General features: G+C 42.5%; 1 protein-coding gene, 1 non-coding gene and 1 pseudogene across 2 annotated transcripts; 2 read left to right on the top strand and 1 right to left on the bottom strand.

Moving 5' to 3' along the window:
- Positions 1–11,892: 11,892 nt before the first annotated feature.
- On the bottom strand, positions 11,893–11,964 carry trnat-ugu (transfer RNA threonine (anticodon UGU)). Its single transcript has one exon. It is a non-coding gene; the product is annotated as a tRNA-Thr (tRNA).
- A 19,843-nt stretch (positions 11,965–31,807) lies between these two features.
- On the top strand, positions 31,808–38,109 carry LOC138242801 (zinc finger protein 271-like; annotated as a pseudogene).
- Positions 38,110–60,207: 22,098 nt separating this feature from the next.
- On the top strand, positions 60,208–62,737 carry LOC138243407 (BOLA class I histocompatibility antigen, alpha chain BL3-7-like). The gene is made up of 4 exons (XM_069198987.1): positions 60,208–60,397; positions 61,106–61,396; positions 61,936–62,058; positions 62,694–62,737. Exons 1-4 carry the CDS (start codon positions 60,208–60,210, stop codon positions 62,735–62,737), a joined length of 648 nt encoding a protein of 215 aa, XP_069055088.1.
- Positions 62,738–71,490: the final 8,753 nt, after the last annotated feature.

The raw sequence follows: 71,490 nt of genomic DNA, 5'->3' as shown, positions 1-71,490 counted from the left end.
TCCTGGACAGGATATTTACCACCAGCCTCGTGAACTTCTCATCTTGACCTCTCCCAAGAGGAGCACAATTAGCACAGAATCCTCTCTCCATTTAGCAAATAACACAAAACACTGTTTACCTGTCAAGACAGAAAACCAGGCTGCTCCAGGTGAGGCTTAAACTCACAACCGCGGCATAACTCCACTGAGCATGTCATTTCACAAAGCCTGAACCAGGAACGCAACTGGAAGTTGAGAAGTTATGGCATTGTTTTAATACTTGCCTACTCTTTCAATTTTTTGGTCAAATCTTTTATTTGGGAGTACTTTCAATTGATGTTAATCCTTGTCCCGATGAATGATTCTGGGCCACGGTGCATCTTGAATAATGTTCTTATAGGCTTCAGTTTGGAAAAGTGCGCTCTTCAGAAGCTACCGAAACCGCTAATGGTTACATAACGCTTAATGCAAAAGTAACGTTCGGGTTTGAAAAAGAATATTACTTGCTATGAATACAAACACTGTTACAGGAGGCATGTTAGGGCTATTTTAGCTTAGATCATCAATTCATCTTACATTTCTTCTCCATCTATATCAACAGCGTCATCGCTACTGAGCGCTAAAGGCAGGTCCTGGCAATACAATCTTCTTTAGAAAACATTTTTCAAACTATTTCCACTACCATACGTAAAGTAAAACGATCAGCACGAGACTCAAAATATACCTGTGTTTGATTGTACAGCATAGATTGTACAGCATTTATGTTTATATTTATGTTAAAATGAAGGTAAATATATAAAAATATCAACATCCAACTTCACAGTGCTAACGTAACAATGCTTGTCAAATTCTCAAACAAATCTGCGTTGTATTTCTAAACTATTTTAGCAGAGGACGCAACAGGAGTATAAATGATATCTCCCGCCAGCCCTTCAAAGATACTTTTCCATGGGTGAATATGGTTGTCTGGGGAGTTGCGATGTTGATCACTATTGGACTTCCCCGGTCTCAAGTGTTGTTGTTGGACACAGGCAAAAGACTCGCATTTTCGGCAAATATAAAGAGGTTTAAGGTTTCGGCTTTAGCGGAGGCAGTGTTTACATTGACAATAAGAAGAAGATCGTCCCTGGGTGGGCTTGAACCACCAACCTTTCAGTTAACAGCCAAACGCGCTCGCCGATTGCACCACAGAGACGGACGAGAGAGACTCTTCTCCATTCGCACCTTTCCGGTCAAAAAATAAACATTGCTTGCATTTTCTTGCCAGTCGGCAATATTCCTCCTGCTCTGATAGCCAAGAATTAAATTTCATTTTTCACAAGCTGTATGAATTTATTGAAAAACAAGTTGTTGCAGAAAGGAAATGTATGGAAATATGGAAGCCCGTTTCCGCCAGGGAGTAAAAAAAAACGTGCTATGGTAACTCAGAATTCCGACTTAGTATCTCAGAATTGCGACCTAGCAACTCAGAACTGCGACTTAAAATCATTCATAAATCGTACAAGATCTAAAGGCATGAAGTTGTATTGTCAAGTGCCCTGATAAAAATCAAATTAATGCAGGTCTACAATAGTTTTGCTCGTTATAATCCCTACACGGTTTGCAAGATGGACACCATTATAGAGGACTTATTTTGTCGTGGTTACACAAACCATGAAATTTTGGTGTTATTGGAGGAATCACACAATGTAAAACTGAGTATTCGGACCTTGGAAAGAATGCTGTGTAAGAATCAGCTCTGGCGAAGGCGAAACAAGACAGATGAAGCGGAGGTCGCCTCATTCAGACACCAACATCTACAGACTTCTGGCAGACATCATGGCTATCGGTGGATGCACCAGAAATGCTGGATGGCAGGGATAATAACGGATAGAGAGACTGTCCGTCAGTTACTGCGCCTTATGGACAGGCGAGGAGTAGATCTGCGCAAAATCGCCTGAGACGCCGGCAGTATTACAGCCGCGGACCAAACTATGTGTGGCATATTGATGGGTATGACAAATTAAAACCTTACGGGATATGCATCAACAGGTGCATTGATGGCTTCTCGAGAAAAATGATCTGGTTAGAAGCATACAAAACCAATAATGACCCACGAATTATTGCGGGTTATTTTATAGACGCTGTCTATAAAAACAACGGTCTTCCACAAAGAGTACGACTTGATCATGGAACCGAAAACATGTTGCTGTAATGCAAAGGTTTCTGCGCGAAACGAATGAGGACAGGCACAGAATCTGTCACTCTTGGCCCAAGCACTGGGAATCAGAGAATTAAACGCTGGTGGGCTACACTAAGAGCACAGTGCAGTCAGTTTTGGATGGACCATTTTGAACAGCTGAGAGAAGATGGGGATTTTGTTGACACTGTAGTGTTTCATAGCCGTTCAGGGATGCCAAATATGTAGGAAAACCGGCTCAGGGACGCCAAATATGTAATCATAGTGGCTCTCTGAAGGCACCAGTTCTGTAGGGTTTGGGCATTTACTGAGACAATTATTAATTGTAGCAGTAAATCACAAAGTTGATTCTTTTGATGGCTTTAGAGTCCAACCATGCGACATAACTCAAACAACGCACACACACAGGTACTAATACACGGGGATACATTTATTAATACATAGAATATGCATGTAAACCTAACAGATCTTATCGAGAGGGTTATCAGAATACAAAAGGTAAATATTCAATCAGTTACAAAGTGTTACACATATCAAGAGGACATACGTTCAGTATATCATTCATTTAGACCGTTTCATAAATGAACTTGGTTATAACTTCTACATTAGATACTCAAAACAAGTACATAACTCTTAGGAATTAAATTGATATCAACTGGTTGAGATAACAATTGAATTCTCGAGCTGTAATGCATTGAAGTTAAATACTCATCCAATCTTTGGGGATTCAGATCTCCTGTGGGCACAGAGAAACAGTTGCAGGCTGTTGCTGTCCAATCCGCGCTCTCTGGCTCGGTGCCAGGCTGTGCTGTGCGGCTTGCGACGGTGCGCTGCAGATGCTCACTGACCGGCTAGTTAGTGTTGGCTTTAACTAGCAAAGTTTGTGCACAGGAGAAAAGATGACTGTGGGTCCCAGCAAGTCAGGAAGAGGACCGGTTCGTTCCTGATGAAGAGCTAGTTCTGAATAGTGATTCAGCTGTCCACAGTTCCGACCTGTTCACGAGGCCTGCTGCTGGTGCTAACCTCGGGTGGATCCTCTGGTTATTCTCTGGCAACCTCCGCTCTAGACTCTTAGAACAAAGGGAAGTTTTGGCTCTCGGACACACTGGCCGTTCCGAGGTTGTCCGGGCTGAGTCTCAGGATAGTCAGGAGGCATGCTGCGAGAATGTCCTGGCCTGTCCTGGGTCGTCCTGCCCTGGAATTCTCCTTTGAATTCCCTTTAGAATTGTCCACAGAATTCTCCTGGATCTTACTGAATCTCCTCTGAATCTCTGTGTTGCCTGTTTTTACCTGGAGGAACTTCAGATCGTTGATTGGCTGAAAGTTCCATGGGCATCAGAGTCCCACGTGGGTTACTCGGCCCTACCAGTCCCTGATTGGTTGATCAAGGTGAGATATGAGTCACTTACTCCTGACACTTAGGAATGCAGTCCAGATGTCCAACTGGCACTCCCTAGACAGATAGGCGCCAATGGATGACCATTGATCATGATAGCCAGGCTTAGCTAAGTGCATCCCCCTTTGGGAGCTGTCCTTATCAAACCTTAAATCAGCTTGCATGAATAGTTTCTCTGTGGCTGCACCACAGAGATGAACAGAGAAATGGGGCCTCATTTGGGAAGGCTCAGAACACTTAATTCTTTCTTATTAATAAGCCTCGCCGCTACAACACCTTCATCGACAAATCACTCATTCAGTTTTGCTTCCAAAACACCATACACCATACACCATACAGGTAAATGTAACATACCTGTCATTACAGATTTTGATATGAATTTTGATATGAATAGTAAAACATAAAATTCTATTATGTTTTATACTATTATACTTATTAAAGATCTCCTCTTTGAGTTCCATAAAGTGATTTAACAAACCTTATTTCAAAACAATTGATTTCTATTGTGTAGGAGGAGCTCAATGAAGTGCTGACTGCCTGGAATAATCACAGAATAAGGCCAACCCACAACCCTCGCGCTCCCAGTGGACGACCTTCAGTGATGTATGCTGCCCCCAGTTTATATGGTGCACAGAACTACTTGCAGGCAGTTGACCAAATCAAAGTTGATATCTGTCGAGAAGACTGTTGTGTAAAGGACTACCCCTGTGATGAGGATGTCTTCCATCTTTGTGTTGAACTGATGGCTGAACAGAACCTTGCAATGCCAGATGATGTGTTTGAAATCACTGACCTTTACTTAAGACTACGTGAAATGGTCCTCAATGGGCTGGACCTTGAGTAGGAATAGGAGAATAGGGGACTTTGCACTCTCTGGATAAGATAAACTGCTTACAAATGTGGGATCTAGGTATAAGGGTGTTTTGTTTTTCTCAAATGCCACAGCATTTGATGTTACACATTAAAAGTGGTAAAGATGTTACCACTTTTAATGTCTTGTCTTTAGATCTGATTTAACATTGAGTGTGAAATAGGATGAAACAAGGAACAAATGAAAGTAAATGTGCCAAAAGAGGCAAACAGTGTAAACAATCTTTAAAGGACTATAGATAATGTTCACACATAAAAGCAACCCTACATTGATTTGACAATAACATTATCTAACATTATATGAAATGTTTGACAATAACATTACCTCACCTCTCTCATTTCCTTTCACCAAATGCAATGAAAATATAGTACAAATAATATTCACTAAACGCAAGGCATTTGAACTGATCTGCAATCTTGACGTTTCATAAAAATGTCAGACAAAATCCACAAATAGCCAAACTAGTCAAACACAAATAAAAAAATTCAGATTCTGCAGTTACCGCTACCCCAAGAAACATCTAACTGAAGAGTTAATGACAAAGATTCATTCTAAATCAAGTGCTGACCAAAGTGAGCACTTAGAATTCATCTTTGCCATGAACTGTCCAGTTATTGTGCAAATAAACTCTGCTGCCATATTGTGACTAAATTACATACAACGCAAAAGTTGTAACATTATTAGACACTACATGGCAGCAGAGTTCATTGGCACAAAAGTGCTTGGTAGCTTAGAGAATGCACATGGCTCAAAAAATAACTTTTATTAAACTGCATCACCATATTTTTTTTTTAAGGTGAAAAAACATCCATTAGTTTCTCACTCAATGTACTGTATGAACAATCAGTCTAAAAGAAATTCTTGTACCAAAATGACAAAAATAAAAGTGCAATTTAACCTGAGACTTTTTAATTTCTTAAGTGAAATTATAAACATTCTATCATAAGTACACTCAAAACTCAGTATATCTTATATGCTTATATGTGTAAAGGTACAGACTTGGTCAGATGGCCTTTAAATGCATACTGTGAATAAGTATACTTTACCAAAAGTTTTGAATGGTGAAAGATGCACATATTTCTAATCTGTGTAGTCTGTAAGTTGACAAACTAAAGTACTAAACTATGTCCATTACCCATATATTACTTTCCAAAATTTTGTTCATTTCACACCTGAAGTCAGGATAGCTATCATAATGAATAGACACTCTCAAATAACAGCCACATGTATGTGCCATAGGTCTTCTCTCAAATCCTTGCATGTCCGTGAAGTCAACAGTTACAGTCTTGCCAAGAAAAAGATCTGAGCCTGTGCAGAACCTCAGGAACAGAGACTGTTTCCTTCCATCACACTCTCGCAGGTATGTTGTAATATGCTTTGATATTTCCTTTTCCTCTGCATTCATTGTGCAGGGAAACTTCAGTGACCGTATGAGTTTCCTTGCCGTTGGCTGCAAATTTTCATACACAGTTTCAATTTCCTCAAGGGCTTTGCTGAGGGGAGCGAGTACACTTTCCCACTGTTCGATAACATAAACAGGCTCTTGAATAAGGGTTTTGTGAGCCAGTTCTTGCAGAATTTGTTTAATGTTGTGTGCATTTGGCATTCTTCGGTAGCTGTAGTTGTCCAAGATTTCCAGTAATTCATCTTGGTCAGAACTGTTAAAGTCTCTGCGACAACATTCCAAGGTATAACGGTCAGATTCTGAGACATACTTTAGAAAATTGTCAACAAGATCCCTCTTCACATATCCAAGAGCTGCCTGTTCCAAGATTACAGGAGCAAGCTTGATGGGCAAATACCTCTCTTTCTGCCAACCAAAAGAAATAATTTTACCTATACTCTGCCACTTTTTTTGCCATAGTCATGTCGGAGAAATGGTATCTTGAATGTGCTGCCTGTTGTACATTGTTCATAGAATTCATGCCAGAATTCAGAGAGGCAATCTCTGAAAACGCCTCCATCATCATATCCATTCTCATACTGCCCATTTGGTAGTAGAAGCTTTACTTGAATTTCTGATTGAGTATATGAAAGGCATTCATCAGTGAAATGTTCAATAAGCTCAGATAGTATCTGGCTGCGATGGACAACAAGGATTTTTTTGTCTGGTTCCCTGAGTTCTTGTGCCAGAGGCAAAGTGTCTTCTAGACTTTGTTCTCCCATCTCAGAGAGGTCTCCATTGAAAATTGTAATGATATTGCTATCCTCCACATTTTCCCCAGTAAACATGGTAGAACTTTGCTGAGCTAAACTGGAATCATCTGTGACATCTGCAGGATAAAATTGTGCCACGTCATCACTGCCTAAGTTCAAATCATTTTCAGTATTTCCAACATAGATGACATCTAATGTTTCTAATTCCAATGGTGGATCAATTTGTGAGTCTGTAGAGGGAAAATCCTGTGTGTTTTCCTGTGAGTGATCTGCAGTGTTTGATTCTTGCTGTGTCTCCACACCACCACTGTCATGTTTCTTTTTGGTTGACAGATAGAACCTCATGATAGTTAACTTTGAGGCTTCATATAGAGCTCCCACTGTACTGTCCTCATCTAAGGAAACTTCTTGATAATTTGTCAGATCCACCTCAAACTCAGAAATATTTCCATGTGCATTCTTTCCATCTGGGAAAAACAAACGTATTGCCTCCGTTATGAGGTCTTTTTTTTCCAGTCCTTTGAAACACTTAACTTTCGTGTTCCACCGCCCTTTTTGGTTCTCACCTGGATAAAGCCTCCTTTTCCTTCATCATACAACATCCAGCCCAACTCCACTTTCCTTACTTTCCTCTGTGTGTTCACCTCTTGATGATGAGTGATATTTTCTGGATGCTTACACTTTTTTCTTTTGTTCAGTTTTGAATTCAGTCTATCAAAAAGCTTTGATTTCCTACTGTTGGGCTCTTTTTCGTGTCTCCTACAATATCCCATCACTGCCAATCTGTCTCCATAAAACGGCAAATAATCCCTCATCTGTTCATCTGTCATTAACATCAGGACACTGGCATCAATCTAAAAATGAATAGTGTATTATCAATTTTCAGTTTCAAAATACCATACTTAAAGCATCATTTTATGTGGATCAATATGCTGATACTGGTTTAAGGAAAAAGTCCATTCGGGATTGTGGAGGTACTGTATGAAGTGAAAAAATCTACTATACGTGAAAATATCAATATACTGTACAGTACTGTGCAGAAGTCAGAGACCACCCTTGCATTTATTTAATTTCTAGTTCAAACAGCCATTCAGTGCAAATTATTTATTTTTTGGTGTAAGAAAATAATGCAAGAAACATATATTTGACAGAAGAGTACACTTAATATAATATCAAATCAATCGGTATTTAGTTTGTCCACTCTTTACTTTTGTGCACCCTTCTGGCACTTTAAGTCTTCCATCCGTCCAATCAAACAAGTTACAGCTGTGTCCTCCCAACACAAGTTGATCCCAAAACTGTCACTGACATTATATTAGAACACTTTCCATTAAAAGTGACACTAACATTCAAACAACTACCCAAACACACCATAGCTGCCTTGCACATGTCTTTGTCATGTGCATCTGAAATGGCAAGAGGCTATATTTCTGATAAGATTAGCTATAAAGATAGTTCACTTGCATTAGGAAAACATAAGCCAAAGGAAAATAAGTAAAAAACAAGTTTCCAAAACTGGAGATAAAAATTACTACAATATATAGAGAAAATGGGACTCCTAACAATCGTGCAAGGCCTGGTAGACCACTGAGAACATCACCATCACATAGACAGAAGTTAACGTTTTGATCACTCTTGCATCAGATCTGAAAAAAATCCACCAGTGTTTCTGTCAATACTTCCATTGTAAGAAGACAACACAATGCTATGGGTCTGAAGGGATGTGTATCTGTCAAAAAGTCACTATTTGAAAAGGAAATAGACAAAAGAGAAGAAAATTTGCCCTAGAACACCAAAACTGGACACTTGAGATAAGTAAGGTTTTATGGACGATGAGTTACAGAGTGGATTTGGATTTGAACCAGCAGAAGCAGAAAATACAACCAACTTCTAAGACTGAACTTTGGAGGTGTTTACAAGAAGCATGAAAAAATATCCCAGTGGATTTATTTGAAAAACTCAAAGAAAGTCTCCTGTAAATAATGGAAGCTGTAATAAAGGCAAAGGGTGGACACACTAAACAATGAAAGATTTGACATTATATTTAGTTGTGGATGCTTTTGTGTAATTTTGTGTTAAATATATGTTTCCTGGAATAATTCCTGACATTGAAATATAAATCAATTGCACTTAATGACAGTTTTGACTGGAAATTAAATAAGCGAAAGGGTGGTCTCTGACTTTTCACAGTACTTAAAGTGCTATTTATATCTACAGTAGGTCAGTGGGAGTTAGTTATAATAAACATGAACACATTCATTCTGTTAACTACCTTTTCTTCCTTCATTTTTTCGATAGTGGACTCTGGAATGACCCTCTCCCTGAGGAAATCGATAAGATCCTCCATCCTGCAATTGTGGCCTAGGAAGCACACATGGGACAGTGGTGCAGCATTGATTAGTTAGCATAGTGTAATTACCTAGCCTCCTGTTTGCCCAGACTCCAACAGTATGCATTCTAGTACATTTAGAAGTAGTCCAGGACAGGCAACGATGACCAACGCTCGCCACACATTTGCATTCACAGGGTGCACATACAGTAGGTCACACCCCAAGGGTATGTGAATGACAAATGTAGAGTAGGCTTTTCAATTTAATCTGACTTATCACATACAGTATGCATACACAGGCAGCACCTCACTCAACTAATCACTGTCTATAGAACACCTGGTTAGGTTGAGCTCAAAGATACAGATTTGATACAGTCTAAACTCTGCAGAAAGTTATATCTCCTGAAAGAGGGTTGGTCAATACTAACCTAGTGACTAGTTTTAACCTACTCTACCTTGCAATCATCTTAAGAGCAGCTAACTTATCAAAAAGGTACAGAAAGCTGAATCAAACCACAGCTGTAAAAACATGTTCTGTAAACCTAAAATTGATATAACTAAGTTTTGGAATTGTTACTAAACACACACGAATGTCTTCATTATGATAACGGTTGTTTTGTGCGTGTCACTTGGTAATTTACAGCCTTAGGAAGCCAAAAAGACCGGATGGAGGGTTTGTAAAAATTAGACCGTTGTGCCTATCAAAGTCCGGCTCGGGAGACACACGGGCCGCTCCCATGGCAAGACGTTTGCGACAGTTTAATGTAGCCTGATCATGTTTAGTAAACATAAACATGCTTGTGATCCTGGTATGTTTCTGAGAGATACAAACAGAATTGTATCTGAGCAATTAGACGGAGAGATGCTGGGGTTTGGCCAAGTACATTATTGGAAGGATATTGAAAATAAATAAGCATATCAAATCTCTTAATGTACAAAGGGGGAGAGTAAACAAAAATAATAAAAGACGTTCCCTTTAATGTATGTCTGTATTGTTACCTATTGTTACCTAAGTCTTGCCAGCTGAGCTAAAGAAGACCTTCTTTTTTAAGTAAAAAAGAAATACGTAAAAAGTATGTTTCAGCTTTTATAATTGTGAATTCTTCTGGATGTGAAGTGCCTATTTCTGTATCTTATTTCATATTCTGTCTAAGTAAATAAAAACTATTTTTAAAAAGCCCACCGTGCACTATTCCATCCGGGTACCATGGAAGCCTCACTGGCGGAAATGGGATTCTATAAAAATTAGTGTAATTAATTTGATTTTTATCAGGGCACTACAAGACAAGTCTTCAGGCTTATAGATCCTATGATCCTGTACGATTCATGAAAATAGTGTAACGGAACGGCCGACATACAGGTTGTACGATCTGGTTGCAGTACACCACCCTCCCCTGCGCATAACAGGGATGCTGGCCGCCGGGGTTAAAGAAAGTGTTCTTAAAGAAAGTGAGCCAGTGCAGCGAGGCACGAACTAGGGTGGGAGCGGCGAGGGCACAAGCCCTAGAACCCGAATCCGTTACAATAACGAAAGGACAGACAATGAAATATGGCTATTTCGAAGTCGCAATTCTGAGATACTAAGTCGGAATTCTGAGATACCATAGCGCGTTTTTTTTTACTCCCTGGCGGAAACGGGCTTCCATAGTCATACGCACAGAAATAAACGACAGTGCTGATTATTTTCCCGAGACGGAGCACTGATGACCTGTCCGAGCGAACTGATAAAGCCCACCCAGAGGATACTCTAGCAGAACGTGGAAGAACGTTCAGCTTTGTAACCAAGGCGACCACAGGAACAACGTAAATAAGCACAAACAATTCCCCATTTAAGTCTTTCCTGTAAGGTATGCTTTGTGAAAGTATGAAGTAAATCCCCCAATCTCTTTTGAACATGGACAAGGTATTTCTGATGAAGCGTATGCGCAAAGATTCAATAAGCTCTACTCCTGCCGATGATTCAGCATGAAGAAGTTAAAGTTTCACAGACAAAAGCAGCTCGCCACCACAGCCAATATTAAACGTACTTGCCGGCACACTGCCATGTGCACTGGCTCATAAGTGATCTCGGCAGACGCTCCCTACGTAAGGCTGAAAGTTCCAAAAAGCATTTCTGTTGAGAAAACAAAACATTTTTTCTGCCTTGATGTTAAGCTTAGAGAGCCCGTCTTTTAGAAATTCTCTCTCTAAACACCTTGCGCAGCCTCCAGAGAGACTAAAAATATATATTTTTTGAGAAACGTTAGAGTATGTGAATAACAGTTTAACCGAAAAAGTTTGTAATTGTGATTTTGTTAAAATTCAATAAATCGTCTATCAGCAGTAAGAAATAATTAAGAAATTGTTTTATGTCATAAACTATAAGACAATTAAGAGAGTTTACTTCGCCTTTGTTCTTTTAACTTAAGCGTTCAGGATCCAAGCCCGTGTGCGGACGGTTGTGTTTCTTGAATCTCTTGTAATCATCAAAAGTCGATGTGTAGTTCTTCGGTACTTTCTTGAGTTGTGCCAAGGTTATTTTATACGATCAATACTTGTCATGCTCTTTTGCGTTTTCCTTCACAAACGGAAATAGTTCAAAGTGTGTTTACGGCTGTGCTTCACATCTACACGAGAGCACCTGTAGCAGGACACGCAGTGAGGAGTTCGTACAGCTTTCAGCTCAGTGCGGAGTCCAGAGGGAGGATTCGCTCGCAGAATGATCTCTCAAGAAATCCCGGGTGAGATTCAACAGGTGTTTTCTGCAACAGGCACGACAAGTGTGAAGACTGTCTCTGGATTTCCTGAATATGACGTTAAATTAGTTCAAATCATTCAGCATTTAACAGAACTAAATGAGGTACATTTAAAACAGCAGCGCAACTCTGCAGCACGTCGAGTGTGCCTGAATTTAATTGTGTAAACCTGGCTCTCTCTGAACACGAGCAAAGAGTTCTTACTCAACAGAAGATTGCGATGTGAGTACTGTAATAGAAATCACCTGGAGATGCCAGGGATTGAACCCGGGACCTCATACATACAAAGCATGCGCTCTACCACTGAGCTACATCCCCGATGACTAATATCATGGAACAGACTTAGAGATGTGCAGATGCTCACTGATCACAATCCACCACTCACAAAGAATGCCTGCAGTTTCCCACTTTCGAGTTTCCTCTGAGTAAATTCATGGGAAGGAACAAATAAGGAAAAATAATTGCGTCGAAGCTTCAAGAGACTGGGCACAAATTAATCTGTTATTTTTGTATCCAGTCACACGGGCGACGGTGGTTGATTCCCAGACGGGGGAGTGCTTTTTTCAACCTTCTTACTCAACTGTCTTTCAATTCTGTTTTATTTGAAAGCTTTTTGTATCTTTTAAGTACTCTTGATTAAACTATGCATAGAAAAACAGCAGTACTGATGATTTTCATGGACCGATGCACACTTGTTCTGTACAACTCCAGTGATAAAGCCCTTTCTGTAAATATTGTACAAGAACGAAAAAGAGCGAATAACGCTCCAATCACAGGAATGGTAACAGGAAGGATCGTGTTCTTATTCAATAAGTCCTTTTGAGATGTCTTGTCAATGCACACAGGCGGTAGAGCTGAATAATTTACTTTTAGTGGTGTTTTTAAACGATGGAACATGTTATTTCTATACCAGGAAGAAAGGAGCAGACTTTAACTTTAAGAGGCAAAAACGACATCTTATTAAAGCTAATATTAATTAAAATGACATCACAACAAAAGAGTGGAGCCTTGAGTGAATAAAATTAGTTGTTGTTGGTCATTTGTGTCTCCATAACTTTGTAGGTGAGAGAGAGGATTGCGAAATGTGCAGGTGCTTCTTAGAAGTGTGTTGGTGGAACAGGGGCCTTCCAAATAATTGAGCTGGGTTTGAATCACGGCCAGTGCATCCCCAAATCTTTTCAAGATAATCTGTCATCCGGTAACATCTTTTGAAACTAGCATTCGAGGTAGGAAGCGTGTTCTTAAACACCAAAACATCCAATAAGAAAGAAGCAGATCTCTGTACACAAGACGGCAGTGCGATATTAGAATTCCTGTGTTCTTGACGGATTCAGACTCGTTCTCAGAGGCCCTTGCTCGACAACTAGCTTTGCAACTGAGGAAGAGCCCCAAGGAAAATACCCAACTCAACAAGCGAGCGCGTTGGTTGCTCTTGCTCTTAATGCAAGAAGCTCTTTTTTTTTCCTCGCAATAATCATTATTAACCAGAAACAACAGCGCAACTGGTCGCATCTGTGATTATGTCACTTCTCTGCTTCAGTAAGGTCAATAAAAGACACTGAAAGTAGTAAAGCAAAACTGAATTCAAAATCATATTAGGAATTCTGAGCGATATCTCCATACTGTACATGTAATCCAATAAGAACGTTGAAATATTTGAATATCATCTCTCTGTATATTGCGCTGCTTTTTACCCAGAGTAAAACTATTGGATTAAAGGAATGCTAACCGCTGGGTTAAAATGTACAGCTGTTATTTGGAGAAATCTGTAAACTCGTGATTTTATATGTTTTAAAAGACAGCACAGGAAAACACGACAGTGCTGATTATTTTCCGGAGACGGAGCACTGATGACCTATCCGAGCTAATTGATAAAGCCCACCCAGTGGATACTCTAGCAGAACGTCAAAGAACATTCACCTCTGTATCCAAAGAAACTGTCACGCCCTCTGCAGCCAGAGGGCGCTCCTTCTCTGACCTGTCCCTAGTTTCCGGTCTGCTGTCCTTCCTGTCCCTCTCTTTCCCTTGGGCTATATATTTCTGGGTCTTGCACTCTGTCCTCGCTCAGCATTGACGTTTGGATGTCCTGAGACCCGCCTAGCACCAGGGCGCCCCACGTCCGCTCCCTGAGGGCATAGGTTTCTATACGGCATTCCTGAACTCTTTGCACTAATGAGCCCGGGCCTTTTTCCCGTCTCGCCGCTACTCATATGGGTCTTTTTCCGCTCTCCTGCTCCCCACGGTTAGTCCCTTTGGACGTCCGTGACAGAAACCACAGGAACAACATCAGGAAGCACAATCAATTCCCCTTTTAAATCTTTCCTGTAAGGTATGCTATGTGAATTCATGAAGTTAATCCTCTGACCTCTTTTGAGCACGAACAAATTATTTCTGATGGAGCGCTTTGTTCAAAGATTTAATAAGCTTTACCCCTGCCAACGATTCGGCGTGAAGAATTAAACGTTTCACAGACAAAAGCAGCTCACCACCACAGCCAATATTAAATGTACTTGCCGGTATACTATCATGTGCACTGCCTCAAAATTGATCTCGGCAGATGTTGTTCCCTACATAAAGCTGAACGTGCCAAAGAGAATTTCTGTTTAGAAAAGAAAATTTTTGTTCTGCCTTGATGTTAAGCTGACAGCCTGTCTTTTAGAAAGTCTATCTCTAAACACCTCCCGCAGCCTAACAAAAAGCTCTTTTACTGATCGTATTGCAGGTCTTAAAACACTAACATTTGGCATATATCGCGCTGCTTTTTACCAGGAGGAAAACAATTGGATTGAAGTTTTCATTGGACGTCTGTGTCTCCATAACTTTGTAGGTGAGAGAGAGGATTGCGAAAATGTGCAGGTGTTTTTCAGAAGTGCGTTGGTGGTACAGGCACCTTCAAAATAATTGAGTCGGGTTTTAATCCCAGCCAGTGCAAACCCACATCTTTTCAAAATAATCTGTGGTCCGCTAACACATCTTTTGAAACACTACAACACATAACACCCTGTGCGAAACATCATGAGCATCTGTAAAACCTCTCTACCTGCCAGTTCCTCACAGAGACATGACAGGGGTCTAAAGGGACATTTTGAGCAGTAGAAACATTTTATCATTCCGTACTTTCCTGTGCAGGCAGGCCAGTTCTACTTCAACTGCACCCGACAACGGACATTTTGAAAACATGAGAGTAAAGGGACACTGCAGGTCTACAGAACATCACGTCCGGGTTTCAGGACAGCAACATCAGAGATTGGAAGCAAGGGAGCAGGTCTGTTTTTTATTGTAGGTTCATGAAAATCTGAATACCTTTGCAAGAACTATTAAGGAATCCCAGTCAAATCCAGTACGATTGCTGCATAGGTCTGCATTGTACAATTAAAATACTGTTTGTCCGTTGAATCAAACACGCCGTATAAAGCATTTCTAAAACAGGAGAGATCGTTAGGGAATGCGTCTTCCTGTAAAAATAAAATGACTTCAAGGGCGCTTTTAGCAGAGGTGTGAAAGCCTGCTCTACAGAAGAAGTATATCCAGAGGTGCCAAAGAAGTCGAGATTTCACCACGTTAGAGGAAGCATCTCAGAAAACAAAGTTGCAGTCGCTTTCACGCGTCATAACACCACTAGCTCAGACAACAAGAGCTGAAGAGCAGCTGTCGAGCGTACCGCGGCCGAGCACTCTAAGGAGCTGGCTTAAACCTCCAGTCTCTTCAGGAGCATCTGTTGGAGTCGCACTGCTGCAGCGTATCTCCATGTTAAGAATCCCTTTTTTTTTCTTATTGCTGCCTCCAGGCGATGTAAACCAGATTCAGAAAAAAATAATTTGAACAACATTAGTCCTCTGTCTCCTTAAAGGCGCGGTGGCCAAGTGGTAAGGCGTTCTGTAACCCAAAGATCGTGGATTCAAACCCCACCTGTTTCGTTTGTCTCCGCTTTCCTTTAGTTTCAGAGTCTTTAAAAAACTCGCAATGTGGGAGTCTCTATAGAAAGAAGAACACAACTGTCGCCAGTGATTAGTGTTCTTGCAAATCCTGCCCTGTTTTTTTCAGTCGACAGAGCCTGTCTCTCTTCACACCAATCTTCCGAATGATCGCCTCAGCATTGGGAAGGAACGTGCGTTTGGTACAGCCCCCACTCCACGGTCTGATCACAAACAGATCGGGTGAGCTGTCAGTCTAGGTTGGAAGTAACGTTCGAAAGCACTTAAAATCTGACTTAGGAACGAGAAGACCGAGTTTTTTTAAACGAGTAAACGATAAAATAATATAAGTAATGGGACAAAACATTGCCTGCCTGCAAGACTATTTCATGCTAAACGCCACAAATTGTGTTCGTCCAGTCGTGTCAATCGTCCTAAAGTTATGGAAAATTGGATGCAACTGGTGCATATAGCATGCATTTCTTCAAGATACTCGAGCGGTTTAAAATAGCAAACTCATAGACTCGTGTATTTTAAGCTTTGTGTTCCGCTCTCCAAATAGAGGCGTAGGTTCAAATCACACTCCCGACAGTCAAGCGTTTTGCCCTGTTTTTTTTGCTTGTCTTGACACTGTTCGTGTTGTGCTCGCTGACAATCACAATAGGAGGAAAACGGAGAAACTGCTTAACAAGAACACAATGAACAGGAAAAAGTTTCATGAACACTTGAATGTGATCAGCAGAAGTAAGGTATGCATTCAAATGTTGAAGCCTGAATTATAAAAGCAGCAGAAGAAAGGTGCATCACAATGCAATTTGTGAGAATTGGCGGGTTTTATGCTGCTTGGACTTCTTTCAAGCCTATAAAGTGACCCCCGTTTCATTTTCGTTTTCAAGCTTCAGAACCGAATAACAAAACGGTTTCATGTGTGACAGCATTCCATTGGAAATACCATTGGAATACATTGGATGTATTCAGCGACGCGAATGATATATCTTAGTGCTGGCTCAAATGCGAGGAATTTCAGAAAAACCTGGAAAAGCAACACTTGCAGTAAATGACAAATTTAAAGCGTGTAGTCAGCATGAACAGAACAACGCAATGCTCTGTAAAAACGATCTGAAGCCGTAATTACTCTTTTATCTCGGGCAGTTCATTCCGATACGATGTTTCCGCAGAATAAATGAAATGCCGAACTCCAAACACGTTGTTGCTATTATTGTTACTCCTGCTCCTGTAGTTTTAAGCTCTAATCAGTGGGTATGCACTGTTGTCTAGGGGTTGGACTACTTTGCTCCGTCCAAATTCCATTATGTGAATTTAAGCTTTTTTAATAACAGCATTAACAATCCAATGAGTGCTCAAAAACCGTTACTTATTAGCTTAAGAAGCGGCAGTGTTTAGACAAAGTGTGGTATTCAAACAGTTAATGCTGAAGTGTTTAATACTTGATCATGAGTAGATCTCCCTCGATTCAGACAAACTCTTGCTTGCCCAATACTTTCAGAGCAATATCTGAATCGAGGCTCAAAGTGGAAAGAAAGCTGAATTACGCAAAAGGTCATAAGGCACTGGGGATCACTGTAAGCCATCAGGTCATGCTAGGAGGATTGGGGGGATCAAATTGACACAGAAGGACCCAACATGGGGGCTGAACCCACAGTTCTGAGATTAAAAGATTCAAGCTCTATCGACTGCGCCTATTTAACTCTTGTGCTACAGCAGTAACGTTTCGGGCTGTGGATGAACATGGCATAATATAACAGCAGGAACACGTGGCCCACAAGCAGTGACAGTATCGCTGCATGCATGTCAATCCGATTTACAGTTTTGGAGGAATCAATGGGGGGATGATATTTGGCTTTCCAATGGTACTAATCACTCAGCAGGTGTTGCTGTTTTGAAAGGAAGCTTTAAGGGGAAACTTCTTCACAGTAGTATGCATCATTCTGGGAGATGGATAATTTTAACAGTTGACATTGGGTGGAAACAGTTTATACTTGTTAATGTATATGCCACTAATAATAAAATACAAAATAGACTACTTTTATACTACTGTATAAAATAAAAATCAGCACTCACTTTTTTACAAAACAAAAAATCTGCTTTTCTTTTTACAACATTTCGAATACCTCTGGCATTAATAGAGAAAATAGAAAAGATATACACAAAAGCAAATAACTAACTCTAAGATTGTCTAAATTATTGAGTTTTTCAAGAACCAGAACTATAACAGTCTTTAATACATAACTACAACATTCCAAACTAACACTAAACAAACACTAGTATATACTGCTATAACAAATAAAACCAAACACAATCATTAACTGAGGAGTCACTGGGAGCGGATCTCCTTCCTGTCCACAGAGGCCCTCGCTCCCACAAAGCAGGCTCTCCTCCCCTCTCAATGCAGCTTCAACCTGGGGCCACAGCTGGCTCCTGGTGCTCCTGTCTGCGGCGGACATGTCCTCTGCAAACCTGTTTGTTCTCATTCAAATACTCATTCCCTCTTGCCGCTCGCCACAGCATGTCCCTCACCGTCCTCTTGGTGAACTGTATTTTAATCGATCTGGGGCGCACTTGCCCAGACATGTTCGCTCTCCCAAGCCTGTGAACAATGTCAATGGCCAATATCACGTCCTCCTGGTCCAGCAGGGTCCTTTTACAGATATCCTTCACTGTTGCAACAATGTCCTCATCGCGTTCCTCCTTAACTCCAAGTAATTTTAAATTCCATCGTCGACGGTATCTTTCTGCATCATTCGCTTTCAATTCAAGTTCTTTAATGTTCTCTTGCTCGATATTCACTCGTTTAAGAGCTTTCACTTCACTCTTTAAGTCTTCAACCTCCTTCGAAGACCCAGCACTCTCTTTTCTGTTCCCAGTGCTACTCATATAGAAATTCTTAAAGCTCAAAATTTTAAGAATTTAACCAAAGTTTAAACAACTAGTGTTAAGTCCTAATTTTTCTGCAGTCAAAAAAGCAAAAAAATAACATTCAGGTCATGAAAAATTCAAAAAAACTCCTCAGCCTCTTTACCTCCCACCTGAATGCCATCTTGAATGCTGCGCCTCTGTTTCTCTCTGGGTTTCTGGATGTTATTTCTGGTTTAAAATGAATAATACATTTTGCTTTTGTAATTATATTGTTTTTGTGTAAAAACAGGCATTATACAGTCTTTGAATTCAGCACTGTTTTATTCTGCGTCATCAGGAAAATGGTATTAGAGAAGATGAACGAGCTGCTAAACTGGAATTTGAAATAAACCGTTTTAACAGACAGGTTGTCCAGTTTCTTACAGTATACAGGTTGTTGTGGTGGGTTTTTAAGTTTTTGAAAGCGAGTGGTCGGGCTGTAGTTTCTCTTTCAGTCCGGTCGGTCCTGTGTTTATTAATAATGTAGTTTAAAAAAATAAAGTTTAATCGCTGTGAAAACAAATGTTTAATGTTTGTATTTAGAAGATATTGGGGATCACTTGCATGTGTAATACTTAGTGAAACAATGACAGAATATGTCGTTGACTTGTTTTTCTCTCTCGGTGTATTTGGGGACAAAGACATTTCACAGTCTAATGGAGTTGAGTTGGACTGTAATCGGCAGGAGCCTGTTGTGATGTTTGCTGTTTTATTACAAATTTAAAGCGTGTAGTCAGCATGAACAGAACAACGCAATGCTCTGTAAAAACGATCTGAAGCCGTAATTACTCTTTTATCTCGGGCAGTTCATTCCGATACGATGTTTCCGCAGAATAAATGAAATGCCGAACTCCAAACACGTTGTTGCTATTATTGTTACTCCTGCTCCTGTAGTTTTAAGCTCTAATCAGTGGGTATGCACTGTTGTCTAGGGGTTGGACTACTTTGCTCCGTCCAAATTCCATTATGTGAATTTAAGCTTTTTTAATAACAGCATTAACAATCCAATGAGTGCTCAAAAACCGTTACTTATTAGCTTAAGAAGCGGCAGTGTTTAGACAAAGTGTGGTATTCAAACAGTTAATGCTGAAGTGTTTAATACTTGATCATGAGTAGATCTCCCTCGATTCAGACAAACTCTTGCTTGCCCAATACTTTCAGAGCAATATCTGAATCGAGGCTCAAAGTGGAAAGAAAGCTGAATTACGCAAAAGGTCATAAGGCACTGGGGATCACTGTAAGCCATCAGGTCATGCTAGGAGGATTGGGGGGATCAAATTGACACAGAAGGACCCAACATGGGGGCTGAACCCACAGTTCTGAGATTAAAAGATTCAAGCTCTATCGACTGCGCCTATTTAACTCTTGTGCTACAGCAGTAACGTTTCGGGCTGTGGATGAACATGGCATAATATAACAGCAGGAACACGTGGCCCACAAGCAGTGACAGTATCGCTGCATGCATGTCAATCCGATTTACAGTTTTGGAGGAATCAATGGGGGGATGATATTTGGCTTTCCAATGGTACTAATCACTCAGCAGGTGTTGCTGTTTTGAAAGGAAGCTTTAAGGGGAAACTTCTTCACAGTAGTATGCATCATTCTGGGAGATGGATAATTTTAACAGTTGACATTGGGTGGAAACAGTTTATACTTGTTAATGTATATGCCACTAATAATAAAATACAAAATAGACTACTTTTATACTACTGTATAAAATAAAAATCAGCACTCACTTTTTTACAAAACAAAAAATCTGCTTTTCTTTTTACAACATTTCGAATACCTCTGGCATTAATAGAGAAAATAGAAAAGATATACACAAAAGCAAATAACTAACTCTAAGATTGTCTAAATTATTGAGTTTTTCAAGAACCAGAACTATAACAGTCTTTAATACATAACTACAACATTCCAAACTAACACTAAACAAACACTAGTATATACTGCTATAACAAATAAAACCAAACACAATCATTAACTGAGGAGTCACTGGGAGCGGATCTCCTTCCTGTCCACAGAGGCCCTCGCTCCCACAAAGCAGGCTCTCCTCCCCTCTCAATGCAGCTTCAACCTGGGGCCACAGCTGGCTCCTGGTGCTCCTGTCTGCGGCGGACATGTCCTCTGCAAACCTGTTTGTTCTCATTCAAATACTCATTCCCTCTTGCCGCTCGCCACAGCATGTCCCTCACCGTCCTCTTGGTGAACTGTATTTTAATCGATCTGGGGCGCACTTGCCCAGACATGTTCGCTCTCCCAAGCCTGTGAACAATGTCAATGGCCAATATCACGTCCTCCTGGTCCAGCAGGGTCCTTTTACAGATATCCTTCACTGTTGCAACAATGTCCTCATCGCGTTCCTCCTTAACTCCAAGTAATTTTAAATTCCATCGTCGACGGTATCTTTCTGCATCATTCGCTTTCAATTCAAGTTCTTTAATGTTCTCTTGCTCGATATTCACTCGTTTAAGAGCTTTCACTTCACTCTTTAAGTCTTCAACCTCCTTCGAAGACCCAGCACTCTCTTTTCTGTTCCCAGTGCTACTCATATAGAAATTCTTAAAGCTCAAAATTTTAAGAATTTAACCAAAGTTTAAACAACTAGTGTTAAGTCCTAATTTTTCTGCAGTCAAAAAAGCAAAAAAATAACATTCAGGTCATGAAAAATTCAAAAAAACTCCTCAGCCTCTTTACCTCCCACCTGAATGCCATCTTGAATGCTGCGCCTCTGTTTCTCTCTGGGTTTCTGGATGTTATTTCTGGTTTAAAATGAATAATACATTTTGCTTTTGTAATTATATTGTTTTTGTGTAAAAACAGGCATTATACAGTCTTTGAATTCAGCACTGTTTTATTCTGCGTCATCAGGAAAATGGTATTAGAGAAGATGAACGAGCTGCTAAACTGGAATTTGAAATAAACCGTTTTAACAGACAGGTTGTCCAGTTTCTTACAGTATACAGGTTGTTGTGGTGGGTTTTTAAGTTTTTGAAAGCGAGTGGTCGGGCTGTAGTTTCTCTTTCAGTCCGGTCGGTCCTGTGTTTATTAATAATGTAGTTTAAAAAAATAAAGTTTAATCGCTGTGAAAACAAATGTTTAATGTTTGTATTTAGAAGATATTGGGGATCACTTGCATGTGTAATACTTAGTGAAACAATGACAGAATATGTCGTTGACTTGTTTTTCTCTCTCGGTGTATTTGGGGACAAAGACATTTCACAGTCTAATGGAGTTGAGTTGGACTGTAATCGGCAGGAGCCTGTTGTGATGTTTGCTGTTTTATTACAAATTTAAAGCGTGTAGTCAGCATGAACAGAACAACGCAATGCTCTGTAAAAACGATCTGAAGCCGTAATTACTCTTTTATCTCGGGCAGTTCATTCCGATACGATGTTTCCGCAGAATAAATGAAATGCCGAACTCCAAACACGTTGTTGCTATTATTGTTACTCCTGCTCCTGTAGTTTTAAGCTCTAATCAGTGGGTATGCACTGTTGTCTAGGGGTTGGACTACTTTGCTCCGTCCAAATTCCATTATGTGAATTTAAGCTTTTTTAATAACAGCATTAACAATCCAATGAGTGCTCAAAAACCGTTACTTATTAGCTTAAGAAGCGGCAGTGTTTAGACAAAGTGTGGTATTCAAACAGTTAATGCTGAAGTGTTTAATACTTGATCATGAGTAGATCTCCCTCGATTCAGACAAACTCTTGCTTGCCCAATACTTTCAGAGCAATATCTGAATCGAGGCTCAAAGTGGAAAGAAATCTGAATTACGCAAAAGGTCATAAGGCACTGGGGATCACTGTAAGCCATCAGGTCATGCTAGGAGGATTGGGGGGATCAAATTGACACAGAAGGACCCAACATGGGGGCTGAACCCACAGTTCTGAGATTAAAAGATTCAAGCTCTATCGACTGCGCCTATTTAACTCTTGTGCTACAGCAGTAACGTTTCGGGCTGTGGATGAACATGGCATAATATAACAGCAGGAACACGTGGCCCACAAGCAGTGACAGTATCGCTGCATGCATGTCAATCCGATTTACAGTTTTGGAGGAATCAATGGGGGGATGATATTTGGCTTTCCAATGGTACTAATCACTCAGCAGGTGTTGCTGTTTTGAAAGGAAGCTTTAAGGGGAAACTTCTTCACAGTAGTATGCATCATTCTGGGAGATGGATAATTTTAACAGTTGACATTGGGTGGAAACAGTTTATACTTGTTAATGTATATGCCACTAATAATAAAATACAAAATAGACTACTTTTATACTACTGTATAAAATAAAAATCAGCACTCACTTTTTTACAAAACAAAAAATCTGCTTTTCTTTTTACAACATTTCGAATACCTCTGGCATTAATAGAGAAAATAGAAAAGATATACACAAAAGCAAATAACTAACTCTAAGATTGTCTAAATTATTGAGTTTTTCAAGAACCAGAACTATAACAGTCTTTAATACATAACTACAACATTCCAAACTAACACTAAACAAACACTAGTATATACTGCTATAACAAATAAAACCAAACACAATCATTAACTGAGGAGTCACTGGGAGCGGATCTCCTTCCTGTCCAGTTTCTTACAGTATACAGGTTGTTGTGGTGGGTTTTTAAGTTTTTGAAAGCGAGTGGTCGGGCTGTAGTTTCTCTTTCAGTCCGGTCGGTCCTGTGTTTATTAATAATGTAGTTTAAAAAAATAAAGTTTAATCGCTGTGAAAACAAATGTTTAATGTTTGTATTTAGAAGATATTGGGGATCACTTGCATGTGTAATACTTAGTGAAACAATGACAGAATATGTCGTTGACTTGTTTTTCTCTCTTGGTGTATTTGGGGACAAAGACATTTCACAGTCTAATGGAGTTGAGTTGGACTGTAATCGGCAGGAGCCTGTTGTGATGTTTGCTGTTTTATTCCCCAGCTGCTGTGACTCTGGACCCTGATACAGCTCACTGTGAGCTCAGCATGTCTGAGGATGGTAAGAGAGTGAGACAGGGACAGAGGAAGAGTCTCTCTGACAATCCTCACAGATTTGATCACTGGTCCTGTGTCGTGAGCAGGGAGGCCTTCACCTCAGGGAGACACTACTGGGACACTACTGGAGGTGAACGACTGGTGGACAATAGGAGTGACCAGAGAGTCTGCAGAGATGAGAGGAAAATTCAGCTTCTCTCCCCAGCAGGGTTACTGGTGTCTGGGCTCTCACCCTTTCTCTGCTCTCACTGACCCTGTGACCCCTCTCCCCCTCAGTCTGAAGCCCAGGAAGCTGGGGGTGTGTGGATATTGAGGAGAGGAAGGTCTCCTTTTACACAGTGGAGTCCAGAGCTCATCTCTACACTTTCACTGACATGGTCTTCACTCAGGGGGAGAAGATCTATCCTGTCTTCTGGACTGGGGATAGTTTTGAAGACCTTGAGCTGCTGCCTACTGACAGTGTGGAGATTAAACCGTCACTGACTCATGAACACAGGCTGACTCTCTCCCAGCTCTCTGTCTCACTGCTTATACTGAGAGATGGGTTTACTGATGGGTAGTGAGATGATGACACAAATATAAAAATAATTTTAGAAATGACGATGTTGTTTCGTGTTCAAACGTGTTATATTACAGTAAGAGTTTTAAATAGGGAAAGTAACATGTAGGAGAATGGGAGATATACCTCGCTACCAGCCTGCTGTACTCCTGACTTGTAAATATCTCTGGAAACCCTCCGGTGTGTTTTTCTAATTTTTGAGAAAATAAACTTTTAAAAAAGAAATCCCATGTGAGTCTCTCCTGCAAGCGCCGGTGACTGTGAAGCTGTCAGAACGGGGAAGGACCCGCTGACGTCACTACAGCCAGGAGGAATAGGGACTGTGACGCCGTCAGGAAGTGGCTCAGGGTGGTTATGGGAGTTGTAGTTTGTATCCAGCGCTGTGTCTGTGAGCAGCTACAGCCAGTCTAATACCTGGCTCCTCTTAGACAGGGTCACATCAGCATATTCAGTATTGATGTTTTATGCTCTTATTGGGTTTATTTTTCCTGTGGTGGTTTGTTTAGTGTGAGAGCAGTTCTATTTGATCTCTGACCCAGGGGGGAGTGCGGTGTGGACACGCTGTGTCCATTACTCTTTTTTTTCTGGTCTTTTCTGTAGTTTGGTTCCCATTTAAGTGTGATAATCGGCCAGTTAAAGCTCTGTTTTCCTTCATATGAAAGACCAAAACCCTAAACCGAGCCCAGGGTTTTGGTGGCAGTGGCGGGTGTTTTTCTTCACGGACGGAAACGTGGGCTTGTAAAAAGCGGCGAAGAAGTATGAAGAAATGTCAACCCAGGTTTATAGCCAACAGAGCTAAGCTTTACTGTGGGAGCTTCTTTCTTGCAACTGAACAGAGCATTTGTTGTGTCCAACACAGGACACACGATCCGTGTGTGTCTGAAGCAGGAATGACCTTTATTACATGTGCACACGGGAGCCACAGCCGATGAAGCACTGACTCAACTCACTGATACAAAAGGAGGCTTTTTCTACAAAATCACGGACAGAAAACCCACCCAGAACAGTTCCAGTACAGTTCCATGCCATATATGGAGTAAAGCCAAGGTGGCTAGCCTTGGTACGTGAGGAACTGTAAGAATATTCTTGGGTTTCTTTATTTAGTGTTTAAGCAGACAGTACGTACTTCTAGACTTTGTTAATCGTGTCTTAAGCAGATACCAGGTGCTCTCAGTTCTGGTCAGGCTGCCCGAAGCTGGCTCTGCCCTTCACGGTCCAGGTGCGCAGCCAGCTCACACTTGAGCTGCAGTTAGTCATTTTCCATTATTCTAGCAGGATAGGTAGTAAGTTATTTACACAGTAAAAGCAAACTAGTGAAATAAGAGAAATAAATGTTTGATCCCTCAGTCCCCCCTTAGAACATATTGACATATTTTCCAATCTTGTTCTACACAAATACATGTAACAAACGTTCTGATGGTTTTTTGTCTTCAGAGTCGACAGTCATTATAGATGTGTTCACCTTGGTGCATAAAGTTTTGATAAATGATATGAGTAGGACAAAAATAACAAACATTACCAATCCCATCAATACATATTGAGCAAGAGTATCCCACGAGCCGAACACTGACTTCAACAATGAGCCGATGCCCCTATCATCAAGATTATAAGTGTGATACTTCTGTCCTTCATCATAGATGTGCTGTGCTAAATCCGGGATATGTTCCGAATTATCAGGGGTGTCAGTACAACACTCAGCTCCAATTACTGCACACGTCCCCTCTTGAGAGGCTAACAAGTCATCTAAAGCCAATCGATTTTGCATTGCGACAGTCCTCATGGCCACCATCTCGTCATTGTTGGTTCTTAACCCTTCGGACGTTTCGTTAGCGAGTTTTTCTAAGGACACAGACATGTGAATAGATTCTCTAGCAAGTTTCCCTGTTTCATACCAAGGGAAAGCTATAGCAAAAAATCGCTCTACTTCAGTAATTGCTCGGGGTGCATTTTGGAGCGATCTGGGGAGAATGGACTATGTGCTAATATCCAGGCGTGTGGCACCACGTAGCCTAGATAGCGTGTTTCTGGCCACTCTGCAGGAAGCCAAGGGTAGGCACTCTGCCCACATACTCAGTAGGTGCCATTGGGCAGTAACCCATACTTCCCCACTCCCCAAGTATTATTGTCTCCTTTTATCATAAAGAACGGAGCTCCGCTGTTTTCTGTTCGATTACAAACTTCTTCCCATGAACTGTGTATTCTGATTATGTGTCCTGTTAAAACATAACCAGCCCCTATCTGGCCTGGCAAGGCGCAAGGCAGGTGGACATTTACTGTGATTATAACGAGGTGCGTACCAGCCCTCGAAATCTGTGGGATACCATCCCTGCCCTTTAGCTATTTCTCTATACGGCTGCTTTAAGTTACCTCCCTTTACATTGGCAGATATGTTCAGAGTAGTTCTACAGTATGTGTCCAATCTAGTCTACCTACATGGTGGTTCATATTAAAAGGAATGACCCCCAAGGGCAGCCCTCCTTGTAACGTGTGACGTGGTTTGGCAATACATACCCAGCCCGAGCTCTGATTATTCCTTATTGACAGAAACAGCTTTTCATCCTGATCCCTATGTTGTTCCTGGTCCTATGTTGTTCCTGGTCCCCTGGTCCCCTGTTGGACCCGCTTCTCTTACATCAAACAGCAAAATGGCAAAATACAACATTTTTAGCTGGTTAAATCTGCTTCTCTTGGAGAAGCTCGCCGACAGTGAGTGACGTGGATCCAGCGGTCTTTCTCCTCCAGCCTGATGGCCGATCCAGTGTTCAGCAGCACCTGGAACAGTCTTTCCCAACGGGGCTGCAAGGTGCTTGAAGGAAACTTCTTGACCCAAACTCACTTGCCAGGGAGCAGATCATGTCCTCCTTCTGGTTGTGTCCCCAGGCCTCCAGTACCCGGTCTCTGTCAAGAGCTGTACGTACTGCAACAGACAAGCAGTAATTCAACTCAAAGTTCCTTTGGTTAAGTCTAGGCTGCCCAGCAGCTTCATGGGCTGCCCTGTGTCCTGACAGCGCTAGAGCCCATCATCTCACAGGCCCGAGGAGCATCCTGTAATTCCTGCAGCCATTTGCCAGCATGCACCATCCTGACGTAGGCCTCACCTTCTCTGTCCTGTTCTCCAGGCCTTAATGCCACCTGTCTTCGGCTAGGGCGTTCCCCTTAGCCACCAGTGAATCACTTTTACAATGTCCCTTACACTTCATTTTTAAAGCACAATGTTTTTGCTAAATTTATAATGGTTTTCTGTGGCTGGCAATGGCATTTCTGTAGTTAGCAATCAGCTGACAACTGTATTTACTGCACAGGTGCGCGGATCGGAAAATCCGATAAAGAGAGAGGAGGAGTGTTTGTGAATAACAGATGGTGTAATTCTGGTCACATTACTGTAAAAGAACAGCTTTGCACCCTGGACATTGAGCTACTAGAAGTTAGCCTGCTGCCATTTTACCTACCTAGAGTGTTCTAGCGTGTTACTGTTGTGTTGGTGTATGTCTCGCCCTCTGCCGACGCAGCCTCAGCGTGTGACACATCATACACACTGTTACAGCTGGACTACACACTCGTCACCCACAAGCCCTGGTCCTGATAACTGTTGATTTTAATCATGCTTCGCTCTCCTCTATTCTGCCTACTTTTAGTCAGTTTGTTAAATGCCCTACTAGAGATAATAAGACTTTGGGCTTGTTGTATGCTGATGTCAAGAATGCCTACAGCTCCTCATCACTCCCCCCCTTGGCAGATCTGACCACAACCTTGTTCATCTCCTATCTCTGTACAAGCCTCATGCCCTACAGCAACCAGTGACCACCAGGACAGTGAGGAGATGGTCAGCTGAGGCTAATGATCCACTGATGGACTGTTTGGAAACAACAGACTGGGAGATATTCTGTGAGCCTTATGGAGATGACATTGATGGTCTTACCCACTGCATCACTGGCTACATAAACGTCTGTGTTGACAATGCAGTGCCCACCAGGAAAGTGAGCTGCTTCTCCAATAATAAACCCTGGGTCACCAGTGATCTGAAGGCCATCCTAAATAGGAAAAAGAGGGCTTTCCAGGCAGGTGACAAGGGGGAGCTGAAGCGAACACAGAAAGAGCTGAAGGTGAGAGTTAGGGAGAGCAAGGTGGCTTATGGGAGGAAAATGGAGGACAGGCTGAGGGAGAGCAATGTGAGAGAAGTGTGGAATGGCATGAGGAAGATCTCCGGATACAAGTTGTCCGGCAGCCAACAGAGTGAGGGAAGCCTGGAGAGGGCCAATGAGCTGAATCTTTTCTATAACAGATTCGATACAGGGTCCACTGTCCATTCACCTCACAGGCCTTCACCCCAGACACCTCTTCATGTCCTCAGTCACCCCATCATGAGATCCCTCCTACTCGTACTCCATCTTCCCCTGCCCTCCACGGCCTATCCATCACAGCTGACCAGGTCAGAAGGGAGTTGAGGAGACTCCATGCAGGGAAGGCAGTGGGTCCTGACGGTGTCAGCTCCAGGGTGCTAAAGATCTGTGTGGACCAACTGGGTTCAATGCTGCAGTACATCTTCAACCTCAGCCTGAGATTAGAAAAGGTTCCGATGCTCTGGAAGACATCTTGCCTGGTGCCAGGCTACACAGAGCTAACTCTCACCTGGAGAAGACTGGGTGCAATGTGAGAGTTATGTTCTTTGACTTCTCCAGTGCCTTTAACACCATCCATCTACCTTTACTGAAAGATAAGCTACGGGCGGCTCAGGTGGACACTCCCCTGGTGTCCTGGATTATAGACTATCTGACCTGCAGGCCACAGTATGTACGGCTACAGAGCTGTGTGTCCGAACAGGTTGTTAGCAGTACTGGGGCTCCACAGGGGACTGTCCTTGCTCCATTCCAGTTCACCTTTTACACCTCTGACTTCAGGTACAACTCTGAGACATGTCATCTGCAGAAGTTTTCGGATGACTCTGCAATTGTGGGGTGTATTAGAGAGGGGAGGGAGGAGGACTATAGGAGCTTTATTACCAACTTTGTGGAGTGTTGTCATCTTAACCATCTCCAACTTAACACCAGCAAGACCAAAGAAAAGATCTTGGACATTCGAGGAAATAAGTCTCCGCTGAACCCTGTTTCCATCCAGGGTGAGGACATAGAGGGCGTACATTCCTACAAGTACTTAGGGGTACACCTGGATGATAAGCTGGAGTGGTCTGGTAACACTGACGCCCTGTACAAGAAAGGTCAGAGCCGACTCTGCTACACACTGCTACACAATTTTTATGAATCAGTGGTGGAGGCAGCCATCTTCTACGCTGTTGTGGGCTGGGGCAGTAGCATCATGACCAAAGACGCAAATAGGCTCAATAAGTTTATCAAGCCCTTCATTTGCTCGTCTATGGACAGCATCTTTGCTCCATTGTACTTTTTGGACAATTAGTCTGTATAAACCTATGCTCATTTTGCACATATTTTATTGTTTTTACAGTGACTATAATCATCACATTTTGCCAACACCTATGTATTTATTTATTTTTTATTTATTTATTTTTATTATTCTGTTGTTTTTTGTTTTATAACTATTCTGATGTCTGTTTTTGCTTGTCTTGGGTTGGACTGCTGTAACCCATCAATTTCCCTACCGGATTAATAAAGTATTATCTATCTATCTATCTATACACCTGCGTAGAAACGGCTGTGATCTCATCATGTGACAGAAACCCAGAAAATCCTGACATTGTACTTCAACTGAGTCTCAGTAAATAGACCCTGCAAAACTCTGGGTGCCAGCTAGCTCTCTAACCAGCACGCTGTAGAGACAGGAATTACACTTTGCTTGTGTTATGCACAGAATGACAAGCCTGAGTGCTCCCATATAGCCTAGTGGTTAGTATTCCTGGATTTCACTCTGGTGACCCCCATAATACTCTCTGTATTTAAAATATATGTCTTGGTATTTTGTTCAGTATCGGACACAGAAAAACACAATGAAGATCTTCCCACATTATATGAGTATCTGTTACTGTGTGAAAGAATTAAGCGTTTTTGATTGCAACCATTAATTGCAATGACTACTGACATTTGCTCTGCTTTGAATAATCAACACACCATGAGAGACCCTGGACTCCTGGTCACCACATAATTATAAACCAGCTACCTCTCGGTTGAGCATGAGACTCTTAATCTCAGGGTCATGGGTTTGAGCCCCACGTTGGGCGCAGCGTAAGAATGTCATTTTCTTACAGAAGGTCCCGCTCATCTTTAATCACCTTAATGGTACCTAGCACTTAACACCTGTCACGATTGTAGTCCCTCCTCCTTAAGGACGCTCTGGCTCTTTCACTTTGGACCTAATTTTGTGCATCTGTCCCTTGTTCCAGCCTCCTTCCCATCCCCCTTAAAAGCCAGACACTCAGTCAGTTCAGGGCTCTGCATCTGATTCCCATATTGTGCAAGCCCGGGACCTGCAATCGCCTGGCTCCGTTATGTTTTTAAGTTTCTGTTCCTTTTCCTCCTGCCGGTTCTAACCCAGTTCCTGTTTTAAAACCGTATGTACTTGGATGGACGGCCCAGCTTTGGACTTTGCCCGTTTTTTTGGATTCCTTGTCTGGATTACCTCTGGATTGTTTGCCTCGGTCACACCTTCCCCTTAACACACCTTAACACACCAAAGCGGTCACTATTATTACACGTTTTTGCACTCTGCATGCTGTTTTAGGGGGCTCTCTTCTGCACTGAGCTGCTCATTTGAAATCAAAAAGGCAACACAGACGCGCTCCTATACCAGAAGTCGAACCCAGTCCACCTGGGTGATTTAGAGATTACAAATAATTTGAAACACATTAAAATGCTAATAATATGTAACAAAATGTAAAAAAAAACATGTTAACAAGACTGCTGACAGTTTTTGAAAATGATCTCTGTAATATTCACAAATACTAAGACAAGGTATGAGTACTGCATGGGTTTAAAATTCAGAATTATGAATGGTCAATGGTTTATATTAATGGTCAATTGTTTACAGTTGGGATTTTTATGGTTCGTATGATTTAGCAACTTTTTTGGAATATGTAAAAAAAAACAGCACAGCTAAATAAGAAAGCCTTAGAGCCACAGAGAAAAACAAATTGCGTTTGAAGTCATTTTAAAGACACGAGATAACATCGCACCATAAACGCAAATGTTTGTCTTCTTTGTGGCGCTTGCTTTTTGTTGCTTTAGCGAATTTCATGCAGTTTATTTCCAACACCTGATGTAAAGAGCTTGTGTATTTACGACAAAAAGTAGGGCAACAATTTTTATTGATCTTATTAAAACTGTTAAAATGTAAACAAGAGATCCTGTGTCCAAAATCCTGAGGTGCCTTTCCTCCTGTCTCCTGTATCATTAAGGACAATCACATATGGCTTGATTTTGTTAAATGCAAGTATTTATTTCCTTTCTTGGAACCACTTGTTTTTCGAGAAATTTAAACAATTTGTGAAATATGAAACAGAAATCTTGCTTATCGGTGGAGAAGAAATACTGCCAGTTGGCAAGAAAATGACAGCATTTTTTTTGCATAGGGAGATGTAGAACAAAAATCCACTTGAGACGATTTCGTTGGGGAGGAGGGTTGAGGAAGGGCAAAAAAATGAATCTATTCCGTTACGAACGGCGAAGATCGCAGGTGATTCACTCCTCTTGACTAGGTGGCGCTAGGAGGTGCAGTGAAGTTTTATCCAGCTGCAGAAACTCCTCTTTCTCAGCTCCGCTTCTCGGTTGTTTTGAAGCCTAACGAATGACGTCATTATACTGCGCGACCCTATACGTATTTCAGCCATGTGAATTGTTTTCTTTAAGGAAAGTTGTTGTTTTTCAGATTACTTCAGGTTCTGCATACGCAACGTCTCGTCGGCTCTGTTTATGCTTGAACAGATCGCAGCCCTGACAACAGGATCTGTGAAGAATAAAGATAAAGAAGTTGTTCTGTTTAAACTTCGGAAGTCAGCTTTTGTTTCTGACCGACTCTGAAGAAGGATGGCGGAGTACTTGTTAAATCTGCAAACCCAGCTTGACTCGTTCATGCACGTTTTGCTCAAATCGATCGTGTATGAAGTGTCAGAAGTTTTTGGAAACAGGATGTCTGACTCTGAGAACGCGTTTCAAGACAAACTCCTCAGCGTCTCCCAGATCCTGGTGAGACGGGCCGTGTTTAAAATCACCCAGTGTGTGGAGGACAGTGTCGGGAGTGAAATGGCGCAGCTGAAGAAGGAAAACGAAAGCCTGAAGTGGAGATTGCAGCTGTGGGAGAAGGAGACGGGAGCAGGAGGAGATCAGGGTCCGACAGATCGTGTTGGACACACGTTTCCCTGCGAAGTCACTGCAGAAATAAAAGAAGAAATGGACACGAAACTGGAGCTGTCAGGTCAGTGTGGTTTCTTATATGAAGTTAGTGTGTTTAACACCAGTGTCTATACCTTCCTCACTGGTGAGATTTTTTAAATAACAAACTTTATTTTAAAGAAGACATCTCACAATAGTAAACATTCTCATTATCAGTACGCATTTTAACAAACTACCAAACTGTCATAAAAAAAAACTTTCCTAAGTGGTGAGAATATAGTGCAGAGATGCAGAGTGAAGTGGGAAAGACTTGTGTGACGTAGCAACTGGATTCTTTACTGGAAACTGAACTGTTTTGTCCGGTTACGGTGCTGAAAACACCTCGTTCAGATTCAACAACTGTTTCACTGAATCAATTTGTATTCCAACGTCATTAGGAAACAACATTTATAAATATTGTATTTACGTTGTGTTGGTCTAAATTTTTATAAGTATACTAATGATTGTGTATATAAACATTATTTAATTGGTTTAAGTAGTACTGTCGTCCAGGGTCTGTCTGTATTGACTCCTCTGGAATATTAATCTACTGTGTCTGTATAAAGCCCTCTCTCTGTGCAGTTTTAAAGTACTGTAATGTGCAGTCAGTGTGTCTCTATTAATCCCTCTCTTTCGGTGCAGTTCTAATGTGCTGTAGTGTCCGGTCTGTGTGTGTATTAACCCTAGGGCTGGGTGATATGGCCAAAAACATTATCATGATAAAAATTTTCATATCAGTCAATATTGATAATTATCATGATAAATGTCAAATCAGAATTTCTTTCAAGTTTAAAGGCAGATTTTTTCTCCTGAGTGAAAGTTGAAGAAACCAGACAGTTAATTGGTAAATTAAACAACTTTTTATTTTAAGAACACAACAAACACTTGTTAAAATTATATCGAGGAAAATTATATCGCGATAATTATCGTTATCGAATTATTGCCCAGCTCTAATTAACCCCTCTTTCAGTGCAGTGTTAATGTGCTGTAGTGTCCAGTCATTATGTTTGTGTTAAGCCCTCTCTCACTGCAGTGTTAATGGGCGGAGTGGTGGATCTGTGGCTAAGGACTTGCGCCTGTGGCTAGAAGGTTGCCAGTTCAAATCCTGCAACCGGCAGTGGAATCCTACTCCGTTGGGGTCCTGAGCAAGGCCCTTAACCCCAACTGCTCCAGGGCACCATACAATAGCAGACCCTGTGCTCTGACCCCAGGCTCTCTCCTTATCTGTGTGTCTCATGGAGAGCAAGCTGCGGTATGCAAAAAGATAATTCCTAATGCAATAAATTGTAAAGGGTTAATAAAGTGATGTTATTATTATTATTATTATTATTATTATTATTATTCCTTACAGCAGAGCAAACAAATTGTTACAAAAAACACCAGCTAATGTCCACCAGCGGAATTAACATTAATATACTGAAAATTGCTGTTACTTGGGAGTGTTAACCTACAGATAAATTAAACAAATGGCATTTATAGCTCTAAGGAGGTTAACATAGACGTCTGTAACATATCTTTTCAGTTCATTGCTGTTCCTCTGACTTGGTGAGCCTTTGGAATTTTAAAACAGTTTTTTCTTGCCTCTCATGTGGTTTGTGTACCAGTCCATTAAGAGCCGCACTATCACTGTGTAGTGTGTGGTCCTGACTGGGTTGTGTTTTGTAATCTGTAATGGTGCGTATACCACTCCACATGGTCCGTGTGTTGCAGCTGTGATAATATGACTCTAATTTTACTCTGTAGTTGTATTTAGCTTATTTTGATAGCTTTCCTGAGGTCGTATCTGGATTTTTTGTATTTATCCATATCGCCAGAATTAAAAGCAGCTGTCCTAGCTTTCAGTTTGGTGTGTATCTCGCCATTGACCCCTAGTTTCTGATTTGGATATGTGCGAACAGTAATCCTGGGAACCACGTCTTCAATACATTTACTGATGTAGCCAGTAACATAGTCCGTATACAGATTAATATTATTTTCGTCAGCTTCGCGGAAGATCTGCCAGTTGGTGGTAGCAAAACAGTGATTTGGTATAAAATTTATTTAGTATAAAATCAGAGTCATCTGACCAACATTGAATGGTTCTTAACGCTGGCCTCTCCTGCACTTTCAGTGCAGTGTTAATGTACTGTCATGTCCAGTCAGTATGTATCTATTAACCCCTTTCTCTCAGTGCAGTGTTAATGTACTGTAGTGTCCAGTCAATGTGTCTGTATTAACCCCTCTCTCTCAGTGCAGTGTTAATGTAAATGTAATGTAATGTAATAGTGATATTATTACAGTAAATTTACTTTTTACATGGTAGTTAGGTTTCAGAACACCCCCTTATACCCACTTATTCTGCTATGTCTAAACAACCCAAATTGATTGTGAGTGTACTAGTATGGGTGTGTGTAGTTTAAACCTTTTAAGATCACATGGCCTCAGCTATCACTACTATGCTGATGATACTCAAATCTACGTCCATACCAAACCTGACGCTGATGTGGCTGTCTCTATTCTATTTATTTGCATCTCCGATTATAAAAACTTGGATGACTCAAAATTTCCTTAATTTAACTGTGACAAGACTGAAGTCATGCTTATTGGCACCACCCATCAACTTTGTAAAACCAATGTGGTAACTCTCCATCTGTAGATGGTCTTGAACTTGAGCTTCAGTCTATATTGAAAAACTTGGGGGATCATATTTGATATTTGACCCACATGTGCAGCATGTTGTCAAAACATCTTTCATTCACCTCAGAAATATTGCTCGATTAGGCCCTATGTTTTGACTAACTGTGGTTGAAAAGTTTTGTCTTCCAAATCGACTAGTTTAACGCTCTACTCTCTTGGGTTTCTAAATCCACATTGAAAAAATGCCAGGAAGTCCAAAATTTGTCAGGCAGAACCTTGATCAGGTCTAGTACAAGTGTTCACATCCTTTCCTGGAGTCCTTGCACTGGCTTCCTGTCAAGTTGAATGTCGACTTAACAATCCTCCTGCTCACATATAAGGTTCTCCATGGCTTGGCACCTCAGTACCTGTCTGGGTTATTTCCCTACACCCCACCTCACAACCTTCGCTCTTCTAATTGTGTGCTCCTATCTGTCCCCCACTCCGTCTACAATCAATGGGTGACAGGGCCTTCTCCTGTTATGCCCCCAAGCTCGGGAACTCTCTCCCCAAGGATATCAGAGAGTCTCCTTATCTAAACTTCTTAAAATCTAGACTCAAAACCTTCTTCTTTAGAAGACCCTTCATTGAACTGTTCTTTACCCCTCCGCTCCTACTGTACTTAGTACCACCATCTACTGTCTCCTCTAACTGTGTATTCTCATTCTGCTTATATTGTGTATTTTTTGTTGTTGGCATTCTGTAAAGTGCTTTGAGAAGCCACCTTTAAAGGTGCTACTAAAATAAAGTTTATTATTATTATTATTATTATTATTATTATTATTATTATTAGTAGTAGTAGTAGTAGTAGTATAAAGATCTTGTTTTCTTGTCCTGTGTTTACAGGCTTAGAGGCCAGTGCTCTCTCTGACGCTGGGGAAAGGGCTCCTCTTGAACAACAGCACAGTGAGGATGAGTGGAGCTCCAATCTGATGCAGGAGACAGAGCTCACTGCTGCAGAAGGGAAAGAGGCACTAATTGAGCACCACACAGAGAGCAAACAGATTGTTGAGGACATGGACTCTGTGCCCATGATGAAGACAGAACCTGAGAGTGAGACACCTGGGCTCTTAGTATGTGATGATTTTACAGAGAAGATGAATAATCTGGACACAAACAATATTACACAAGGTTGTAATGAACTGGGCTGTGTCTCTGTACAAGAGCACAAAGAAGAAATGGGTGAGTTTAATCTTATAGAGCAAGACATGGAGCCCCAGTTGATTGACCCTGCAGAGCAGCAGACTGATGTACCTGGTGAGAAGAGTCAGTACAGGGAGGAGAAACAGCAGCTCCTACAGGGCTTGATAATTAGGCCTTGTTCTGTTCAAGTGGAGAGACTGTCATTGCAGAGTCTAAAACAATCATTTGATCCCTTAGTATCTGATGACTTTACACACAGGTTTAATAATCTGGTTACTGAGAAAATTGTTGAAAGTTTTAATGAACTGGAGACTATGTCTGTTCTTGGGAAAAGAGAGGAACAACTGAATGAACTGGGGGGTTTTAGTCTCAGAGAGCTGGAGAAGGAGCCCTAGATGATTCACACTGCTGAGCAGCACACTAAAGGACACGATGGAGAAAATACAGCTCTGTTTCAGCACACAGAGCATGACCATTCCATGCTGCATTTGCAAAATAAGAGACCCCAGCATGATCAGAGGATGAGGAAGAATCACTCAAGGCCTTGCTCAGATGGAGTGGACCAACTGCCATTATGGCACAGGGAGTCTAGCATTTCACAACCCTATCAGCACCTTCACACAGGAGAGAGACCTTTCAGCTGTAGTCGGTGTGGAAAGAGTTTTAGTCTGAAAAGCCACTTAAAATCACACCAGCGCATTCACACAGGAGAGAGACAGTTCACCTGCAGTCAGTGTGGAAAGAGTTTTAGTCTGAAAAGCAGCTTACAATCACACCAGCGCATTCACACAGGAGATAGACCATTCAGCTGCAGTCAGTGTGGGAAGAGTTTCAGTCAGTTAGGTAACTTAATAACCCACCAGCACATTCACACAGGAGAGAGACCATTCACCTGCAGTCTGTGTGGGAAGAGTTTTAGTCAATCACATGCCTTAAAATCCCACCAGCACATTCACACAGGAGAGAGACCATTCTGCTGCAGTCAGTGTGGGAAGAGTTTTAGTCGGTCAAGTAATTTAATAACCCACCAGCGCATTCACACAGGAGAAAGACTGTTCACCTGCAGTCAGTGTGGAAAGAGTTTTAGTCTGAAAAGCCACTTAAAATCACACCAGCGCATTCACACTGGAGAGAGACAGTTCACCTGCAGTCAGTGTGGAAAGAGTTTTAGTCTGAAAAGCAGCTTACAATCACACCAGCGCATTCACACAGGAGATAGACCATTCAGCTGCAGTCAGTGTGGGAAGAGTTTCAGTCAGTTAGGTAACTTAATAACCCACCAGCACATTCACACAGGAGAGAGACCATTCACCTGCAGTCTGTGTGGGAAGAGTTTTAGTCAATCACATGCCTTAAAATCCCACCAGCACATTCACACAGGAGAGAGACCATTCTGCTGCAGTCAGTGTGGGAAGAGTTTTAGTCGGTCAAGTAATTTAATAACCCACCAGCGCATTCACACAGGAGAAAGACTGTTCACCTGCAGTCAGTGTGGAAAGAGTTTTAGTCTGAAAAGCCACTTAAAATCACACCAGCGCATTCACACTGGAGAGAGACAGTTCACCTGCAGTCAGTGTGGAAAGAGTTTTAGTCTGAAAAGCCGCTTACAATCACACCAGCGCATTCACACAGGAGAGAGACCATTCAGCTGCAGTCAGTGTGGGAAGAGTTTTAGTCGGTTAGGTAACTTAATAACCCACCAGCGCATTCACAGAGGAGAGAGACCATTCACCTGCAGTCAGTGTGGAAAGAGTTTTAGTCTGAAAAGCCACTTACAATCACACCAGCGCATTCACACAGGAGAGAGACCATTCAGCTGCAGTCAGTGTGGGAAGAGTTTTAGTCAATCACATGCCTTAAAATCCCACCAGCACATTCACACAGGAGAGAGACCATTCTGCTGCAGTCAGTGTGGGAACAGTTTTAGTCGGTCAAGTAATTTAATAACCCACCAGCGCATTCACACAGGAGAGAGACCGTTCAGCTGCAATCATTGTGAGAAGAGTTTTAGTCATTCCAGTTCCTTAATAACCCACCAGCGCATTCACACAGGAGAGAGACCATTCAACTACAGTTAGTGTGTAAAAAAGAGTTTTATCCAGTCAAGTGACTTAAAAACACACCAATTTAGTCACCAGGTCAGTCACCAGTCAAGTCAACTAAAATGTCTTTTAGTTCAAGTAGGTAGATGCGTCAGCATGTGACATCCAAAGAAGGCTCCACAGCTGAAACATTTATTTTCTTCTCTTTTGAGCATGGAACAAACCTTTACTTGTTCCCAAAATGTCTATTAGTCATAGTCACTTTGTACTCACCCACTTTTGAGTTTGTCTTGTCAGTTAAAGTTTGACTATACTCTTATTTACAGTTGACTAAAACAGAAATAGTTCTTCTCATGGAGTTAAATTTATGTGGATAAGAGAGAATTAGATACTGAATTAGAAAGAATTAGATACTGTGAATCTCTTTAAATAAGAAAATCTATTTTGGCAGCGTTACTAATTATTCCATATTTTTATGCTTTTTTTTCAATGCAACTATTTTTTAAACAAGACAGGACAAGCAATATTTACAGTGCCTTCAGAAAGTATTCATGCCCCATTGTTTATTTCTCATTCTGCTGTCAAATCAAATCATATTTACATGTTTTTTTTCCACTCCTGTAGAAGCAATTCTCTATAATGTTAAAATGAAATTAAGTATTTATAATTCTGAAAATATCTATTAAAAATAAAAATGGAGTATTCACTTCCTTTGTTTTAACAACCTAATTTGGTTCAATTATCTTGAGAGATCACATTAAATACGTTAACAAGGTACACCAGTGTTCATTTCAAATTCACCAGTGTTCAGTTGCTTGATTGCACAATAAATAGGCCAACATTTAGTCATGCTTTTAGTTTACTAGAAGCCATGTGACAAAACCAAAAGCCCTTTGGAAGACAAGTTTGTGGTCTGATGAGAATAAAAGTTGAACTTTTTGACCTGAAAGCAAAAAGCTATGTTTGTATCCAGCTGGGGCCATGACTTTTCTTTTAACAAACATTTCTTTAAAAAATAAAATAGCAATATTATGGACAATTAATTGACTTTTTATATTTCTGAATATCACAACATGTTCGAATCTAAGTCATTTTTTAATAACAATGAATAGTCACCTTCTTTCCTTCTGACAACGGTTCCTGCTTCTGCTTCCTGCTTCTATCGTGTGGGGATCCCTTTAGATCTCCTTTCAAATTTAAAAGGTTATTAATAATATCTTCGGTGTCGCATCTTCCCGGTGTAGCTGATCTTTTGCTGCCCACCCATGCTTACACAAGCTCCCTGGGTAGACTATCACAAAGCTTTAGAGAACTTAACATTTCTATTATCAACAAACTGTAAACACGACGTTATTAATTTTTCACTTGAGTGTATGGAGGATTGTCAGCTGTCACTGAGAGCAGACCCCCCCTCTTAGGCTGCGCAAATGATTTTTTAGATTTTGATAAAGAAATGGAGGCTGTATGCGTTACAATATAAACATTTACTGTCAAACTTTAAATCAACAATTGATTTAAAGACAATCTGTCAAAGTGCAATGAAATACAATGTTGTTGTTGTTGTTATTGTTGTTTTTATCCCATAAACTGCTTTGAGAAGCCACCTTTAAAGGCGCCTTTTTTCAGCATGGAATAAACCTATTACTTGATTCTTATGTAAGCATGGTTCCGCCAGGGATTTAAAAAAAAACATGGAATCGTGTATCTAATAACAGTATAACTATATTCATGCACAAACAGTAGCATGTTACATTATTTATTTGGGTGTCTCCTCTTGCCAGAAGTGCTAAATTGCATTTTGAGTGTGGTTTTTGACTTTTTTAAAATTACAACCCATAAATAAAGCTGATACTGTTTAGACTTTTAATTATTTTAAACGGTATTACAGCAGCACAATACAACGTAAATCGCTATGCGATTTACAATCTGTTGTAAATCGCTTAAATAAAGTTTATTATTATTATTAATATTGATCATATTTTTCCTCCCAGAACTTGTAAATTGTTGTTATTGTTGTTGTTATCCTGTAAAGCGCTTTGAGAAGCATACTGTCCAGCTTGTCAGGTGCATTTTTTTTTAAATAATGAGTACAGCTTTGGGCTTGTTAGTGCTCCACTTACAGCAACCCAATGTAAATACATTTTGTCTCCGAATCCACCACCACTTGTATAAATCATAGCCCTGCCAAACGATGCAAATTCCACTGCAATGGTTGTGTGCAGGAATTATTCAGTATTGCATCTCCATGTTCAAATAAACACTGCTCTGTGTACAAATGCAAATGCATTTTAAAAAAGGCGCTTTATAAAATAAAGTTTATTATTTCTAATATTGATGATATTCTTCCTCCCAGGACTTTTAAAATTGTTGTTGTTATTGTTATCCTGTAAAGCACTTTGAGAAGCATACTGTCCAGCATATTGTATTTCATTGCACTTTGATAGATCGTCTTATAATCACTTGTTGTTAGAATATTCCCCAAGAGGATATTCCCCCCAAGAGGATATAGAGGATATCCCCCAAGAGGTATCCAGGTAACAGTGAAATGGGCGTACAGTCTGGGGAGATCGCCCGTTTTCCATGTAAATAGTTCCCTGGTTCCGCACCCCTTGGTGTCTCTTTCTGTCCCTCTCTCTGTCTCTCTCTCTCTCGGGCCCGCGCTCTTGGCGGGCTTGTCTTGTGTCTCTCTCTTGTCTGGGCGCAGGGGAGGCGCTGGGACTGCTGTGGGCAAGGTTGGCCCAACGCTGCTGCCTAGCGGGAGAGCCGCTGGGTCCAGTCGCCGCAGACGTGGCCTACTTAGCCCGCCAGGGTTACCCTACTCTCCTGGAGGAGGCCCAGCGGGAGATAACTCTCCAGGCGTTCCTCTTGGCCTTGGCGCCGGGGTGCACAGGGAACTCCTGCGACTCCGGGGGAGCGACGACAGTGGGTCATCTGCCACTGCTGTGGGGAGAGGGGGCACATCACCCAGGAGTGCCAGGCGCCGGAGCCCTGGGGACTCTGGAGGCCATCGGGAAAGGGGAGCGGGGCGGCCGGTCGCGTGAGGAGTCTTGAAAAAGCCCTACAAAAAATATCAACAGACATCCTACAGCATGTACAATTCTTGAGTTGCGGTACATGAATATAATTATATCGTTATTTCTTTAGATACGCGATTCCATATTATATTCCCTTTTAATCAAATTCTAAAAGTATGCTTGTTGACTCCGGTATCACGTTAGTTAAAGACTTCGATGCTTAAAATGTTTAGGGAGAAATGGAATACTGGTGTGAATTTTTTCTTTAAAGTACCGAGACCAGCCATATACTGTATGTTTATGTTCCAAAATTAATATCGTTTATGGCCTTCACACGCGTTAAAGTATGCTTCTATTCTTTATATGCTAAGCTACTAAGATTTCCCTTCAGTGGTAAAAACAGTAAAGACATTTAAATCTTTCTACGACCGACCAACACACCACGAGTGCCCCTGTCGGTCAACCAATCACGTACAGCGGTATTTTGCGTCATCAGGCGTCACAAAGCGCAAGGCCGTAGCCAATTACCTCCTGTACGTCTCTGTGCCGCACACTTTGAATGGCTGCATCTGTAAGACTGCTAAATAGCCAACCTGCAGCTCCTTCAGCAAATCACCTGTAATGGCAAATGGACACACAGTTTTCACTGTATTCAGCATAACTGCAATACATGTATATATTGCATACACCATGGACACATAACAGCTCTACTCATATTGAGTTTTATTCAATTTAAAAAATGTAACCTCAATTTTGTGATTTTTGTGTTTTTGTGAATTTTGTGATTCTTGTGATTTTTGTGGGCTCGCAGAAAAAGACATTTCATTGCCAGAAACCACTGCTACACGCTGTATTGTTGTGCTTTGATTAATAAACTTTGATTTGATTTGAACATAAACACAGAATCTAATGCGAGAACTTTTTCACGTCTTCGGTACCCCAGGTACCCCATCGTGCTCCCTTAGTCCCAGTAGACCTCTCGTATAAGAAGATATCTCTCATCTATCTGTGTACAAATCAGCAGGGGGTCCACAGCTGATGGGAAATTAAGTACTGACCTGCGTCAGCATGCGTGGGCTGCAAAGGAAAAAGTACAGGTTTATTCCATGCTGAAAAGAGAAAGAAACATGACGTGGACCCTTCTTCAAGTGTGACGTGGAATAAACCCTTTACCTGTTCCTTTGATGTTAATTTAGACCAAATCTCCAGCAAATACCTAACAGACTACAATCCCACTACATAAGCTGTTTAGGACAACCTATACGTAGCAGCATCTAAATTGGTTGCTTTCAGAAGCTAAAGACCTGCGCAGGCTGACGTTGCTCAAACAAAGGGTGAAACAAGGTTTCGGCATGTTTTCTGTCTCCGCCTGGGAGGGAAGGGACAGTAAAACAGCAAGGAAAACACAAGGGAAGAAAATGAAAAAACAGTGCTCACTGCAAAACAAAAAGAAAAAGAACATTAAAAGCATATCTGGGGAACAACAAAAACACAGAATCTAACTGCGAGAGCTTTTTCACATTTTCGGTACTCCATCGTGCTCCTCCCATCTAAGAAGATATCTCTCATCTATCTGTGTACAGGCCAGCTGGGGGTCCACAGCTGATGGTAATTTAGATAAGTATCTGTGTCAGCATGCATGGGCTGCAAAGGAACGAGTAAAGGTTTATTCCATGCTGAACAATGTTTCGGCAGTGAAGCCTTCTTTGGGTGTGGTACAGAGTAAACCTTTACTTGTTTCATTCATGTTAATTTAGACCTGATCTCCAGCAAATACCTAAGAGCACCTAAACTAAAAAGTTGCTTTCAGTAGCTAAAGAAACAGGCCACACTGCTCCAGGTAAAACTCAAGCTCACAAACTCAGCATGACTCCGCTGTGCGCTCCTGTATAAATACCACACGCTGACTGATTGCGCCACTGAAGCTGCATGATTGACTTTGCCTGCACAGACTGACGTTGCACAAACACGGGGTGAAAACAGGGTTTTGGCATGTTTTCCGTCTCTGCGTGGGAGAAAGGGACAGTAAAAGAGCAAGCAAAATACAAGGGAAGAAAATGGAAAAAATAGTGCTCACTGCAAAGGAGGGAAGAGATCTCGGGTTTCGGCATTTTTTTTTATCATGCCCTTTGTTCCTCTCTCCAGCGCCCCCTGCCTAAAGTGACGCTTCCCTTTCTATGCCCTAAACGCAAGTGAGACACCAGCAGCAGACCTTGCAGGTTTCCGTAGTGTAGCGGTTATCACGTTTGCCTCTTCTTGCACGCTTCTGTACTTCACAGGGGACTTGAGCCACTGGTCAATGTATTTCCGGTGCCTTCATGCACTCTTGTACCAAACGCACTTCCTTCTGTACGTGGAGCCGATCATTTGCAATTGGGCTGTGCCGATAGACCAGGACGAGCTCTGTCGGGTCAAAAGCAGGGCAGGACCTGCAAGAACAACAGAAAGATTAGCATCCAGCGGGGGCCTCTAAGTGAGCCCAAGATCTCATCAAGAATCGGCTCCAGCAACAGGGCTGGGCGCATTGTTCCATTCTCCGACCACTCTCGGTGTAAACAAGTCCCTCCTGGTCTCTGCTTGAAATGCACTTTCCTGCGTTTGCTTTGGTGTAACTGGCTTCCTCTGCATGGGCGAATGTGAAGAAGATCCTTATTAAGTCATTGAAGAAAACCGAGAAGAGGTCGGAGTGGCCTCTGTCGTTCATCAACGATCCAGTCAGGCAGTACTCCCCTGTAAAGCGCCGTTCGTTCACATCGATTGGCTTTTTTTTGCCTTCATTTGTGCAAGTAGTAAAAGCAGATGCCCCTATTCTGCCATGACCCAGATTCGAACCGGGGTTGTTGCGGCCACAACGCAAAGTACTGACCACTATACAAGTTACCAAGACACACATGGCAGGGCAGCAAAGGAGGTGCTCTCTTTGTGTGACATAATTCGGAAAAGTCCTGACGTTGCATTTCAACTGAGCCCCAGTATACATCGACCCTTCGACACTCTGAGTGACAACTCTCTTGCGTGTTTTCTCATATTTATGTAGTTTGCTTGCATGATGCCGGGAACAGCGGGGTTGTACGCTGCCATATGGTCTATTGGTTAGGATTCCTGGTTTTCACCCAGGCGGACCGGGTTCGACTCCCGGTATGAAAACGTGTCGGTTTTGCCTCCTGCTTTCCAAAAGATCAGCACCGTGTACGAAGGAGCCACATTAAAACCACTCGAACGTGCAAAACGTGCGAGAGGAGGGGGCGCTTGTTTCTAACCGAAGACTTCTCGCGTGTGAGACGAGCTGATCATAGCTGCAGGAGGTGGGAGGGTTACTCTGGTAGACAGGGCTGACCTTCGGCAATAGGATTTATACTCTCCAAGATGATATTTGCACTTTCTGGAGAGGCAATTTTCTCCACTTCAGTAGCCCGATTTCGTCAATTGCGTGGAGAGGGCTGTAGAATGTGGCGCCGCCTTTCCTGCTCCGTCCATGACAGGCGTGCTGGTCTCTGGAGAGAGAGCACGGTCCATCAGCGCACTCCAATAAAGGCACTGGAAGCAGCTGTATCACATTGGCGAAGCTCAGCACTGGGCCGCTGGGCATGGTTTACCACCGTTTCCGTAGTGTAGTGGTTATCACATTCGCCTCACACGCGAAAGGTCCCCAGTTCGGAACCAGGCGGAAACAGACCAGCTTCATTTGTCGCCACGCACAAAAGGGGATTGGGGATTCGCCTAGCGCTGTGATCAAACAGACCTACTCACCTCTTAGTGTGGCGGGATCTGCACAGTGCATGTCACAGGGCATCCTGCTTTCACTTCAATGCGCGTCCTGATGTACCCCGGTCTCCCGCGTGACAGGTGGGGATAATCACAACTATACTAACGAGGAAGACATCGCTCTCTCCGACCCCCGGCATCGTGTCCCGACCCACCGTGCTGGAAGCCGACGCGTGCTGTGATTCCTTTACGGAGCAGAAATGACAACCGAGGAGCCGAGAGATCATTTCAGCATTTCCCAGCAATTCAGCATTTCGAAAACACAAATGACCAACTCAGAATGACTTGCTTTTGACGCTTTTCAAAGTGTTCTTTGTGCACGACGACTGCGCCGCCTAGCAGATACAAATGGGTTGTACAACTTTGAACTAGCAAATGGAAGAGGGCTAAGCCCCTCTCTTTTAGCCCAGGTTCGATCTGTCTCCCAGAATCACCAGGGCACACACACACACTGTCTTGTTTCTCGTACACGTATAGTGTAAAAATTAAGAACCCAGGACGAAGATGTGACACTCGAAGAAACTCTTTATTATTTAACCTGTAACTTCGAACCAGTTAGCTCCTAAATTCACTATGACCTGTGACCCTGAGCAACCGTTATTCCCTTCTCAGCCCTCCACCAATCAACATGCAGTTTCACTGCTGACGCACACAAATATTACACCTTCTGTTATGAATCGCCTCTCTTCAAAGCCCAGTGTGTTTTGTTTTTTTTGGGAGATGTTATATATGTCAGAAAGAGCACTGTGACATCAGAGACACCAGCCAGAGCGCCGGGATCAGAGAGCGAGACCGCGGGAGGCGCGCGGATCGCACTGCGGAGAGTTATTGATCACTTATCTATCGACAACCTATTAATTCAACTGAAGAACAGTAAAATTAATGATTAACTTGACCGATTGGTGAGTACTGATTCTTTTCCCGTTCTTGACCCTGTTTTAAATATCCAGAAATCGGTCAATACCGCCTGTATCGATCAATTACAGTACCATAGTGCGTTTAGTGTTAATAATGTTCAATCCGAAATTAAAGAATGGTTATTCAAATTATTGTTTGAACACGCAGACTCCACACACACAGACACCAGCACCAGCGACCCCCAGCAGGAACACGCAGACTCCACACACACAGACACCAGCGACCCCCAGCAGGAACACGCAGACTCCACACACACAGACACCAGCGCCAGCGACCCCCAGCAGGAACACGCAGACTCCACACACACAGACACCAGTACGAACCCCAGCAGGAACACGCAGTTGATAAATTTGTTTAAGTAACAGTTTAAATGCTTTTTTTTATTTGTTTACAAATCATGGTAACCACGGCGCCACGCGCCACGTCACTGTGCCCGACTAGGTGTCTCGCCTTCGTCACAAAGAGCGGTGTGACGTCACGGACAGCTACTAATACTAATGCTAGTGTATTCCTGTTAATATTAGTGTGAGTACAACTGGTAGTTTTAATATTAATGCTAGTGTTCATGTGAGTATTAATGATGATAGCGCTACTGATAGTTTTAATGCTAGTATTCATGTAATATTAGTGCTTATTATAGATTTACTGTTAGACTATTTACACTAGTAGTCATGTTAGTTTTAGTGATAGCATTACTGTTATTATTAGTATTAGTAGTGTAGTAGTAATTTTGTGTTATTGTTAGTAATAATGATAGTGTTAGTCATAGTGATAGTGTTACTGTTGTAATATTAGTGGTATTTTTGTTAGTGTTTGTTATAGTGTAACTGTAGGTAAGAGTGTATGTGGTGTCCGTCATTGTGTGAGTTTGTGTCTGTGAGTATGTGTACTGTCTATGTGTGATTCTGTAAATGTGTGCGTATCAGTGTGTGGGGGTGTATCTCTGAGTGTAGTGTCTACAGTATGTGTGTGTCTGTGAATGTGTGCTAGTTTGTATTTGTGCATGTATGTGTCTGATTGTGTGTATAAATGTGTATGGTGTTAGTCAGTATGTGTAGTGTCTGTGTGTGAATGTGTGTGAGTGTGTAGGTGTATACTGTATCTCTCAGTGTGTGTGAATGTGTTTGTAGGTGGGCTTGGGCTCCAATGTTGTGTCTGATAGAAGTGACCCATCAACAGGTGTTGAGGTCCAGAGCTGCTTGCAAATGGAATCACTTTCTAGAGTCCAGACCAATGTCTACAGAGCTGTGAGTGCTCTGTTTTTATCACTATTAGTAGTAATGACAGCAGTAATAGTAGCAGGAGTATTAATATCAGAATTAGTATTAGAATCTGAAGTCATGGTCGTAGTAGTAATGGTAGTAGTGTTATTAGCAGTTGTGTCAGTGACAGCAGTATTAGTAGCAGTAACAGTACTACTAGTAGCTTTAGTAACATTAGTAGTAGCAGTAGCTGTAAAATTTTATTAGTTGCAGTTGTGTCAGTGGCAGCAGCAGTAGTAGCTGTAGTAGCAGTATTACACTAGAACCATGTGTTACGATCCCTGCCTCCCGGCAACGAAAGAGGCAGAAGAAGGCGTAGTCTTAGTTCATTAGTCTACCTATCAGTGTACGCTTTCACCACCACACCTCCGTCTCATCTTGTATTTAAGCACCTTAAGCATCTTGTATTTCTTTCCCTACCTCCTCGCTCAGTATTGGTTTTCCTTTCGAGCTACTTAGTTGCGCTACGCCTTCTACCTCTTCGTACTGTTCTGGTTCTGACTTTGGTTTCTCCACTTTTACTACATTTTTTGGATTACGGCTCGGCTTCGGTTGCTCTTTCTCAGTTTGGATCTCTGGCTTCCCCTGGACTCTCGGCTCTCTCCTTCGTCTCATCTATCCGCCAGGGCCGCAGGTCTGCCCAGGATTATGCCATAAACTTTCGAGTAGCAGCAGCAGAGACTCACTGGGAGGATGAGGTCCTAATTTTTCATTTTCCGCAAGGGTTATGTGAAGAAATAAAGGATCACCTGGTAACTATACCACAGTTGGGCAGAACTTTGGAGGAAGTAATTTCCCAGGTGTTGGAATTAGAGTTTAGAATTTGTCAGAGGAATATAGAAAGATCTCAGACACAGATACTAGAGGTTCCTCGGCCACCACCTACCAACACTCTAGACTCGGAATAATCTATGGAAATTGCCCGCACCCGGTTAACTCCAGAAGAAAGAGAGAGATGCAGACGAGAGGGCCGCTGTATGTTCTGTGGAAAATTAGGACACTTTAAAGCTGACTGCCCTGCTTTACATTCTTCTTTGAGGCGCCTCCCTACTACTCAAGATCCTGTGGTGAGTGAGTTAACTCAATCCTCTAAGTTTTCCTCAGGATTTTCTATTATGTCTACACTGTTTTGGGGTAATAAACAGACGCCACTTGCTTTTATTGACTCGGGGGCAGCAGGGAACTTCATCGACGCCTCCTTAGCTCAAGCTTGGAAATTACCCCTGACCCAGGTGACTCCTCCTCTTCGTGGACAATCTATTGATGGTTCCCCAGTGTCTCCAGGACTTATAAGATGGCAAACTGAATTAATAAGATTGCAAATTGGCGCCAAACATGTGGAAGATATCTGGTTTTATCTCCTCGAGACCCCATCACATCCCCTTGTACTAGGCTTTCCCTGGCTCCAACAGAATGACCCTAACATTTCATGGTCCTGTAGAGAAATTTTAACTTGGGGACCCCAATGTATTGGTAGTTGCTGTCGTCTGCAAGGTTGTAAGAGTTGCACACATGGAAACGCCCCCCTCTGGTGCTCCTACAATACCCCCCCCCCAATATTCTGATCTACAGGAAGCCTTCAATGAGCAAGAGGCCTTGGCTCTCCCACCCCACCGACATTATGACTGTGCCATCGACCTTTTGCCAGGAACTATTCCTCCTAAAGGTCGTATATTCCACTCTCCAATATGGAATCCGAGGCCCTGAAAATATATATACAAGATTCTCTGAAGGCTGGAATTATACGCCCATCCACATCTCCTGCTTGTGCCAGTTTTTTTTGTGGAAAAGAAGGATGGTGGGCTCCGTCCCTGTATTGATTATAGTGGCCTTAATGAGATCACTATTAAGAACCGGTACCCTTTGCCCATAATTCCGGCAGGGCTTGAGTCCGTGCATGGGGCCAAGATCTTCATCAAACTGGATCTACGAGGGGCTTATAATTTAATCCGTATTCGGGAAGGGGACGAGTGGAAGACGGCATTCATGACAACCCATGGACATTATGAATATTTGGTCATGCCTTTTGGTTTGGTAAATGCCCCAGCAGTGTTTCAAACCTTTATTAATGATATTTTTTGTGATCTGCTACAAAGGTTTGTCTTGGTATACCTTGATGACATTCTAATTGTCTCTAATACCTTATCTAATACCCAGGATCATGTTCTCCATGTCAGAGAAGTACTCTCCCGGCTCATAAAGAATAAACTTTATGTCAAACTGGAGAAGTGCACTTTTAATGCTTCTAGGATTCACTTTTTAGGTTACATCATCTCTCCAGAAGGGGTGGAAATGGACTCAAGTAAAGTCTCCGCAATTACTGATTGGCCCACACCCAGGAACCTTAAACACATACAACGGTTTCTTGGTTTTGCCAACTTTTATAGGAGGTTTATTTGAAACTTAAGCTCGGTGGTTGCTCCCATAACCTGTTTAACTCGCAAAGGACCCAGACAAGGTAAATGGACCCCTCAAGCAGAAGAGGCATTTCAGCACCTGAAACACCTTTTCACTACTGCCCTCATCCTGAAACACCCTGATCCTTCTTTTCCTTTTGTTGTTGAGGCGGATGCTTCTGGCCATGGTGTGGGCCCTGTTCTCTCTCAACGTCATGGAGAAAAACAGATTCTTCACCCCTGCGCCTTCTTTTCTAAGAAGTTATCTCCTGCACAGATGAACTATGATGTTGGTTACCGTGAGCTTCTGGCTATTAAGTTAGCATTGGAGGAATGGATGCACTGGCTGGAGGGAGCTCATCATCTATTCTTGATATACACAGATCACAAAAAAAACCTGAGGCTGAACTGCTTCCTGAACCCATCATCCCTTCTGGTAAATTCCTGGCAGCTGTCAGATGGGACATAGAAGTCATAGTTAGATGCGCCTTGGCTGGACAAACTGTACCTCCTCAGTGCCCTCAGGACAAGTTATTTGTCTCAACCCCAGTCAGATCTTCTGTCTTACAATGGGGATATGATTCCCGCTTCGCCGGACACCCTGGATTCCGACGTACCTTGGATTTCATCTCTAGAGATTTCTGGTGGCCAACCATGGTTAAGGATGTCAAGGAGTATGTCCAATCCTGCTCTATATGTTCCCGAATTAAGTCTTCTCGGATGAGGGCGGCAGGCCCTCTTCAACCCCTACCTATCCCCGACCGTCCTTGGACCCACCTCTCAGTTGATTTCATTACTGACCTTCCACCAAGCCAAGGATACACGACAGTCATGGTTGTAGTAGATCGTTTCTCGAAATCCGCCCATTTTATTCCCCTACCTTCCTTGCCCTCAGCTAGGGAACTAGCAGACCTGTTCGTACTGCATATCTTCCGTCTTCATGGCATCCCTAAAGACATTGTTTCCGATAGGGGCCCCCAGTTTATTTCACGATTTTGGAAGGCCTTCTGTAAATCACTGGGAGCTTCAGTTTCGCTTACTTCAGCTTACCACCTGCAGGCCAATGGTCAAACTGAACGTATGAATCAAGAACTGCTAACCTACTTACTGGCATATATCTCATCTACCCAAGATAACTGCTTCCATGGGCAGAATATGCTCATAATTCTTTGTATACTTCATCGACCGGCATGTCTCTATTCAAGTGTGCCTTAGGTTATCAGCCCCCTCTCTTCCTGGACTCCCCACCGGACACAGAAGTTCCTTCTGTTCAAGAATATATCGCTAACCTACAGGAATTCTGGAAGAAGGCTAAAGCCGCCCTTCTTCACACTGCAGCTAGGCAGAAGACCGCGGCGGATCGGCACCGTCGAACCGTACCCAGATTCATCGGTCCTTTTCGTGTCCTCACCCAGGTTACCCCTGTAACTTATCGGCTGGCCTTGCCTCCTACCCTCAGGATTCACCCTACATTCCATGTTTCCCTCCTTAAGCCCTTTCGCAGATCCACTCTGTCTAAACCGCAACAAAAACCCTTACCACCTCGAGTAATTGATGGACTTCCTGCCTACACTGTAAATAAGATCTTAGATTCCCGATGGTCTCGTGGATCCCTGCAATACCTAGTGGATTGGGAAGGCTACGGTCCAGAGGAGCGGTCGTGGGTAGCGGAAAGAGATATACTGGATTCAAACCTGATCCGGGATTTCCATCAGAGTTTCCCTAATCGTCCAGCTAGGGCGTCGGGAACCGCCCATAGAGAGGGGGGTAATGTTACGATCCCTGCCTCTCGGCAACGAAAGAGGCAGAAGAAGGCGTAGCCTTAGTTCATCAGTCCACCTATCAGTGTACGCTTTCACCACCACACCTCCGTCTCATCTGGTATTTAAGCATTAGTCTTTCCCTACCCCCTCGCTCAGTATTGTTTCCCTTTAGAGCTACTTAGTTGTGCTACGCCTTCTACCTCCTCGTACTGTTCTTGTTCCGACTTTGGTTTATCCCCTTTTACTACGTCTTTTGGATTACGGCTCGGCTTCGGTTGCTTTCTCCTAGTTTGGTTCTCTGGCTTCCCCTGGACTCTTGGCTCTCTCCTTCGTCTACGGTTTTGGATTACGGTCTGGCTTTGGCTACTCTCTCCCTGTTTGGATCACTGGCTTCCCCTGGACTCTCGGCTCTCTCCTTCGGCTACGGTATTTGGATCACGACTTGTCTCTGTCGGCTCCCGCAAGTGGGTTCACTACTTGGTTTCGGTTTCACTGGCCGAATCCGTAACATTACAAGGAGGACAAACTGGAGTTTTCAAATCAAGACCAAGAATAAATTTGTTTATACGGATCTATCGGTCACATACTGTAAATGTATTTGTAGATTTACAGCCTTATGATCAAACACTGTCCTTTGGCCTCTTTATTGGTCAATTGTAAAACCCAACAGGAATCATACAGGTGGGGTTGGGGGTTTCAGACAGTTTTCAATATGTTTTCTACACACTGCAGGAAATACAATCCAGAAGGAGAAAAGACACACAGTGACAGGGAGGAGTGATGTCACAGCTCTCAGCAGGACAGGAGCAGCAGCAATGGGAGGATGGACAAATGACGAAGGATTGGTGCAGGAGTTTTAATTCTCCTCAGTGCTGGAGACTGGAGACTGAAAAATTCAATTTGTTCAACTCAGATCCATTGGTGACATAGTTATATTACCTTATATATTAATGTATATTATACATAACTGGAAGGTCGAGTGTAAAACTGACAGACAGCAGACAGGAGGGGTTTGTCCTGCAGTTGCTCTCAGACAGTGTCTCCTGTCTGTGTTTCTACATCTGGTCTCCACACAGTTAGAAAGACATAGTGACAGTAAGGAGTGTTGATGGGGCTCTCGATCAATGGAGGAGTTTCAATTCTCCTCAGTGCTGTAGACTAGAGAGAGTCTGTTTCTCTTACCTGAACACCTCACTCCAGCATCATAGACATGAGGAATGCTATACTGTTTCACTACAGTTTTACAACAGTCCCTCAGCGCAGACTCTGACCCGCTGCAGGAAACAGCACCCAACAGGACTGATCCAGACCCTGGTCCAAAGTGAGCTCCTCCTGGTGCTGAAACAGCAGATCCACAGCCCAGCTGTCTGCACACCACTGCAGCATCATCCAGATCCCAGCCAGAGTGACGTACTGTCCCCCACTCTCCACCATGATACACCTCCACTGTCCCCTCACAGGGACTGGCTCCATTCACCAGCCTCACATCAGAACTGCCTGGAGAGAGAGAGATAAATACGCATGACTATGGCTACAGAGGATTGAGACTTTTTCTTCCTGGGTATTGGGAGCTATAGTCCCTATAGTGGACAGGGGACATAAAAACCATAGTGACTATGGCTCTCAGAACACAGACATTAACCACTGTGCTCTGAGAGCTGTGATCAGTACATTGGACAGGGATGTGTGATGTCAGAGTTCTAGGACTTGTGTTCCTGGGTTTCTGGAAGCTGTGGTCACTGCAGTGGACAGTGACTGTCGAGTCAGAAGCCTACATCACTGACACATGGTCTGTTGTATCTGTGTCTCAGGTCCTACAGTATATGTAAAAACTGTATGATACCACTGGCTGCTGCCTGTTTGTCCATATAAGGTAAGAGATTTAAAGTGAGATTTAATGATGTGTCTCTTTACTCAATGTGTTGTATTTGAAAGTGAGACCTTAGAAAACACAAAATAGAAACAGTACAAAAATGTTCACAAACAGATAAGTGCTTTATAGATTGTGCTTAAATATACCATTAATGAACCATTATCTAGTTAAAATATAACTAGATATTTTTTAGATTAAACATTCATTCACTTTCAGTTTGCAGTATGTAATGTTGTTCCCTTATATAGTACAAATCATTTTAATACTGATTTTTTACATTCAGATTTTTTTTCACTTAACAAAGTCTTTTCAGCTTAAAAATGTCAAGATCTATGTTAATATATGACTCACAGAATGAATTCCATTTAAAACACAGCATATTCCAAATGTATAAGATAAGTTTATTGTATGTTTAACTAAAATATGTTTACCAACCATGTTCTTGTGTTTTTGTCCTGAGACATTTTGGTCCTGATTCTCAACTGATGGTGACAGGCAAATTAAATATTTCACTTGTATAATATTAATTAAATATTCAATTTTCATTATCCGGCTTAAAAACTTGCATTTGAGTATGCATTTTTAATGCAGACTCCACAGATTGACTGTTTTATCTGCGTCTTAGGTCCCAAACGTAATAACTGCATGGTAACACTTTGTATGTATGTGGTAAGAGATGAATCACTCTGCTCTGAGTGTCCCATTTGAAAATGAAAATGCAATCAGCACAAAACCTTTATAATAAACAGATGATTTACATACTATACTAAAATATACATTAGCATGTACAGTACCTACTCAATTTCCAGTGAATATTTAACTAGATTTGTTTTTAAACCTTCACATTCAGGAATATTTGGAATATATATTGTTTCCATTATATATGACAATTCATTTGTAGTATCGATTTTGCTTTACATTCATACATTTCTTTTGCTCTGGAGACATGTTAATGTGTGCCTATTGTATTTTTAGCATTTACCTGTTAACTAAGTATACTTAATTTTCATTATCCAAACTTGCATTTTCATTATGAAAGCTTAAAAAACTGCATTATTTATACATTATACACTCCAAATGCACACCACAAAGAAAAAAAAAACACTTATCACACACATCGCAATATAATAAAAAATAATACCCAGCATAAAATAACCTCAAAACACAAAATTATTTAGCTATCAGTGAATCATCAGTCAGATACTATATAAACATTAGTTTCTACACATTATCCTTAACCTTTGCTACAGTACAGCCTCTACGTGTTAAATTATTCTTGTAACACCTCAGTGACTAATAAGACTCCACTTTCTAAAAATAATTGATATTCTGCTTTTTCTGAAGTAGTAAAGAATGCCATATTTACTATAGTACAGCCTGTCCCTTTTAATGTCTAAACACAGCAAACCTGGTGTACATGGTGTACATCAGACGTTGCGTTTCTTTTCTTTAAACCACATGAGACAAAACCACACAAGACAATTTTCCTGTGAGTCTGGTGTTGAGAGGAAATGGGGCTCCTCTGTGTAACCTCTGTGTAAGCTCCTCAGGGCTATAAACCGGCAACCATTAACACATTTCAGAAGAGACAGACGACCCCAGTGATGGAGCTGCAGGAAGAGGCTGTCCTGACGTCTGCTGTCTCTAACACACTAGAGATGAGGAGGTCAGAGCCCCCAGATACACCAGGAGGCTGCTGCAGTGGTGGGGGTGTTAGTGTGAGGAACTGGGACTCTGTCCTCCTTCTGAACGTTCATCAGACTCCATTAACTTTCCGGTCCCCCTGTCTCTCTTAATCAGCTACTGTCTTAAAGTATTAATGTTCAAAATAAGCAGCTCTCTACACTGTAAAAAAAACATAGCTGTACTGTATCTCTTTCATATCCCTCGATCACAAACAATTGTCTTCCTATGTAATATAGCTTCCTCTAAAAAAATACTCCAGGCTGAACAAATCCCATAATCCCAAAGGAAATACCTGCAATTAAATCTCACACAGACACAAGACAGGAACCCCAGACTGTCTGAACACACAAAGAGGAATAATGGCAGCAAAATAAATGGTTCTGAAAAACAAGAAGCTGTAAGACCAAACTAGGGGCTCCTGTTTCATGAAATTACTGTATATAACTAAAACAACAATGGTGCTGACTGTGTTTCACTGACAAGACTTTCACTAACAATCTACTTTTCTAGGAGAGTCAGTGCTATGTAGCAGGACTTGCGTTCTGTACTGGACAGTATTATCACTCTGCCCTGGTGGTATCTGTGTCCAGTAACACCCCATAACAAAGACAGGCTTCCTCAGTAATTAATTTGACAAGATTCTGTGATAAAACTATCCCAGTCTCTAGAAATGCTGCAACAATTATCTAAATATGTCAAATAACCCCTGGCACAAACACACTACTTAATAAAAAAGGTAATTAATAGTCTTCTTATTAACACAGTATGCACAGAAAAGTTCCTACAATTAAATTACTCCACTCTACAAAATGACATAACTACTGTATTATCCAACCTTAAAATGTCCTTGGCTCAAAATACTCCAGTCTTTTACAACACATTTACCTCCAGTGATGTCCCAGTCTCTGATAATTCTCTATTTAACAAACATGATATCAATGATACTACACCTGTGTGACATAATTATTCAGGCTAAAGATCTCACCTTCAGTAGAAATACTTTTCTCTTTCATAAGAGTTCTATCTCTAATTAAGCCACAGTCTGTAATAATAAAATGGAATCTCAATAATACCTCAGTCTTTAACACACTTAGCTCTTTACATACTGTACATCTGACAGTAATAATAAAATGGCTGAGTCCCACTTACTGGCTGAGCTGTGCAGCACCAGGACAGCGAGAGAGAAGATGGACAGGCAGCTCTCCATTGTCATCAGGACAGAGCGCAGCTGAGACCCCTGTCTTCACCCCTGAGCCCACAGGGCAACTGAGACCCCCAGTAACAACACAGCCCCCCGCCCGGCCAATCACACACAGCACTGCCTTTTCAGACTGACAGCAGGAACCTCTCACACAGGCGGGACGGCCAATCACACAGGGCCCTTTCAGTCTTCTCCATATATATCAGAGACACATCACTGTTTCCTCTCCCAGCAGCGCGGAGGAGAGGAGAGACAGGAGCAGCTCTGTGTCTCACTGGAGGAAACACAGATACAGATACAGATACAGATATGACAGACAGCAGGGCTACAGTACAGTCAAATCTCCACCAAACTTTGAGGTTCAATGAAAACTTAAGCTACAGTACTAAGCAAATAAAAAATATGAAATACAATATAAGCATATACATGAGAATTGGATAGTTCTAAAAAAAATGTATTTTGATCATAATAATTATGATATTAACTATTCCCCATCCAAGCACAGAAATGTATAAACATTGCCAACCATTCAATTAGAATTCCAAGCATTCTGGGAATAAAGCACAGTGCCCACCAGAATAACACAATCCAGCGAAGATACCGGAAAAAAAATCAAATTGGAATATCAACCTCACTTTTATTTTTGGCACAAATAATTTCCATAGCTGTGCTGGTGACAAACGGGGGCACTACAGTTTACTTTTCAATTACCCACTAAGGATAGCAGATCACTTCTTCTTCTGAAATTCTTATTTCATTAGACTATAATCAGCCAGTATGATTTTCTCAGTCTGATATCCACGTGACTGAGGGAGCTAGAATATCCCATTTTAGCAATAGAGTGAGATCTTGTCTTGACATATTTATTAATATCACAGACCTCTGAGTGTGTCTGAGGACCAGTACAGGGCTGTTCCTGTCAGAATGGAGGCTGACTCTCAGAGCTCCAGTGTCAGTATGAGGAGAAGCTCTCAGACCTGACTGCTGCCAGAGCCTCTGAGCCTGAGTGGCCATGATCACTGAGCTCCTCAGCAGCTGAGAAAAGCCTCCTGTCTCCTGTGGTCACAGTGTGGTGTGGTTTAGTGGGGGCACAGTCTTCCTGCTATTTGCTTCCTGTAAATACACCTAATCTCCCCTTCAAATCTGTCAACACATGCTGTAATCTGCCCATCTCTCTCTTCTCTTTAACGTCATCCTCTTTCACATGCTAACTGCATTGGCAGGTGATAAGCAGAAATGAAAAAAAGTATGAAAAAGTATTTTTCTCCTTCTTGTTTTCTTATTTTCTTCTTGATCACACACATATAATATTGGCTTTTCTTACATAAATCTCTCTAACTGCCATTACATCATATTCAGTTTTTCCTTTTCTTTTTGATTACAATGAGCAGCTGGAGTAGGATCAATTATGGCTTTAATAACACCATTTGGTTCCGCTTAGAATGAACAAGGTGTTTACTGCTTTTATGAAGCAAGTTGTCTTATTTTATATTTCGTTAAGTTCCCCATGTAGTTGTTCAAAAATGATTTTCCAGAACAATCGCTCATGTTTGAACTAACGTCCTTTCACAAAATTCAGTCTAACCGGCTCATGGTGTACATGTCATCAGGCTGGAAAGAGAAGAAAAGAAACGGTGACACCTCTCTCCTTCTGTTTTCAGCCTGGAATAAACCTCTACTGTGTTCCTTTGCAGCCTACGCATGCTGACGCAGCTGCCCTACTTGAATTAAATGTCGTCGTGACCGGCATTGTGACGTCACACTGGGACGATGCCGTTAAACGAAGTGACTCTGGATTCTTGCTATCAAGCTGTTTACAGCTCAGCGTTACTTCTTAAATGTGACTTCTTTAATATTAGATTCACATGTGAGTCTTCAGTCTTAGCTGTGTGCATTATCTAACTGCCCCTCCCAAAATTGCGTTCTTTGTCCCACGTAATCCCAAATGATTTCCGCTGTTTGGTTTAATTTAAGTGAAAAAAAAAGTTTTCCTCTGTGTTTCGCTTAGCAAAGAAAAGACCAGCTTCGCTGGCTGGAACATACAGGTGACGTACATGTGCCGTCTGTGTTATTGTGACACAAGTGTTAACCCGCTTTGTAACAGCTGACACGTCGAATGCTATTGGCTGCACATATATGAGTGAGCTGTGAGGACAAGGCTCTTATGACACATTTGTTTTTGCAGTTAATGATAACTGGCACATGTTTTTTTTTACAGTACCTAGCGACTCCAGACTCCTAGCGCCAGATGTTTCCGCATAACCGATAAACTAACCCCTATGCCCTCAGCCTTAACTGGCTCAGGCTGTGTTCCCGTTAATCAGTTGCTGCGGAAAAAGCCATGAAGGTCTTTGCGCTGATGTTTCTCTGCTGCAGGGATCTTGTCCATGCGGGTGAGTGCCAAATGTTTTGCTCTTCAAGAAAAGCAGCAAGTTTTAACACCAGCGGCACTTTGGGGGAAATTTGAAAAATTCCCGGTCTGAGTGTTTGTGTCTGTGTCTAAATAATAGACACATAATTTGTGAATTTTGGTAAAACGCCAGGAAATTAACACATTGCAGGTCTTTTTGTCTGTTTCCAAAATAGTAACACCAGCTGTCAGTGGGGAGGATAGCAGAGGGAGGAAGCAATGAGGATAGTTTGGCCAGTTTGGGTTACAGCCCTACTCTTTTTGAGTAACACCCTGTGGTTTTTGATCGTCTCTTCTGAAGCACAGCATCTTTTTACAGTGTAGTATCCCCGTCACTATACTGGGGCATTAGGTCCCACACAAGATCGCAGGGTGAGCTCCCCCTGCTGGCCCCACTAACACCTCTTCCAGAAGCAACTTCAGCTTTCCCAGGAAGTCTCTCACCCAGTTACTGCCCAAACTCATACCTGCTGAGCTTTAGTGGGTTGCTAGTTGTGAGTTGCAGGGTGATATGGCTGCTGGTGTTTTGTAACACTCTAAACACCAGGTTGTTTTGTAGAGCGATGAGCAGGGGGCATGGTTTCTCAGTCAGTTAAAATGTTCTTGTGTCCTGGAAAAAAAAACATTAAGTCACCAATGACTGGTTAACATCCAGTGGTCCAGTTATCAAAATAGGTCGTAAAATCATGGAAGCACCGATTTGCTTAATGACCACTTGATGGCGTGTGTAAAAACCGGTTAACAGCGCTAGTCTTTTTTTTTCAATGTAACACCAGTCTAAAAATTGCTGCTGTACATAGGTGCTGTGTAGCTTGCGCCCTTGATTTTCTGTTTTAAAAATAAAAAAAAATCCCTTTTCCTCTTCATTCCGATAGTTACAATTCTGACAGGCACAGCAGTGTTGGGGTCTGAGAGTTGGAAGTGAAACTCATCAGTTGGGCTAGCAGCTCAGTTAAACGGTTCATATTAAAATGGCCATTAACCGAGTTGAGCTGAAATCTACAGTGACTATATTCTGTTTCTCTATAGATTCTATATACGCCACTATCAGATACACTCTTGCACTGTGCTGGGAATCGGTTCAATTACAAAGAACAGCATAGTGTCCAGCTGGATTTTCAGACATGTTGCAGATCAGGTTGGAACGATCTCTCACTCTTATTCCCTCTGGTTAATCTGGACTCTCCAGATGGGCCAGACCCAGAGTTAGTGGTCAGGGGGATGGTGGGCACTGTCCAGTTCATTCTCCTGTCCTTGTCCTGTTTCCAGACTCGCACTCCCTGTGGTATTTCTTCACTCTCACGATGGGACAGACCCAGATGCCGGAGTTTGTGGCTGTGGGAATGGTGGACGATATCCAGGTGGAATACTACGACAGCGAGATTGGGAAGATCATCTCTTGACGACACTGGCATCCAGGCTCCGAGGTCGAGGAAGCCACGAACAAGGTTCATTCTATGTGGAGTTTGCATGTTCTCCCAGGGACTGCATAGGATTTTTCGGTCTGGTCCAGTTTCCTCCCCATCCTGGTAGCCTGGTTATATTATCACACTGACTTTCCCTCAGACGCCACAGGCCACAGTTTGGAAAGGGATATTTGCAGAGGTGCCTGATCTGTGCGTTGCAGGTCAACGGACCTACCAGGCAGTGGCTGGCTGTGAGTTGGGCGATGACGGTACGGCCCGAAACGAGAGCTGGGACGCTTACGATGACCAGGATGTGATGGTCTACAACATGAAGAGCCACAGCTGGACTCTGCTCATCCCACAAGTAGTCATTGATATGGCACGGCTGCAGGCCACTAAGTTCTTGACAGAGAATTTCTACCAGCCACTGTGTGGCCGGATCCTGAAGAGCTACCTGCTGCAGGAGAGGAACAGGCTGATGAGGAGAGGACAGCTCTTTAGTCTATGTGTATTTCCTCTACAAGTGGCCAGAAACATCCTGAGCTGTTTCCACACTGTAGCACTCTCCCAATGTTGGTGTACTGTCCATCAATTCCCTAATGGAGTGATGATGTTGCTACATTTTTTTTTCCGGTTTCTTTGCTGGAATGTGTTATTCTGGTGGGCACTGTGCTTTATTCACAGAATGCTTGGAATTCTAATTGAATGGTTGGCAAAGTTTACACAGTTCTGTGCTTGGATTTGGAATAGTTAATATCATAATTATTGCTACTGTGGTTTGGGTCAGTGAGCAACAGACAGCAGAATGACCCAGATAGTGGGCACCCCTTTATTTGCATGGCTGTGGCCACACATAGAGGTCAGTGGTATCAGGGCATTAGGGATGTGTAAAAGACCAGTAACAGCTGCCAGTGCGTTTGCTGTAATCAGTGTCCTGTATTTTTCTCTCTTTTCTTTACAACTCAGCATCAGGGCTTAAAGGCAATGTGAAATATAACTGGTAACTGATACAGGGAAGCCAAGGTAGGAGTCATATGATGACAAAACTAGTTACAGTTCATGCATTAAAATAATAAAAGTTTTTTTTTTCTGTACAGCAGAAAGGACAGTTAAAGAAACCTGCAAGCAAGACATTGTGGTAGTCACTGCCTGATGACATAAAAGATCAACTTTCTACGTAAAATACTGTTACTCTTTATTCCCACATGTTGCAGTGAAGCCCAAGGTCAGGGTCTTTCAGAAGAAATCTGGGGTCTCTGGGGGGACAGAAGTGGTCTGCCTGGCCACTGGCTTCTACCCCCGGGCCGTGGAGGTGACCGTGCTGAGAGACGGGCATCCCATCCCAGAGCAGGAGCTGAGAGGGGGGAAGGTGTTGCCCAACGGAGACGGGACCTACCAGCTGAGGAAGAGCCTGAGAGTCAGTGAGGAGGAGCAGAGCGAGAGACGCAACTATCCCTGCAGGGTCCAGCACAGCGGTCTGGACAACAAGATGGAGGTGAACTGGGGTGAGTGAGAGAGAGACCTATCCCGGTCTGGTGATCAGTGCTCTCCTGCACTGTCAGTCTCCTGGATGACTGGGACTTTGGCACAAACTCTCAAGACCTGCACTGCCAGGCCAGACCAGCAGGATGTCCTGAGAGACGCACTGGTGTGTGGACTGTGATCAAACCTTCAGAATAAGAGCTATGTGAACAAGTAACACAGGAGAGTGAACTACTGGAGCTGAGAATCAGCCAGGAATCAATTTGTTTCGGTGTCGATGTGCGGTAAAAAATGCACGACACTTCTCACAGAAATAGAAGACGATGTGTGAGAGAGATTCTCCACAGTTGGATCTCTGTCCCTAAAGACAGAACAGACATTCAGCTGTTGGGCTCAGCTCTGCAGGTTCTTGTTTGACATTGTGACAACCCGGGTGTATATACCAATTCAGCCTCATTCTAGAATGAGCACAGAAAACACTGGATACTAAATCACACACAACGAAACAGACACATACTGTACTCTCATCAAGAGCTCAGTCGTCCCTCTACAGTGTTGACAGATCCAGAGCCCGACGTGAACACTGGGCTCATCGCTGGGGTGGTGATCGGGGTTCTGACTGTGGCTCTGCTGCTGCTCGTTTCTGCCTTTGTCCTCTGGAGGAAGAAACGACAAGGAGAGAGAGGTGAGAAGATCAATATGGACAGCAGACATAAGAGATAGGAGACAGGGTGAGACAGGAGAAAATGAAAAAAAAAATTTGGGGGGGAATTTCTGTTGGATCTGCAATTAAGTTGTTGCAATGTATCTGAGTTGCTTATTATTATACGCAGGTGGGGTTTCATCTGACAGTCCATTAGCTACAACACAGCTCAGATTAGAGCACTTCACTGCTGTCTCACTAACACTGATCTGTGATTTGACATCCTAGGAGCCCAGAGTCCCGGCTGTATGAGCACTGAGGTCAGATACACTGCAGCCCAGGAAGACTGTGATGAGTCCTGACAGTGGGAGGCCTCTCTGACTGTAGGAATGTTATGACATATAATGTAACTATTGTACAATTGCCCGGCAACACAGCTGCCAGCTTGTTGCTGTAAGATAAACACAATAAGTTGTGGGAATGGGGAACAAGCTGCCCAGCCATGTGGTGCAAGACCATAGCCCGGCTTCTGTCAAGACACAACTGGAGGAGGTCCTCTAATCAGGATAGAAGGCTCTTCTCTACACAAAGGGTGGTGGAAGTGTGGAACAAGCTGCCCAGCTAGTTCTCTCTGGGCTTCTGTGTGACCTTCTGACCTCTCCTGTTGTGTCTTGCAGGAAAAGAACAGAGCAACACTTTTTCCAACAGCTCTGGTCCCTGAAGAAGCTGTACAGACAAGGCGAAAAACTCTACATTGTATGGGCAGAGATGTCACAAGGCCTACATTATTTTTTGAAGGATATTTTTTAAATATTAGATATTTTTCATAAGTAAAATGCATCTGACCGGACTGTATTTCCCTATGGAACAGGACATAGAGCACAGGCAGGACAGCGGCAGGAAACCCACTGGAGAATGAAGGTCTGCGTGTTGTACAAGGTGTACTGACACTGTTTGGTCACCGGGAGGCACTGCAGGGGATGCCAATTCAACACCACCGGCCCTGAGCCCCATGATCCAGGTGTCGCTGGTTCGAGCCCGGGTCTTGTTATGAGCCCCTTAAAAGCAAAGGCTTTAGGGGGTAAAGAGCTATGAATCTGATCACCTAAATTCTTAATTACTGATGTGCATAATTAGGCATTTTTACCCTCCTGGTAAGGTCTATGATCAGCAGATGAGACTGCAGGAAAAATCCTGCAGGATTGTGTCTGTGACACCCTGGATAGCTAACCTCTTTTATACTCTTTTAAACTTAATACTCTTTTATATCTTAAGCTAATCTGTATTCTGCTATACATGGGTGTATTCTATAGATGGCTATATCCTATTGATGTACTGGATTACCTCCTGTTACAGCCCAGGTACTATTGGAACTGAGGTGCTATAGGACTTGATTCTCATTGGGCCACCGCTCAACTCTACAGGTTTTTAAACCATGAAGCCTTGATTACAGTATTATAGGAACAAGTAATAGGTCTATTCCATGCTGAAAAGAAAAGAAAGAAAACACATCGTTTGGGCCGTTGAGCCTTCTGACACGTGAAGAAGGCTCCACGGCCCAAACGATGTGTTTTCTTTCTTCTCTTTTCAGCATGGAATAGACCTATTACTTGTTCCTTTGCAGCCTACACATGCTGATGCAGCTACCCACCTGAACTACTACAGTATTATAGGGTCTGTTTTCAACTTGTAACCTAATTAGAGTCTTAGTTTAAGCTAATTAGACTCTAAGTCTCAGTATTATATTTAAGAAAGTCAATAAAAGCTCTGATTCTCTGCATCACTGGCTTGGTGCGTTGTCGTTATTGAAAAGACAAGAGTTCTGGGGAAGCCCAGGGTTCGACCCAATGAGCTGATCAATACAGCTGATCAGAAGAAAGTGTCAAGATGGGTCCTTTGTCTTCACAAAGACCAGTAGCTCTGTAACGCAGCCAAAACCAGCAGCCATTTCACTCTGCAATTCACAACTGGCAACCCACTGAAGCTCCGCAGGTGTGAGTCTGGTCAGTGCCTAGATGGGAGACCTCCTGGGAAAAACTAAGGCTGCTGCTGGAAGAGGTGTAAGTGGGGCCAGCAGAGGATGCTCACCCTGCAGCCCATGTGGGTCCTAATGCCCCAGTAAAGTGATGGGGACAATATACTGTAAACAGGCACTGTCCTTCAGATGAGATGTAAAACCGAGGTCCTGACTCTCTGTGGTCATTAAAGATTCCAGGGTGTTTCTTGAAAGGAGCAGGGGTGTAACCCTGGCATCCTGGCCAAATTTCCCATTGGCCGCTTACCAATCATGGCCTCCTATTAATCACCATCTATGACCTGGCTTCATCACTCTGCTCTCCTCCACACTGATAGCTGGTGTGGGGGGAGCGTTCTGACGCAGTATGGCTGCCTGTCGCATCATTCAGGTGGGACTGCACACTGGTGGTGGTGGGATTCCCCATTACCTGTGAGCGCTTTAAGTGGAGTGTCCAGAAAAGCATTTCTTATTATTATTACTGAACTTGAAGGTACTAATATGTACTTCTGTGCCTGCAGGCCTTGTGGGTTTTATGAGAAATTGGTCCCGCTGAATAAAAAGAGGCTGTTTTGAGAAACAGGATGCAGAGCGGTTGCTAAACAAGGTGAGGATGCAGCTGTTGAGCCGTTGAGCCAGTTACATCAGAAACACGCATTGCTGGGCAGGGAGCCCGCTCTCGGCTCCACAGCGACCCCCAGTGGACAGAGAGGTAAGGTGAAACCCCAGTCCGGCTTGAAGAGGATGACGGGATGCTCAGGAAGACACCTTGCGTGACGGAGAGTTTTTCCTCAGGTTTTAACAGAACGTCAAATAATACAAAGGAGAAAAGTGATCCAAAAAGGCAAGTGAAAATAAAAACACACAAAACACTATTCTGCCAGAGGTAATGAAAAATCTGAATACAATAACTTAAGATTTTTACATACATCAGATGTGTTATTTTTACCATTTTTAAAGGAGTTCAAGTAATATTTTGCATTTCTGTCTTACACGCCTTAAAGCATGGAGAAGTTTTAGACCATTTTGTATTGCAAATGTGATATTTACCTGTTATTAATAACACATTAATTGGAAAAAAACATTTTCTTTTCCATATTATAGCTCACAAAGTATAAGAACTATGTTGTTATAAGAACTAATAACTATAACACCTAATAACATATCAATGTCCTTACATCTGGCATTCACATTTAAATGCTTAAAGATAAAGCTTTACTAAATCTATCTAAACAACTTTGTATATATATAAACAGCTCAAAATAAATGTCAGAGTTCTTTTCCTTGCCTTACATAAATCATCTTATTCATAAAACCTAGGACGAGTTTTAAATGTGATTTATTTTACCTTGTTTGTAAGGCAGTATAAGTCAGAAGTTGTCCAAACTAATTCCCAGATAATGTTTTAAACAGTGTTCCCAGAAGATACACAGGGAGGATTGAAGGAGTGTTGACATGGATTCTTTATGTGGTTATTGTTGTCGTTTTGTCTTCTTTTCCATACCTTCCAAAAATACATTAATTGTAAAATCTGGAATACTGACAGTTAAAAATTTACTTTGAAGAAACTCCCAGCTTTCTCAGGGATCAAAGACTGGAACCTGTCCAAAAATTCAGTGGATTGAAATTGGGAATCACTTTGCATAGAGAATTATTGTTTTGAATATATTGTAATGGAAAGTTACTGAAGAAAAGTTTTATCCTAAAAATGTCGTGCACGGGCAGAGCTGTGTTGTAAAAGCAGTTGGATTCTATGAACAAAGTGAGATTGTACCTCAGCGAGTCAAGGGCACAGGATGTTCTAAGAATATGTATATCTCTGCCCCAGCAAAAAAGGCAGATACAAAACTGCACGTACAGTAGCTGTCTTCTCTGTCCTTCAAGGCTGCCTGTCTTTGTATTACAAACCAACTATAATGAAGTAAGAAAGTTGAGGTGTTGCATCAGCTAAGTGTATAAAATAAGGGACCTTTCTCTATTTTACTTTGAAATCAGCTCCCACTTGCTGCACAGACTAGTGGTTGCTGTCTTTCCCTATTGCGCAATATGAATAAATGCCTTACTGAGTGAATGAGAACACCTCTCCTGGCTCTTCTTTGATAAAGATTCCACGACAATATAGTTTCTAATTTCAGTTGATTTTGAAAGTTATATTTTAGTTACAAAATTCTAATATGTTCAAATTCAGTTCTCGTCCTACTTTACTACAGAGAATCAAGAAGGTCTTTGTGCTGATACTTGCTTTGGCGCTGATACTCTGCTTTGGCGATCTGGTCAATGCGGTTAGCACAACGTTTTGTTTTTCAATGTCTTTCGATTACGGTTTGACTTCCAGCTTTCGTCTCTGTGTGCGCGAAGTTCACACTCGGCGTGTTCGCGTGAGTCTTGGTGAAAGAAACGCGCATTGTGAAATTCACACATCACAGCTCTTTTGGAGATCGGAAGTTCTCAGTATAAGAGCAGCCAGAACTCGCTTGGAATATTTTCCCTGTATCATTGGCCGGGGGTATTTTTTTAAACAGACCTGTGGGCCCCATTGGTCCATAAAAATGTTGAATAGTTTGTGAACCAATGATTGGTTAGATGCAATGGTTTCGCAGTTCAAATTTATTTTAGCGGATGCATTGGGTGATCTCGGGTACAAGTTTACAGTAGCCGGCCTCAAAATGTGCGGTAGAAAATATGATAGTGGGGCACAAGAACGAAAAGCACAGCGGTAAAAAGAGCAGTGTGAGCAGGATCGACATAAAAAGATCCCCAGATTGACTGGTTATTTCAAGTTTGCTGAGCCTGACCCCCATCCTGGGTTTGCGGCTAACATTGCAGCCAGTGCTACAACAACCGCGGTTGAGAAGTTAGCTGCAGCGAGCTCTGGCCGAGGCGCAGTCTACATCCACGCCGCTCATGAGGACGAGCAGCTCCCGCAACGGAGTCACAGGAACACGAGTCAGAGGCAGAGCCGTCCGAAACGCCACCATCTCCACAAGACCCACGAGCCGTGTCTGGGCCGCCGCCATGGCTGTTGCACCTGCTGCCGTGGAGCTAACAGAGGCCGAAACACCCGCTCCCGCTTCCTAAAGCTCGGACCCAGCATGCTGGGGTAAAATAGATTTAGGCCATACGTGGCTAAATTGGGTCCAAAATCGTGTCAAAACCTATTTTTTGCGGCTCTGCAGCATCAGAAAGACAACATAAGAGGTATTTCTCTAAAACCCTCTTCAAAAGAAAACTCAGAAATGACGAGTAAATTATCTGGGGACAGTGATAAGGTCAGTCCGGACTGACCATAGGCTATAGAGACTGGAAAAGAGCAGCTGCACGCTTGGCTGAACACGAAGTGTCGGAGAGCCCTAGGAAGGCTATGGTTGTATACGTTATGCACTGGGCTGATAATGGTCTAATAGATTCAGAACTAAAGACAGTTCGACAACGAATATGAGTATTGGACTAAAATCTTGAAAAGGGTGGTTACAGTGGTGAAGGTTTTAGCAGAGCAAGGGCTGCCTTTACAAATAATTGCTACAATACATAGAATACAGTGTATACAATACATTGGTAATCGTTAAATAATTCCTAGAATCCATTTTGTGAGATAATGCAAAACGATTTCAAATTTACAAAAAATATATCTAACGTTAAATGTAATGATTGAGGGGTATTTCCTAGTGCACTAATAAAAAAAATAATGCTCAGATGTAAGCTATTTTACATTTATTTTAGAGGAGTTAGAACTCATTTTCTGTAACCAAATGTTTTTCACTTTAACAATGATTAGTAGCTTATGTTGATCGAGGAAAGCCTGGAATTGCAGTGTGAAAGATGACATAACTTGATCTCTTTGTAGCCAGAGCACAGGGCAGACCTGGCAGGTTAATATTTGTCTTTTAAAAGGAACTAATATGAATTATAGGAATTAATATCAAGTCCTGCTATTTCACAATGTTTCAAAGGTGAATCACCTAAATAGATTTACTGTATATAGATATAAAACCCATATATATACAGTATAGGCTACTATAATATATACAGAATTTTAACTGAACAAAATGTTACAATCTTTTTGCATTCAGCTATAAATTTATTTCCCTTTTAAACCTACAAAACTGTGTGCATTATTCTCAAATTAATTCCAAATAGAACGTGAATATAGTCTGAAGATGTTACATAACAGTGCCCACCTACGACCAGACAAAACTACAGCAAGTGATTGTAAGAAACATGCCAGACACCGGAAGCAGTTTTTTAATAATCCATTTCCAATAAAATATTTGTACCATAACATTTCAGTCCCTTTCTTTCGACGTAATTACAAAAACTGCAGACCCTTAAAAACATAAAAATGACCTCTCCACGGAAATGGTCTTTGCAGTAAAAAAAGTGATACCCTATTATGTTACTAAAGGAAAATCACTTTACAATAAATAAGCATAACCTGTCTGTTCCCCCGGTTTAAAAGAGTGATGCAAACATGATCATCCAACTGTATATACCTGCAAGACATTGTACTTTGTGAAATGTTAAGCTGTGAACCTGAAATCAGTGAACACCTGTTCCTTCAGAAATCAAAGCACTTTTCCAAAACACACAGCCGAATTAGTCTTCATTTATTAATTGCACCTTAATTAACCCAGGCGATTTGTTTTACTGTCGAAATTGCCAGTCTTCTTTTGGAGATTTGAGAGCCAGTGTCCTACAGATCTCCATGGTCATGATTGTGTTTAAATCTGAGCTCAGACTTGTGACTCTGAAAGGATGTCCCTGGAGTCGAGAGCAGTACTGTTGGACATGCACACCCACCCCACGTGGGCTGAAGATGGTCTTTATTCTTCTGTCGTCACCACAGGCTAGTATGGCCCAAATCACAAGGTGGACGCCTTTATGCACTTCTTACCCTACTTAACTCTGAAAAGGGATGCTTCTTTTTCTGCAATGATTTAAAAGGCACTACAGAGCCTTGCTCTGCAGAAGAGCCGCCCTGCTGCTTCGACAGCTGACCTCCGTGAGATCCGTGCTCTGTTCATGTCAGCTCAGTACAAGTTGGAGTTGGACTGCTTCTCCAGAAAGCGCCACTTGAGCATTGTCAGCGCTCCCGGCAGTGACAGCGGTCATGACAGCACACGTGGACTTGCGATTCACCAGCACAGAGGGCGAGAAACGCGTGTCCCGAACAAAGAAAAGAGTCCGAAGTGAAAAGGGAAAGCCTGGGGCACCTCCTGCTGATAGCTCCAGAAAGAACTGACAGCAGCAGAGCGTTTATGCTCCAAGCACTAACCAGGCAGGAGCTTGCTTACCTGAAACAACTGCTCCGCTACTGCCATGCACAAGCCCCATGTAAGTGATGTGAATGAATAGCGCTTTACGATGCAGTGCATTTCAATCAGAGAACAGGAGAGACTTGTTTACGCCAAGAGTGGTCAAAGTATGGAACAGTTTGCCAGGCCCGTTGCTGGAGTAGATATCCTGGCCTCGTGATGAGATCCTGGGCTCACTAAGAAGCTCCCGGTGGTTTGCAATCTTTATGTTATTTTGAGCTGCTTTGGAATTGACGAAAAGCTCGTCTTTGTCTCTCTGCACAGCCAAATTGCAAATTATCAGCAATTTGGTACGAGATGCCATGAAGGCACCAGAAATACATTGGAAACAAATGGCCTCTCTCTAGGGATCTTTAAGCAGTAGAGATACATGCGAAAAGAGGTGGCTTTTTTCCTCCCGGTTTTGAACCAGGGAAGCTTTCGCATGTTAGGCGAATGTGATAACCAGTACACTATGGAAAGCTGCGGGCACTGCTTTTGCTGCTGGCTCTTGTTGTGAATGCAAGGAGCTGTGTTTTTTTAATCTCACGCCATGCATCATTAACCAAAAGTGCCAGTGCATTTTTCATTATGTCACTTGAGCAGTGTGGGGGCTCCAGAGGGACTTGGAGACACGAAGGGTCTAGTTTGCGTATCGGGCAGAGAAAAGGACGCATTACTTTAGGCAGGGGACACTGGAGAGAGGAACAAAGGGCACAATGACAACAGTGTTTCAGCTGCGCATGCAGGAGCTCTCCCACCGCCAGCTCTGGCCTTCGAGTGTTTCAGCATGAGCACACCCACCAAGAGGAGCGGTAGAGTGGTACAGGAATGCATGCGACGTCCAGGAAAGGATTAGCAACAGCACCGCACTGGGTGTCCAGGCATGAAAAAATTGCCACAATTTAGGTTCTGACATGTGGAGGTGTGAGGGGTTGCTGAGCCAGTTTGGACCAGACGTTGGGTGGAGGAGGGAGCAGGGAAGCAAACACCTGAAGTTCTGCACAATCACAGCTCTCTAACACCCCTAACATCTGCTCAATAATCTACTGAACATACCTGCCCCTCACAGAATCAGTGGAAAAGCCCCCGAGTGGGAGTAATGGAAGGCACAAGAGCACAGCTCTCTAACGCCCCTAATCCCTAGTGGCTGACAGGAGGCACAAGAGATAGGGGTCTTCTCTTCCTCTCACGAACTGTGGGACACAGCAGACACACGGAAGGCTCTGCAGCGCCATTTTTGTAAAAATGCAGTTGTGTCGTATGACATAGTCCAGCTCCTTGCACCTCTGGGGCAGAAACGTCAGCCTCAGACGTTCCCACAGCCATGCCGGCTCGAAGTGGGGGGAGATTTTTCCCCAAACCACCTCAGAGACTGGCACCCTGAACTGTTCTGCCACAATCAGCCTGTGGAACACGCTGGTTGGGGCACCCCATTAGGTCCCCAGACTTAACCATCAACCACCAGTCACAGCTTCTCCAGCCAGCTGTCTGGGAGGCTGAGCTTGAGCTGCTCAAATTCCTGGCAGATCTTACTGCCAGACAGCTCATCGTCAACCTCCCGCACAGTGTCGACAATAGCCTGAGCAGGCAGAAAGCCGTCCTTTATTTTGTAAAAAAAGATCCATGTACTTAGACAATCCAACATCATAACAAAGTCTATTCCATCGATACCCAATCAGGGTGGTTGAGGAAAAGAGGCTGCTACAGCAGCTGGGCCCTCGTCTTCAGCATGTAGGAGACAGGCTGCAAGACGAACTCCCCCATGCCTGCAAGACTTCCCTGTAAAAGGGGGGCAGATGTTTCACCAGCCCTGGACTCATCAGAAGAGCCTTCCACCCCACGCCCCCACAGGTCTTGAGGTGACGCCCCATACAGATCTTCCAGACGCTATGATTATCCGTGTCAAGGAACCTCTTCAGCTTCAGGCTGACATCAGACAGCCCCAGCCCACCCCTGGAGACTTCTCCAATAACGGTGTTGTAGGCAACCCATGGAGGTTCCCCCCCGACACGAAGCATTTGCATTTGGATTTGAGGACTTTGCATTTGTGAAGGAGAAAAGAGCAGACCGAAATCTTCTATGTGATATTGTACGAGAGACTTGTAACTTCTTCACTGGACCATGTGAGTCAAAACTGCTTAATATTGTATATGTTAATAGTCTGGA

This window comes from Lepisosteus oculatus, chromosome 14 (assembly GCF_040954835.1).
Source record: "Lepisosteus oculatus isolate fLepOcu1 chromosome 14, fLepOcu1.hap2, whole genome shotgun sequence".
Lineage (NCBI taxonomy): Eukaryota > Metazoa > Chordata > Actinopteri > Semionotiformes > Lepisosteidae > Lepisosteus > Lepisosteus oculatus.
Note: the sequence above shows the minus strand (reverse complement) of the source record. Positions and strands in the feature narration are given on the sequence as shown.

Excerpts from the sequence above, each read along its gene's own strand:
- LOC138243407 (XM_069198987.1), top strand. The coding sequence starts at position 60,208 with ATGGTCTACAACATGAAGAGCCACAGCTGGACTCTGCTCATCCCACAA. Across the intron at positions 60,398-61,105 it reads AGGACAGCTCTTTAGTCTAT|TGAAGCCCAAGGTCAGGGTC; the intron begins GTGTATTTCCTC and ends CACATGTTGCAG. Across the intron at positions 62,059-62,693 it reads GAAACGACAAGGAGAGAGAG|GAAAAGAACAGAGCAACACT; the intron begins GTGAGAAGATCA and ends TGTGTCTTGCAG.